Raw genomic sequence first — 72,089 nt, 5'->3', positions numbered from 1 at the left:
ATACTTCTAAGGACAGACAAAGGAAAATAGCGAGAATTCTTGGGTGTGGAGTGGGTAAGCTCCCTTGTACTTATCTTGGTCTCCCCATGGGTTCAAAACCCCCTTCTTTCTAGAATGGGATTCTTGATAGGTTTAGAAAGAAGCTGGTGGGGTGGAAAGGGGCTTCTCTTACTCAAGCAGTCAAATGTTTTTTGGTAAAATCCACTCTTCAGAATCTCCTGATGTATGCAAGAGAATTTCTTTGGTCTGGCCTTGAGGATCAGAATAGATATCCCCTTGTGGCGTGGGATAATGTTTGTCTTCCAAAGTGCTATGGGGGCCTGTGAATTAGGAAATTAAAGCATCTTAATAAGGCTCTTCTAGCTAAACAAGTATGGCACATTTTTAGTAGCACAGGGGAATAGAGAGATAATTTTGTCAATAAGTATATCAGAAGACCTACTATTCAGTTCCTACTCAATAATGAAGACATCTTGAATGTATCGGTCATTTGGAATGGAACCCTTAAGGCAAGGGATTTGACCAAAGCTAAGATTAAGTGGAAAGTGGGTAATGGTGAGGACATTCTATTCTAGCATGATAATTGGTTGATTCGAGGCCCCCTTATAAATAATCCCATCTTTGAAAACTAGTCAAATGTTTGTATTAGGAAATTTGGTTTGAAAATCTCTGACTACAGAACCAACTAGGGTTGGAGAGACCTATCTCTCATTTCAGATGACCTCAAGCCAGTTTTGATAATGTTGAACTCTTTGATTCTTAATAACAAGAGGGATGAGGTTATTTGGGGAGACAACCTAGATGGTTGTTACTCGGTTGCATCAGGATATAACTCTCTTTGGAGCTTGAATGAGAAGCCCCCTTGGGCTAAAGTCTAGATTCTTGGTCTTACCCTAAAGATCAATATCTTTTTCTTGTTGGCTTTACAAGAAAAAATCCTTACCTAGGATAATTTAATTAAAAGAGGACATTATATGCCTAATATATGTATTATGTGTAAAAATTAGATGGAAACAACTAATCATTTGTTTATCCATTGTTCTTATTCTAGGGAGGTTTGGGATAGTTTATCTAAGAATCTTGGGGTAAGTTGGTGCAAGCCAGACAATGTTCTAGATTTCTTTTGCCAATGGAATAGTATGTTTAAAGGAACTAATCTACAGGATTTAAGTACCTGGACTTTGCCTCATTTCTGTTGGGGAGTATGGAAGGAAAGAAACAATTGAATCTTTAGAGAAAGAGAGGAACTTGCTTTTGTTTTGACAGACAAGATATATAGAGGCATGGAGGAAAATTATCAAGTAAGAAAGGGGGGAGATTTTGAAAGTGGCAGTAAGAAGAAGGATAAAGAAAAGGACGGGAGGGCTAAAAGACAAGAGGTGAAATGGTTGCTCCCTCTGGAGGGATGGCATAAAGAAAATTTTGATGGTGTGGCCAAAGGAAAGCCTGGACCTTCGATTTGTGGAGGTATCATCAGAAATAGCTATGGTGGAGGGGAGGTGACTTTTTCTCATCCATTGGGATATTAGACAAACCATTATGCAGAAGCTAGTGCTACATGCCACATGGTGAAATTAGCTTTGGACAAGGGAGTTAAAAAATTATGGTTGGAGGCGGATTCATATAACACAGTAAGGTGTATTAAAGGGATTACTCAACCATCATGGTCAATTGAAAATATTATTGATAAGACTCGCTCCCTTCTTGATAATTTTGAAAGTGTCCACATCACCCATGAATATAGGGAGGCAAACTTCGTGGCGGACTGGTTTGCCAACAAAGCAGTCAAGCAAGAAAAGGGTATGATTTGGAATTCTGACAAAAATATTCTGGAGGAGGTGAAAAGCCTAATTGAACTGGACAAAACCCAAGTTTGTACGATGGATATCTAACTGTCATAATGGCATTTAATGAGAGTTGGGGTTTAAGTAATTATAATAATGACATTTATAGAAAACACAATCAAATGAGGTTATTGGTGTCACCTCGACACATTTCTTGGGTCAATTTCTCTCTCTTTCTTTACCATTTTGGGGGTAAAGGTAGACATTTTAGCAATTATCACAAAGGTGGCTATCAGGGTTTCCAAAAGTTGGAGAAGGGTTATCAAAAGTTGGGATTTATGATAATTGTGAGCATTGAGAACTTAGAGATGGTAGGGGAAAGAATAAGGAAGGACCTTGTTGGTGAAGTAGAGAAATAGAAGCACAGGATGAAAGTCTGGGAAAAGTTAGAGAAGGGTGGTATAGCCAACTACATTTCAAAACTTCATGGTTTTGACCCTACGGTCACTAATAGTATGGTGGATTCATGAAAGGACAAAAGGATGAAAGTAGACAGGGTCTTGTTTCAGATCACTGAGGAAATTATTTCTTTGGTAACTGAAATTCTGGCAGAGGGGATGAAGTTGTTTAGGGAAAAGAAGATGTCAGCAAATGCTATGAAGGAATTTGTGAAGAACACAGAGGAGAGAAATGAACTGGTAAAGTGTGGAACTTACTACGAAATGGATTCTATTAAGAAGCTATGGAAGTATGTTTTATGGGCCATAATAGAGTATATTTCTTTGGAAACTAGATTTGATAGAGTAAGAACACATCACTTCGTTTTACTCAATCACTTTCACTATGGTGTCAAGATTTCATTCCCTTTCTATTTATATACGTCAATGTGTAAGAGTATTTATGGTCATAAGAAGAAACCCTCAGTGAATTCACCCCTTCATGAGGGGTTATTGCTTCTAATTTATGAGCATTTCAAGGCTCACACTATAAGCAAAACCCCCCTGTAGGGTGCATATGCTTCTGTAGATACAAGAAGCTCTAGTTTCTCATCTGATTCGAAGGATGTCCAAAGTATTAGTTTGGAGGGTGAAGAGAACATTTCTCCTGCGAAAAATGCCAAGGATTCAGAAAAGAAGTTGCCTTCATCAATAAAAACCCCAAGTAGGAAGAGCCCTAGAGGCCATGGGTCAAAATCATCTAGACAGGTAGATGAAGAGTATAATGAGGAAGGGGATGATATGAAAATTTATGAAGAGGGTGAAGAGGAGGCAAAAACTAAGTCAGTAAAGCCAGTGGCTAAGAAACAAAGGAGATCAAAAGAGAAGGATGTTGAGGGGATTGTGGATTATGGGCCGAAGCTTCCTACTATTCCTCTTGCCCCTATTCATCCTTGGGAACTAGACATGGAGAAGAAAAATGGTGAGGGAGGAGAGGTGGTCATTATGGATAGGCACGTGGCCTAGAGAAACGTTAATGTTAGAATGTCCAAAATGGGTATAGTAAGAGAAGTAATGAACCCGCAAATTTTAGAAGAAAAACATGGTTAGTTCCAGTTAGAGGACCTCATTGATCTAGCAATGGCAGCCATAATGGATAATGCGAGGAAGACTGGTATGAATTTGCTTAATAATGCTAGGAACAACATGATTGACAATTTTAGGTTGATCAAATGGCTTTACCATGAGTTGGAGGAGTTCATCGGAAAAATTGGCCAGCTTGAACATAAAAGGAAGATGCTAGATAGTGGGAATGTCAATAATCAGGGGGATCATCTTAGTTTGGTTAAGAAGAGAATCCATGATTTGGAAAATTACAACCATAATATGACAAATCAGATGCTTTCCATTTTGACCTATATCAATGATAACATCTCATCCCTTACTGGAATGTTGAAAACAAGGGTTCTTTTGGATGAAAATGAGGAGAAGGATAGAGAAAGAGCCAGGATGGAAGAGGAAGTGACTACTGACATTACCTTCAGTAGCATGGAGTAGGATAGTCAGTAGAAGTAGGACTAGGTGGCTAAGGAGATTCACAAAGCCCATGAAGCAGCATAAATGATGTAGGAGTTGGAGAGAAAGATAGAGGAACAACAATGGTTTTTCTTTTCCTATCTTTTGGAATGAATGATTGTTGTAGTGTTTTTTGTCCAGTAGGTTTGTTAGTCTATTGAACTAGCCTCTAGGTAGGCCTTTGTTTTTTGGCTGGGCTTTATCTGCTTATTATTAGCCTTGGTTTTTTGTTTGTCTATTAAACTGGCCCTTTGATTGGCCTTCATTTACTGGTCGGGCTCTTACTGCTTATTATCAGCCTTATGATGTGTTTTAACTCTTGGGTTTCAGGATCCCTATAAAACCTATTTTTCTTATCAAAAATTATATACACTAGCTAGTCCAAAATTAGATGTTGCACATTAACACCAGAAATCTTAAATGCATCAACAAAGATGTCATTTATACTATACAATACCTATTTCTTTTTGTGTTCTCTTCTCAACTGTTCTTTCTTTGTCTTGGGACTTAGCAAGGTTTGCAATTCTTGCATTTGTTCTAGGGTCATATTATTTAAGTCATACATAGGTAATGTGCTTACCTCATCCAAACTCAGTTTCCTCTATTGTATCATATGTTTGTGTCATTATCTCCGATCGAGGGGTGTTATCACTAGGTAGTGATATTTTTAGTTGTTTTCCCTTTACACTCAATCTAGGTGTCTTCTCTTGTTGAGTTGATTTACCCTATTGTGTAGGTATAACATATAATGTCTCTATTAGCACAACACTCAATAATTGTACAAGAGCACTTTTTGGGCTAAAGTGGTCTCTTTTATTTGTTTTTTAGTGGATAATGCCCACTTCCACTTAGGATCAACTTTATTATACAAATCTTTTGCAATGCCTCCTCCTAAGTCTATAGGTGTATATCTAAATTTGATTATCATGTTTTTCATAGTTTTTTCAAGCTTCTCTTTATCATCTCTATTTAAAGAATCATAATCAATATCCTTAAAACATGCAAAACTTGTTGAGTCGCTAATCTCTTTACATACCTAGTCCATTGTCATTACAGGTAGTCTAGGCACAACCAAAGTTTGCTCAGATCGTTAGATTCAATTTCTTCATCATCTTCTCCTCTTGTGTTATGACTAGTTTTCTCCTCAGCCTCTTAGGTAAATTTTCTTTTGGTGTCTTGGTCAACTTTCTCTTTGTTGGGTTTTCTTTTCCTCTTGGGGACTGAGGTGCCTTTGATCTTGTGATCATTCTTCTTTTTGACTCTGGCTTAGGTGGTGTAACAACCTTCTTTAAACCTTCCTTTAGATCCTTTTTTACCTTTGGATCAACAATCACTAATTTGTTTTATTTTGTTTCCCTGGGCTTGGTAACGACTGGGTCTTTACCCTTAGGTTCTTCGGCTTTGGTTTCTTCATAGGATTCCTCATCCTCTCTTTTACCTTCAATTATTTGAAGTTGTCCTTCACCAAGTTTTCCCTTAAGATCTTTAATCATTTTCTTAGATCTATCTTTGACACTTTTGTTTCTAATGTCATTCTACTCTTGGCTGTGTCGTATATATTGAATGGCTTGACATTCATTTCAATCTCTTCAGATAGTAATGCATTCATTGTTGTTGTAACTTCATCAATATTTACTTGGTGTTGCATAGGCCTTAGCCATGCAACCCTCTGTATTACTGCCTATGCATAGATAAAATTTGTATCTACCATAAGGCATGTATCATCAAAATAATTATCTACAACTGACTTAGGTATCCTCATTCTATTTTTAATCTTATTTTTGAATTCCTCAAAATATTTATCCATTATGCCTCAAAAATTTCTCTCAATTGACTAATTAGGTCACTTATCTATTATATTGTTAGTTTGCTTCCATTCCATGCTACATTACCAATAGTGGTAAATGAATTTTGCACATAGAAAAAAATACAAATTAGTAGGGAACCAAACTTACATGAAGTATTATTTGCTTTCCTTATTGCTCCAAGATTCTCAGATAATTGTTGTAGTTGCAGCTCGGCAAGATCATAACTATGATCTTTCTTCACAATTTTGTATCTTAGGTCCACTATAATGAAGGGCACACTATTCAATCAACTTGACTGATAGAATTTGTGTGCAATCACATGTACTGAAAATTCAATGACTAGGTCTTTGATCCCATCGATTGATATCCCACGAGCATTCCACTTTGCCTTTGTTAGTTATTCAACAACATCCCTCATAGCACATCTCATGGTTTTTGGTCTGTTTAAAGTAGGTAACCAATGACTCAGCGTATGATAGCCTCGTTAATCTTGACTGGTCCACCCTCCAACCATATCTTCATGTTATGTACTTGGCTCAACACAATCTTTATCCATTCCACTTTGAAAACCTTTAGAAAGGCTAGGGCATGAGTCAACCCTTTGTTGACAACAATCTTGTGTTCATCTCTTAACACTCCATTGTCACACAGTTTCTCATATGCATCTTGAAGTTCATGATCTCTAATTTCTCCCACTTTACACATATAACATGATTGTACATTGTGAACCATCAATACCCTTGGTGGAATTGATGACAAGCCATCAAATTCATCACCAATTAATGCAATGTTTGCATATTCCTTGAAATTTGGTGGGGGATACTGATCATTCCTCACAAAATATGCATTGCTCTCCTTCAATATTTCCTTAGTAGATGTAGATGTAGAAGATGCCACTTCCAAACTAGGATTTTGAATAAATTTACTTCAAATAACAACAAAAATAACTTAGCTCAACACTGAAAACTTTACTTACTGAATTCTTCCAACTTGCCAAAGACACATTGTGATTCGCTTGCTATGTTGTTGAGTTCACCTTAATTGTCTTTGAATTTTTTATGTACTGACTATCACTTGGTAAGATGAAAATGAGTACCAAAATTTGATATATACGTTCAATCTTGTCCATTTAGGTCTGTAATAAATGTGTTTGTACTCTGGTAAGTGCATAACAATTGTCTTAACATTCACAAGTTATGTTCATGCATCTTTCCATTCTAATGCTTGGTCACTATTGTAATCACCCAAAAATAGTAATCTAGACTATTAGCCTCCTTCTCAACATTTTGACTAAATTAATTAATTATTTCCCTAGGCCAAATTGCTACAAATTAATTAATTTGATTTTAACTTATAGTCTGACTATAATATCCTAAGTCCATATTTAATTAAAATAGCATGTCCCCATTTTTATAAAATAAAAGACCCCATTCTCCTAAACCCACTCAATGTGCATACATAAAATCTTTTTTCCTATTTACAAATCAAAAGAAAAGACTTTGTCTCACATGAAAAAGTCAAATCTCTCTCATTGGTTGACTTGCTCTTACACATGGATCATGCCAAAAGTAAACCCCCACCCTTGATCATCCATTTCTTGATCTTGATCTCAACCATCCATATACCTTTAAAAGAGAGAGCTCTCTCCCTCTCCAAGGATCTAATTTTGAGCTAATGTTATGTTGCAGGTTTCTCGATAGGTTTTCTTAGATCTTTATGGAGAACTTCTTACTTCTTGTCTCATTCTCTCATTATCATCCTCATTCTAGTTTAGATGCATTTGCAATAGCTTATCATTTCTATTTACATTAGCATAGATCACATAGTTTAATTAAAATGGTTATAACATGTTCATCTTGCTTAGTTTAGATGCATTTTGCATTTTGTATTAGTATAGTTCATTCTTGCTTTGCATGTTTGTGAGTTCTTTTGGACATTTGCACTCTTGCTTGTGTCTAAGGAATCTCCCATTACATGGTTTACTAGCAAGGATTGTTTCTCTAAGGCTCAGCTAAGAGCTCCTCATATGAATAAACACACACCTTTTCACTCCATGGATAAGGAGCCCTAAGCCACCATTCAAGTGTTCTAATTGATGTGATATCTTGGATAGAAGGGTTTAGATAAGTGTACAAACTTAGTGTACATTTTTGTGCCCACTGTGGGGCTGAACATCCTAGTTTTGCCTCCTAATCTACATTTTTGTCATGAATTTTCCGCTTGTTGATCTATCTTTTTTTCTCTATAGTCGCAGTTCTCATGTGATACTTTATTAGTATTGTATGATAGTTCTTAGTACTACTATGAGATACTTTACTGGTTAAAGTATTGTATGCACATACCAAAGTCTATCGCACTAGTATACAAAAATCTATCACTTGGGTATAGTGCAAAGTATCACATAGGACAAAAGTATCATCCCTCTATACTGAAAAGTATCCTACAATATTCTATTAGCAGAAAACTATCTCCCAATGTGGAACTTGTTTCTATTTGAGTTGTTCGATCAAATTCAAGTTCTTAGTATTTTGTTTTTCTAGTTTCTTAAGTTTATTACCGCCTGATGGAGGTCTTACTATAATTTTTACATTATTTTGGGACTAACCTTTGTTGGACTAACATTTTTCTTGTAGGGTTTCTCTAAACGCTTGAAAAATTTCTCTAAAAAGAACGCATGACAAAGCTTTGAATGCAAAAAGGCTACTAATCATTATTTGCAAAGCTTCCTTAAAGCATAAAAACAAACAAAAAAGCGTGCTTGTATTTCCCTTATTTTTGTGTGTGGCAATACTACTACTTGTTCATCTTTCATAAGCACACAAAACTTGCAATCAGTATCTCTTGGTGGTAGGAATGTTGTCTCTTCACCCTTGTGGTGAATCAAAAATCTTGAACTACCTTTAGATTTTGAAAGTAAGTGGGATAATTGAGCTTCTTGGTGTGTTTGGGGGAAACAATTAGAACAGGAGAGTATGCTCTTCACCCTTGTGGTGAATTAGAAATCTTGACCTCCAAAAGTGAATCCATTTTGTGTAGTTTAGAATCCTTTAGAAGGCATACTCTTGAGAAATCAAGAGAAATGACCTAAGTGGGGACAAATGAACCCGACTATTCTGACCCATGCTAAACTCAAGGCTATCAAGGACACAAAACCTTGGTAGATGTAGTGCTTGTCTTCATGTAGTTTGAGTACTTGTGGGATTGGGACCATGAAGAAAATGCTAGGCAAGAATGCTTAAGGTACTTTTGTGGTTGCGAAGTCCATTACTTGCCGCAAGGTAATGTATCTTGGAATTGGGGGCAAGGGGAGTACTACAAATGAAAGCCCATTCTAAACACCATAGGTTAGAAGCTACCTCATTTTTTTGCTCAACATCTTGGTGCAAGAACCAATCCTAGAGGATTACCTAGATCACCCCAAGATTTTACACTCATCATTTGTGTCACCTTGGTTATGCGAAGGACATTTCCATGAAAAAGCCAATATCTCTTGTGGAAAACTACTTGGTGTGAGGTGAAGGGGCATCAAGCGTGGGCCAAGTTGTTGAGTGATGAATTATGACCTTAGGTAGTACTGCTTAGCATGCATTTTCGAATTTCAACAGACGCATGTAAACGTTCTTGAACATCAACAATCTCATTAGCATTCATAGGATTTTTGCATTTTGATATCCCAATTGTGTATTGGCAAGGTTGCTTTCTCCCTTGTCCAACTATTTGAGACATGTTAAATCCCCTTACTATTTTCAAACCATGTTGTTCTCTATTGTAAATTAAGGTCCTATACTATCTACACTACACTTTGTCCTAAAACATCCAAGAAATCAAACTAAAACATATGGTTTTTTGAGCTTCAACTACAATTTTCATAGTTCACTAGCCCTTTATCCTATGACCTTCTAATAAATATGGTGTGATATTTCACATTTGTAAAAGTATCACACCACTGTTGTCAAATCTATTGTAGAATAGTTGTAAAGTCTATCGCATGTCATAATGAAAACTATCGTCTCAAAGAAAATTATCACCCAAATATTGTAAAGTCTATTATACGAAGCATTGTGCTCATCAAACATTGCCTGCTTCTCTGAGAAATATCACCCATTTTTTGCTACTTCCAAAATAGAGTCAAAATTGCATCATAGTTGGTTTAGGGGTGTCTTACTTCATCCTACCCCAATATGGTAAACAATCTCCATGTTAGGTACTATTCTAAGTTGAAAAGATGGGTCTAGTTTATTAGATGTAAGCTAAAAATATTGCTAATGATCACTTGTTAAAATTTGGTTACCTCTCTATGCTAGATATTTGCTATCAAGCTTCTTGCTCACTCTCTTGGCTTGAGTCAATAGTGCTATAAATTCTTGAGCACTCTTGACAAGCCACTTATTTATTTTTATCTTTGACAAGTTGTTGAAGTTATTTTTGGAACTACCAGGTTGTTCTATTCCCAATACCAGGATGTAGGAGACAAAAGAAAGCCTAAGGACTAGCTAGATCCTATATTTAGTAGGATTAATTTGAGCTTTGGACCAACTTCAATAGAGTATAGAGACTCTCTACACTTTAGGCTTTGTAGGGCCAAGGCCGGTGCACCTTAGGGATGGAAATGATTGGTTATTTTTTATATTCTTCTTTAAAACTCACTCACTCACACTTTTCTTTTCATATCTATCCCCTATATCAGATAATGGTAAAAAATCTTCTTGGATTTGCAACTAACTTCTTGATTACAGTAGCTAACTATAACTCAAAGGAAAGCTATCACTAATAAGTAATGACCAACATTTTAGTTCTTCAATACAGAAATGGAAAATTTAATTTTAATTGATTTACGTATTGTGCAATCACATAAACATATAAACTTGCAACTAAATTAATTGATCAATGCCTTATCCATTGTTATACAGAGTCAAACTAGTAACTCTCGACCTATTTAATTGACTTGCAATTAAATTTTTTAGTAGCTAACCCTAAATTTCATTCTTATGGTATCCCTCCTATATATCTAGAAACCCTATCAATTCTTAAAAGCACTTACTTAATTCTTTGAATTAAAAGCAATCAATAAAAGATATACAACTCATCCAAGCTACATTAAAATGAAAGAACTTTGTTCATTTCAATTCCAAGATTATAGATATATAAAAATGGAGATAAAACTTAGAGACATAGATATGTAGGACTTCTTCTTTGTATTAGTTCTCCTTGAAAATAATACATTATTGATATAAACTCAAAGTATAACTCAAAACTTTAAGAACTGAATCATTCAATATTCACTGTATTTTTAGATATGCAAAACCAAACACAATCATATAATTGACAAAAACTAGACCGATTGTGAATAACATAAACACTTGAAAATTCTATAGACTTTGGTCCCTCACTCCACATCCTGGAAATCCTTATATAGAGGATTGCAACAAGCTTCAGATGGGAGAACACATGTCAAAACCCTACTGGAAAAACAAGTGGCAAGATATGTCTGAAATGTTACAATTAAAACATTCTTCACATTCAAACCAAAATAGGAAGGTAGTTGTAAGATGAGGAGATGAAAATTTACTGTAGGAGCTTTACTTTAATTCCTTTTGTCTTTTACTGTTTTCAGCATGTAACTCTTCAACTACTTCCCACCGATAGAGCCTTAATCTCTCCAACTGCTTCCCAGACATATATCTCCCTCTTTATGAGCCACTCAGTTGCCTTGACTTCATCTAACTCTTTTGTCACCTTAGTCCATCTTACATATGTTATTTCCCTTGATTCCAATGAAAACTTATTCAGGGCTATTTCAATTTTAAATAGTGAATCAATCAAGATATTGAAAGGGATATCACTACTATCTTCAAAAATTGATGTTGTGCCTACTTGAGTTAGTATTAAATCAAAAGAATCTGATCACTCCTGCTAGTCTATCAATTTACTATCAGCATCCAAAATTGGTGGAATGAAGGGCTCAATCCCCTGTGATAAGATTTTCATCTTTCCTTGTATAATTTACAATTTTCCAACAAAGAATCCTATTAATTCTTTTAATATTTCTAGGCCCTCCTTTACTATGATGATTTTATCAGGCAGATCTAGCTTCTTCAACATCAACATAACTAGCCTCTCTAAAAATCAAGTGTATGGCCCCCATAGATTAAAAGTAGGTGATAGCCATGCAAGTGCTTCATTGCAAACATGCTCAACACCTTGTAAAGAGATAAATAGAGCATGAGCCTATTGAGATATGTTTTTTCAAAGTTTATACTCTGTGGCCTATCATGCTTTTAAGGACACTTGTCCGTACCTCATCACTTCATTGTGGAGATGGAGTATCAATGCTCATCCTTTTAGGTTCTACTTCCTCTATTTCTAGCTCCTTTTTTTATGTATTTGTTTCCACTGTGACCTTAGTTGGTTGTTCTTGGACACTTTATTCTTTGTTCTATTCTACACTAGCTAGTTTCTCTTTCAAAGATGCAACTTCAGCTTCTAGCCCTTGAACTTTATCCTTGAATTCTTCTATCCTCTGTTTGTGCACATGGCTCTTTCTAAGCTATTCCTCATAAAGTTTCTTGACATCTATATAGTCATGGAAACCCTTAGAAAGTCTTGTCTCTATCTCCTCCACTTTAGCCTCATTCATGAATGAGAAATGCTTCATTGCCTTGGAGATTTCTGTACTTGAGGTACCCTGTAGAGTCCATACTATCATGTTTCCTTGATTAGTGCTCTTCACATCCATCAACTTTAGCTTATTTTTTGCAAGAGCTATGCTCCACAATGCTAGAGATTTGGAATCAATATTGAAAAGTGATCCCATTTGAAGTCCACCAACACCATATGCCTCATATAATATTGCACTTTTTTGTCTCTTGATCTGGTCAAGCATGAAAGCTTGTTCTAGATCCCAGTTAGGCACTAGAAGTATACTACTTCTTTGTAATAGGTCTATAGCCTCTTCAAGAGTCATTACCCCACTCTCTAGGTCATAGGTATGAAACTTGTCAAATAATTTTTGCTTTTGCTCATCTAACTCTCCTGGCTTCATCTTCAATACTAGTGCACTCTATTTTATCTTGTAGAGGAAGCTCTTGAACTTAGGGGATTTGATGAATTCATCATCCTCTATAAATTTCTCAGCTTGGATGATCTTGTCATCCAACCTTGTTGCTACCAGCTCCAAGTTAGTCAGAGAGTTATTTGCTGCATTAACCCTATCCTGTATGTAATTTTGCCCAAGATTAGCAAAATATTGATTCCTACTAAGCATAAGTTGAAGTGTCCTCCACCTTATCCATTCAGGTATGTGAACCAGTTTCTATCTTTTGTTACCCTTGGTAACCCATGAGGCTTCAACAAGCTCATCCTCTTCAATTTCTAGGGTTACATCAAGCTCTAGGCTATCAGGATTTACCCTTTCCTCTTCTCCTATTGGCCCTTCTGGCATTTGTGCCATGATCTCAACATGATTAATCACCATCTTCTTTATTCTTTGTGGATAAGGGGTATCCGTATAAAAAACTTTGAAAATTTGGATCTACCCTCTTTATCTCCTTTTCAACTCTCAGAACATCATCAAATTTTGCCAATTTGTTAGCAACCTCCCCCTCAACTACAATGTTGGGAATGAGGTCCTCATGAGCTAATTCCTTGGTTTGTGGCAACACATAATTTCTAATTTCTTTTAGGGTATTACTCATCAAAATGTTAGGGTCATATATTTTGTAGGGAGCAGTTAACAAATTGAAGTGGCGAAGGAAATAATGGATCTGATCTGAGGATTCTTTTCCAATTTAAAAGTCTCTTATTCTAAAGCATCTAACAAAAATGTGCCTCTATGCACTTTAGGCCCTAGGTATTCTCTATTAACCGTGAATAACTACCGCATGAATTCAATGATGGCCAGTATAGGGAGGATATATTTGGGCAGTATGTGGGGTGGTTGAGGACAACCATAAAATCTCATAAGGGAAAAAGTTGGGAACAAGAAGATATCTCCCCAATTGTGATCTAATCTCTTATTTTCAGGGAGTAGGGCTAGTTTTAAAATATCTTTCAATATCTCAGGAGCCCTAAAGTAAATAGGATCTAACATCTTTATAATAACAAAACTAAAATTATTGAAAAAAGAAACAGAGTCATAGTAGTGATAGAATCTATCCCATAGCCATGTCCACAACTAAACTAACAAATCTCCATTAGCATCAGATTTTTTATCAATAAAATTTGGGATAATATACCTCACATTCTTGTATAGGACCAATCTGCATCAACAATGAGTAATGATGGAATTTGGAATTTTCCATCTCTCCACTATGTGCCAACCCAATGTTATCTTTCATCTTTTCCAGAATATACCCCACATAGTCATATTCTCCACCATGGTATGCATCTTGTACATCTCTAGCTACAATGAACTCTACCCCATAGACCATATCATAACCATCTTTGTCTACTACCTTGTGGACAACATAGATTGTCTTTACAAAATAATTCTTGAATTTATCCAGAGGCATCTTCTTCTCTACATTATTGGGATAGTTCCCAACCTTCTTGAGGTCTATTGGGATATGTTGTAACATAGACTTCCCTATATAAGCCTTGGTATTTCTCTCAAATTTTTGTGAAAAGTAATTAGGTCCAATGGTTCACTCATAACACTATCTAATCCAAAGGCTTCAATGAAAGAAGCATGGTCCAATGTACATAGAATGGTCCTGTCATGCCTATGGAATGATTTGGTAGCCAGATTATATGACTTAATAAGGAATTTTACCAAATCAACATCCACAAATACCTCTAGAAAGATGAGCTTTGCTAGATTCTCTTTCCATGGATTGCAAACATGGATTTTGTCCATTCTATTAAGGTAGAAGTACCTGAATAATTCATACCCATTGACACCAGGGCATATAACATCTCTATAGAATGCATAAGGGTCTTAGAATCATCATCATTTGTAGAGATGGTGTTGGAGGATTCTAGAAAAAACTTAATCCATTCATCTACAAACCTATTTGGCTTTCTCTACTTAGTTTTTCCTCCTTTGGAAGTTGAAGTCTTTGAAACTTCCATGTTTGTGGCTTAGATTTATTCCACCTCTTTATCCAAAATTTTGACTAAGAATTATGAAACTAAAAACTATGTATCTTTCATTGAAAACTATAAGTCATTCTAGTAGAAAACTCTGCAACTGTTAGAAATTATCTCTTTCTACAAATGGTAATTTGTAACTGGCCTCTGAGATTGTCTTTATGCTATGTGTACTTTACCAATGTTCTTTATGTATTGATTTCTTGCATGCTCAAGCCTTAAATTTAGTGTTCTCTGTCACCTCCATGGAGCATCGACATAACTTCATAGCTCTACATTTGATGTACTTTACTCAAATCTCATTGTTTGAGAACCTATGTTGTTATTCTAGCTCAGACGAAAAGTAAAAAGTGCTTTCATGTCTTATTTAGGGTTTATGATCTTACGATCTACTTTAAAATTAAACCCTTTGTATCATCTTAGGTGGGGAATGTGGGCTTTCTGATCTCATGATCACTTGGAAATCAAATCCTTATCACATTCTCATAAGACTGGAAATTAGCCTTTACGATCTTACGATATAACATTTGTTGTATCTTTGAAGAGGCCTTCTAAGTTTCTCACAATCTTATGAGACACAACACATTGTAAGATTGGAACATTGGAAACAAAGTCACTTTATAGAGCCGCGAACTTATGCTAAATAGTTAATAAACCTTTTCATAGCATCAAATCCCACCTTCTCTTGCTTTACAATCTTACAATTGCGGTTAACTGAGCCTCTTCATAAATTTGGAAGTTACCTCATAAACCCTTATGATCTCACAAACACAGCTTGGCACAACATTGAGCTTCAACTTTTCTTTCCTTATGATCTCTGAATCATAGTTAATTAACTAACTTCATAACTTTGAAAGTTACCTTTAACTGCTACCTCTGACTTCTGACCATATGTTGCCTATTACCTCTCTTCATCATAGCCTTGGAAGCTTTAACTTTTATCTTTATGATCTTAGGATCTAGCATTACTTCATAGCTTTGAAAAGCTCATGGTTTGCCCTTGTGATCTTACGATCTATTGCTCTTTATAACATTAGAAGATACCAATTGCCATGTGTCTCAAATCTTATACTCATGTGCTTGGCCCCATCTTGCACCATTGTATCACTTAACATTTCCTGCTTTATGATCTTACAATTACTTCCTTATCATAATCTCAAAAGCCTCTTTAGGAACCTTTATGATCTCATGATCACCCTTTATCATAAGATCAAAACTCTTCACAACCTTTGCACTTTATTTTCCTGCAATCTTACAATATCTTTACTTTCATAGCTTTGAAAGTCTTCTTGAAAACCTTTACACTTATACTATTACAATCTATCATAACATCATAACACTTGCTATTCACCAAAAGATACTTACAATGATACGATAAGAGGGTGATCATAAGGTTAGAACCTTCATAAAAAACACCCACGATGCTACGACCATATAGTAAAATTGTGAGATCGAGACATTCAACTTTTACCTTTATGATCCTTTGCTAACCCTTACATCATAACATCAAGAGAGGGAAAACTTAAGTTTATGAATGGACACATAAAACCTTGATTGTAAGATCGTAAGACCTGATGGAAAAAATGAAAATAACATACAATCTCCTACTTGACACAAAAACCTAGGGCAAAGGTGAAAAATGATTGCAAATTTAAGAAAATTCTCCATCACATGATAAAGACATAATTCTTAGGATATTAGATTATCCCCTTATGGCAAGATTTCCAAACTAGGCTAGGGAAAAAATGATCAGGTTAGGATTATTTTCTAGTAAACTGATAACAAATAAAGAACAAACCCTAACAATACAACACACTTCAAAATATTTTCACAATAAAATTCTAAAGTTTTGGCACAATGAAAATAAGGGCTATCACAAGTGATCATTCTTGAGCTTACAAGCTTCAAATCTAGAAAGCTCTATCTTATCCCATTAAATGAAGGCATATCCTTACATGTCGGTTGTAACTAAGGGAGTCATCCCTTTTTCACCTTTGAACATTTGGAAAATCCAACTAGGCATCCTCATAGATAACCTTGTGTAGAGGAACCTATCTCTGATAAGTCAGAAGTGGCTAACACTTGGCATAATCTGTTCTATAGTTTTGAGAACCCACTTGATACACCCTTTGATACTCTTAGGGTTGAAAACAATGTGTATCTCACCATGCATCCAAAAGATAGGAAACACATGGCTAATAGAGAAAGATCCTATCATCACGTTGAGGTTGATGCTCATGCATATAATGATGAAAATAGACATGGCTACTATAGTAATCCCTTTGATAACATTCCTCTTGGTGGCAATGATGGAAACAACACACTGCCTAGGTTTCCTAGAGAAAACATAGGAGTATGTCCATCACCACCTAGGCACTCATAGTCACATCATGAAAGTGAAACCAATGACAAGGTCACTAGTGAAGATCTCATGCAATTTCAATAAGATGAGGTTACCCAAAGGTTAATGCTAAAGGCCTTAGAACAAAATGGTATTTTCAATACATGACAACTAAGGGATGGGAAATCCAATATGATTTTGATGTACAAAGAATCATCCAAAAATGAGAACCTACTGAAGCTGAGATCTTAAGAGAGGAAATGTGAGAACTCAAAAATCAACTCGCTCAATTACAAGTTTCCAATGAACAACCCAAAACCTCTTTTGTCAAATCAATATGTGCTCTTCCCTTTGATAGGAGTCTCTACATGGCCCCATTTACTAGGGATATAAAGGTTCCTAAATATGACAAATATGATGGAAATAGAAATCCTCACAATTTTGTAAGACACTTCTATGCTCTTAGCATGGAATTGATTCACGAAGACACTTACCTTATGAGGTTGTTCCTTAGGAGCTTGAGGGGTCAGGCTATTGAATGGTTCATGAATTTTTCACCTCCTCTTAAGTCATTTGATGGAATAAAATGGAGGTTCATCCAATAATATTCTTATAACATCCAACATCCTATCGCCATGCTGGACTTGTGCAACATTAAGCAAAAATAAGGTGAGCCTTTTGCAACATACCTCCAACGTTGGTGATCTTTACACTCTAGGTACCCTCAAAAGATTCCTAAGACCAAGAAGATTGACATTTTTGTCAACATACTTGTACCCAAGCTCTACTATTACCTTAGGAAAAAAATTCACATCCTTTAATGCTATGGTTGAAAGTGCATACCACATTAAAGATGTTGCCATTAGGAAAGGTGACATTGTGTTGAACAAAAACAAAATTGGCAATGGGAATGGCAAAGAAAAAAACAAACCTTGGAACAAAAAAAAGTACATCATCAATGATGAAGTAGTGGACACTCCTAAGACCAAGGAATCAAGCTTTAACCTTTCTAATGCATTTATGTTGCAAAACAACAAGAGACTTCAAAGTCTCAAACCTTTGACAAGAATAAGAAATCATCTAAACCAAAGTGTGTTTATACACCCCTAGTAGAATCTTATGAAGCAATCTTAATGACCTTGCTTACAAATAAACTTTCCATGCTTCTAGAAAAATCTTGACCCTACGACCCACCTGTCAAACCTAATTAGTGGAGAGATGATCATATCTATAGCTACCATAGAAGCAAGGGCTATAACACAAAAAATTGATTCAAACTCAAAGGTAATATCCAAGACCTCATTGATTGGGGAAAAGTTGTAACAAATGGATTAGTAAAAAATTATGATCACAAAGACTTCAAGAAACCTCTACTTGAATATGGAAATGGGCAATCATCTCGTGCTACCAAAAAAAATCATGATGCAAAGATCACCTACACCTACAATGACACATATAATGTCATAAACATGCTAGAACTTGTTGAACATATTTGCATGATGGTTCCTAAATTTGATAAGGAACCCAATTATGATATGGATGATGAAATACCTAAGGTAGTCCTAAAAATGTGCAATACTCACAAAATTGTAGGGATACTAGGCCTAAGTTAATTCTTAGGGTGGTAGAACCTTCCTCTTCGCATGGTGAGACACTAAACATGGTCACTAGGGAGCAAGAAAAGTTTGTCCTCAAAGTCACAAATAATCCCAAGAATGATTCCTCATCCAAACACATAGCTACTCCAGCTATATCCATCTATGACCTTGTTAGTCAGTTGTAAAGAACCCCTACACAAATTTTAGTCTTTAAGTTGCTAGAGTTATCCCCTTTATACTAGGAAATTCTCAAGAAAGCTTTATGCACGTCCAATATTCCCATGGATATTGATACTAATTAATTCTAGGCTATGGTCAATCACATTTCTTCACCCCATTATCTCATAATATCTGAATAAGATGACAAGTCACTCAATCGTCCCCATAACCTAGCTTTACACATTGAATTCCAAATCTTTCACACTCGTGTCCATCAAGTCTTGATAGACAATGATGTTGGGTTAAACATCATCTCCTTCAATGTTATTCAATAGCTATGCATATCTGAATTTGCTATCGACCCTAGGCAAAAGATCATCATCAAAGCCTATGATGAGGTTGAACAACCTTCTAAAGGCCTTATTGTGATGCCCATCCATATGGGTCCTATTAAAAAATATGTAGTCTTCCAAGTTTTAGACATCCCATAGGCATATAATCGATTTCTAGGAAGACCTTGGATCCATGACATGCAAGAAGTGTCATCAACATACCATCAATGTATAAAATCTCCCTTCAATGGTACTAAGATAGTTATTCTAGGGGACAATTCAATGTTTATCAACACATTGTCTATTGCTGAAACACTAGTCCCCTACAATCACTCTGCCTACGAGATCAAAGTGTCTCTCCAAGAGAGTGAACATAAATTGAAAATTATGAGCCTTGGTATGGGCAAATACACTCTCAACTCTATTGATGCTTTGCTAATTTCTCCTCAATCTTATAGGAAATCTTCTAACGAACTGAATCCCTCAGCTTCTATTATGACCATTTTTGGGACCTTTATCCAATCCTATATTCCCTTAGAAGAAGAAAAATATATAAGAGATTGGATTTGTAGAGAAGAGCAAGATGTGGAAAAAGTTATCATCACTACTCCTATTTCTCCCAAGCGTTACGAAAAAGGCTACAATTTTTTTAAAAACATGGGCTCTCATGGCCAAGGGTCCCTAACTAGTGACAAGAAAGCTCTTGTAGAACCCTTAAGTCATGCCAAGGGACACAAAAATAAATATATTGCTGGAATAGGCTTTGGATTAGAGTCTAACTTATCAATATTTGACAGAAGAGCTCCTTTTTTTAGTGAATCAAAAGATGATGACCCACCCTTTGTTGCTACTGCTCTACAAGATGAGGATTTCATGCCTCCTACTACCCTCCTTTGGGGAGAAGAACACATGGTTACTCATAATGATGCTGAGGCTTCCACCTCTAGAACACTAGAATCTGATGAATCTGATCATGAGGATCCTAATAGAGGAATGATACAAGTGAACATTGCTCGATTATTATCCCGAGACCAAAGCATTGATTATGGAAAATATGAATGGGATTCTCTTTCATCGACTTCTTGTGAGTTAGAAGTGGATGTCATCCATGCCTATGTTACCCAACCAAACATAGTCAAAGAGCCTAGTATAGGGTCTGACGAGTTTGGTTCATAATCTACTTTAGTGGATCATGTTGGTCCCTCTAGGTCTATTTATGATTTGGATTTTTTTTGGGGCTTTCCCTATAGGCTCAACCTCTCATGTCACCATATATGACTCCTTCCACATCAAAAACCATGAAGCCTCCACTTCCCCCTCATTAATCCATCCAGATCTCATAGATTGGCCTACTCAACACCAAAGACCAAAACTACCATCTTTTTAGAATGACTATGAGACTACTTGCTACCTCAATACCATTAAACCCATGATATCTTCCACCACTAAACCCACAATTAACATGACAAAAAAAAATATCAAGTACCTTAGTTAAAACATCGAGATAAAAACAAAAAAAGCATTTAGATGGCGAAAACCACTTTGTAGCAGTGTCTGAACCCCCAAAAAGTAAAAATAAAGATGTATCCAAAGGTGAAAACCTCTTTGAGGCACTTAGAGATGAGGTGCTTGGTAGTCTACCTAGTTATTTCCAAGATAAATCTTCAATTCTTATTGAACCTACACAATTTATTAATCTTGGTACAAAATATTCTCCTAAAATCATTCATGTTGCTCAATCACTATTAGTGGAAGAAAATGATAAATTCACTAGGTTCTTCCAAGAAAAAAAATCAACTTTGCATGGACCTGCTCATATATGCCTAGATTAGACATGGACCTTATCATGCATCATGTATCCATCACTCCTAATGTCAAGCCTATCAAGAAAAAACTAAGAAAAATGCACCCTCATGAGCTATTATTTGTAAAGGTTGAGCTTAAAAAGTTGTTGAGTGCAAACTACATTCGAGTCATTGATTGTGTAGAGTGGATCTCGAACATTGCACCTATGTCCAAACATGATAAGTCCATTTGGGTGTGTACTGACTTCAAAGACTTGTATAAAGCATGTCTTAAGGATGATTTTCCACTTCCTAACATAGACATGATAGTGGATATGACAGTGGGGTACTAAATGTACTCTTTAATGGATGGATTCTCTGGATACAATCAAATCAAAATTGCCCATAGGGATCAAGAGAAAATGACCTTTACATGTGTATGGAGTACTTTTTTTGAAATGTCATGTAGTTTGGGTTAAAGAATGTTGGAGCCACTTACCAAAGAGTGATATGATGCATAAAATATGGAAGACTATGTTGATGACACATTGGCCAAATCTTAAAAAATAGATACACACCTTGATGACCTGAATTTGATATTGGACCCCTTCGAACAATTTTAACTTTAATTAAATCAAAAAAAGTGTGCCTCTGGTGTCACATCAAACAAATTTCTAGGCTACATCATATCTGCTAAAGGCATAGAAGTTGATCTAGAAAAGGTGCAAGCCATCATGGAAATCCCTCCTCCTAAGAACATCAGTCAATTAAGAAGTCTTCCAGGATGTCTTCAATCCATTAGGAGGTTCATATCTTAGGTAGTTGATAGAGCACAATCCTTTAATAAAAACTTGCGCAAAGGCTCCATATGCATCTGGAATGAGGAATGTCAAAAAAGCTGAGATCAAATCAAAGGATACTTGGCTAAACTTGCAATATTGATGCCACCTATACCAGGGAAACCTTTGATTCTATACATATTAGCTACAAATTCTTCGCTAGGTGCATTACTAGTACAAAGTGATGAGAATGGAAAGTAACATGCTATATACTACATTAGTCACACTTTGGTGGCTTATGAAGTAAATTATAGTAATATTGAAAAGGCTTGCCTTGCAGTGGTATTTGTATCCCATACACTTAAGCACTACATGGTGGCCCACATAGTGCATCTCATTGCAACAATTGATCCCCTCAAATATCTATTGAGTAAAGCTATGATTGGCTGAATGGATGATGATTCTCTAAGAATTTAACATTCAGTACATTGAACACAAAGCCATTAAGGGACAAGCTATAGCTGATCAACTTGTTGATTTTCCATTGCAAGATGACGTCCCCATGCAAATTTAGTTTCCTAATGCATCTATCATGTACATCACTAAGAGGATGTGGAAAATGTTCTATGATGACTCTCACACCTAGGATGGAGCTAGTGTAGGAATCCTATTTGACAAGCCTCATGGCTACACTATCCCAAAGTCCTATAAACTTCTGATTCCATGCACCAATAATATAGAAGAATATGAGGCATTAACTAATGAGATAAAACTGGCTCTAGAATGGAGGATTACAAAATTGCACATCTACGGAGACTCTCAGCTTGTCATTAACCAAATAAATAATGATTATGAAACCAAAAATGACAAGCTTGTACCCTACAAGAAATTAATTGATGCTCTACAAAAATACTTCACATTTGTGACATTTCAAAAAATCCCTAGGGTACAAAATAAGGGTGCAGATGCTATAGCAACCTTGGCATCTATTTTACAATTATAAGAACATGAATCACACTTTGAGTTCCTGGTGGAAGAATTATGTCACCCCACGTATGCTTCCTTTGACAACCATGTAATCTACACAGTTTTTGGTCATGACTCCTCTCGCTACTCCACTATTTTCTCCTACCTACTTGACCAAATAATTCTTGAAAATCTCACACACAACCAAAAATGCCAACTTCTCTGAAATGCCTCACACTTTACCCTTGTCTCTAGTGACCTATATAGGAAGAGTCTCCTTGGAACACTTCTTAGGTGTCTAGAAATAGAAGAGTCTGAAAAGGCATTGGCCGAAGCCCATGATGACATTTGTAGGGTGCACTCTAATAGCTTTGCACTTAATCAAAAACTACTTAGGATAGGCTACTATTGGCCAACTATGCAAGTTGACGCTATCAGATATGCTAAATCTTGTAAGAGATGTTAGCTACATGGAAACTTGATTCATGCTTGTAGTCGTGAGATCATCCCTTCTATTACATATTATCCTTTTTAGCAGTGGACCTTTGATTTGGTGGGAAAGATTCATCCAAGCTTGTCTAGTGGACACAAATTAATTATTACAATAATCGAATAGTTCACAAAATGGGTTAAAGATATACCTTTATTTGTTGCTATACTCAAGTATGTTTCCTTGTTTATTCTAAACCACATTATTTATCGCTATGGTATCCCATCCTTAATTGTCTCTGATAATGGAGAACCATTCAAAAATAAGGAAGCTAAGCAACTGTGTTAGAAATTCAAGATCAAACAACACTGGTCCTCTATATACTATCCCTAAGGGAATGACCAAGCCAAGGCCTCTAATAAGACATTTCTTAAAATCCTGCATCAAACTATCCACAAATCAGGTAGAGATTGGCACCTGCAGATCAACCAACACTATGGGCTTACAAGACCACTATACGTGCTCCTATGGGAGCTACACCTTTTTCACTAGTCTATGGTTCTAAGACTTTTGTACCCTTAGAAGTCAATATTCCCTCACTAGGAGTCTTCCTACATGGGTTAATAATGAATGATGACCATAGAGCTATGAGGATACAAGAGCTTAAAACCCTTGATGAGCCTTGCAGGGCCACTTTTGATCACATGAGGGCTTATCAGAAAAGGATGTCTATTACCTTCAACAAAAGGTCCATCCTTGTGAGTTCCAAGTGGGTGAACTTGTTCTTCAAGAGAACCTTAAGAATAAAAAATAGGGAACAAAAAGGGAAATTTGAGCCTAACTGGTTGTGTCCTTACATCATCACATTACCATTTGGATTTAGGGCATATTAGCTCTCTACTCTTGAAGGGGAACAACTTGTTGAGCCTATCAACATTTTATATCTAAAAAAGTTACATGCCTAAGGCTCTTTGGTTTTAGCTTTCTATATATATCTTATGATCCTAAAAAAATCCTAAACAATATAAAATGTCTTGAAAAAATGATTATCTTAGTGAAAACCTAGCAATAGGTGCTTTGATGTATCATGAAAAAATTCAAAAAATACAAAAAAAGTCGTAAAACAAAATTTGCCAAGTGGTGAAAACCTAGGAACAAGCGCTACTTGAGACCCTCGCACCTATGTCTATCAATCTCACTTTTTGTTTATACACTCCACAACAAATTCCCTAGTTTGGAATTGTTTCTTGTCCTCATCCCGGGGGCATGATTTCTTTGCTTATCAGGGTCTTCTTAGGGTCTCTTTGGAACCTCATGCAAAATAGCATTTCTCAACACAAACCCCCCCTTTGACATCAAGTGTTTCTTAACACTTCTCTGATACCTTACATATAGTCTAGGATGCTATGATATTTCTCACTATCAAATGCAAATACTAGAGAAATGCCTATGTGAATTACATACACACACACTTAAACATTGAACTTGTTGAGATATGGTGAACTTTATCTTCTTTGTGTGCTGTCGATGATGATTTATTTGCTGAGTATTCCCTCCCTAATAGTCTTTTGAAGATGTCATGGACTAGATGAATGGGGGCATGAGGCATGTTTTACTTGATTTCTACTTGTGGGCATACTTTTTTAGCCTAAGGTGTTGAGAGCATTTATGCTTGTGCTACTTGACACTTTTGACCTACAATGTATCATCCTTGTCTATTTTTGCAAGACTGCACTCGGGGGTTATTGTAGCACTTATGCCTTGATACAAGTGTAATCTTGCTATACTAAACTTAGGGAATCTAATTGCATTAGTCATCTTGTCTTACATGTCTTTGATGCTTAGGTTGGATTCCCACATTTCCATTCGACATAGATCATATTCATATCCCCATAGTTATGTTATGAGCATTATATGATCTTTCGATGTCCCTAATAATGCTCAACAATGAAATAAGAATCTAAATATTTTGCATCCCTTGCAAGTAAACCATTTTGCATACTAATTTGCATTATAGGTTCATTCTAGCTTAGTCTTGCATTTTTCATATGGAGAGAGCTCTCTTGTCATATTTTCACAAACACATCAGCTAACTACTTTCATATTTTCTCACTTTTCTTTCAGTCGTGTCTTTCATTCCTTATTATCATATCCATCTTCTTGCATATTCTATACCTGTCATCACAAGGGGTTAATCTAATCATCACATCTAATCTATCCAAGTACCACATTTTCAAAACATAAGTCTATATCACAAACATGAGAGCTAAAACTATCCATGAGCATATAAACACGAACATAAAATTGATCATACATAAACATGAGGAGAAGCTAAAACATCATATGGAAACATAAACACAAGTGTTGAAATATCCTTGTACAATAACCATCACATGAGAATAGAAAATGAGACAATTACAAAAGGTAGATTAATCAAATTTAGTATCACACACACACACACACACACACACACACACACACACACACACACACACACACACACACACACACACACACACACACACACACACACACACACACACACACACACACACACACACACACACACATCTATCAAATACAATATGGGATCCACAAACTAGATAAATTATCTCAAAAGTATATATGATACAATAAAAAGTGTCTGAAGGACATCAACCTAGATCTAATCCTAGACCTAAGATTTACTCTCGCCCTCCTGAGCTAGTGGTGGTTGTGGTGGGGAAGCCTATTTCTTGTCTGGTGGCTATAAAACACCTTCTGATCTACCTGCTCATTCTAAATAGTCTAGAAGCCCCTATTCGAGTGGTACCACACCTCTATCTATAACATAATAGTAGGCCACGTGTGCACCATGATGGTCTACCTCATGTCTTATAACATCTCGCTCTCTTCAGAGCTCCTCACTCCATGCCCACTCATCAATGAGCTATTGATCTCGCATGGCTATGGTGATCTATGCTGTGTATATCTCTACCTCCAAGGCCTGAATCCATGTGTCTCATCCATCCTCTCCATCCCTATTTGTAGTGTTGTGTCTCAACCCTCTCCACCCTTATGCATCTCAATAGATGCTCCTCCTCCTCCTCCTCACCCTCCTCCTCTCTCGCAACTTAGGCCAGTGCCCATCTCAACCTAGTAGATTAGGAATTTCTCCCAATCTCCATCTGTCTTCCACCTTTGCCTCTACCCCCACCACCATCTCCTCCCTAATATTGTAGGTAGTAGATCTGGCATTGTAAATTATGGGTAAGGATGCCTCTAAATCTCATACAAATATTCTAGATTAGCTGTTACATCTGCCAAGTAAGGTTGGTAATCTTAGGGCTTGTGCATCAATGTTGCTATGTCCCTCTGAGCTATCTAGTAATCCATCATAGGTAACCAGGCCTGGTTCTCCTCTCTATGGAAGTGGTTGTACATGGTGGTCTCCAAGGAAATCACCCATCTCTATCCAAAGTGTAGCCATACCCGGTTGATAACAACCCTCTTGACAATCTTTGAATGCCTCCCGACCATCAACCTACTATAATGCAAGCTCTCATGCATTTGACTATCTAACACACTAGTGATATGGTTGCCAAAAAAAGAGTGTGAGCTCATCAAATAATCATTGGTAATAGGTCACATCTCCACTATGTGACTAAGGGATGAATCTTGTGTATCTATAAATAAATGAGTGGCTACGCTCTCGTGGTTGCACTCATAGTTGTATAATCATGATATGCTCCCAAGCCCATATCTGTGCCAACACCGTGCCACATGCCCATGTATTAAACTCATGGTAGATGATTTCATGAAGCTAATGGTACATATCAGCAAGAATTGTGGGTCCCCATGCCATCCTTTGGGGCCACCCAATCAAATTAGTGACCAATCTGCCCTAGCCTAGCAGGAATACCTTCTGGCTCATGTCTATGACAAGGGCCTAGGAAACCATTAAACAAATTAGGAAAGGCAAGGAAAGTTTATCCTTGTACTCATCTATCAACCTATTCTAGCCAAGGATTTGGTCTAGGATGGTCACATCCTCAAATAGCTATTGGACCAATAATCTCCCCTATGTCGGGGGTTTGATCATAGTAAACCTATGACATGACCAAAATCCAAATCAGCACACCCCATATGGACATCATAAAATTAAAAAGAACAAACAATCAAAACATAATGATCATACTGATAGGGTCTTTGTGGCATGGTACATGAAGGATGCAATTTACATCCTCGGGAGTAATGGTGGCCTACTAGTGGGCAAATAAAAGTTGTTATGCTTGCTATGCCACTGTTCAACCAAAGTGGTCAGAAATCCATGGTTTTATCATATAAGGGGGCATCCATAACAACCACTTGAAACCTATGCTATCTACAACAATGTTCTTGTTATCCTCTAGATGACAAAGGATGGGCAACCCCACCACCTTGGGGGCTTTGATCAATAATGCTGGGAAAATAATCTACATAGTCAAGTCAACCAAACATCAAAACATCAGTAGTAGACATAATATATTGAGTGAAAACATTAAACAACTAAGTATGATAGAAAATAGTGATTGCACATGCAAAATTTTATCCTAAAAATTAAAAAATGCTCAATATTTAAGCATGTGATAATTTTCCTTTGTGCAATAGTTCACACCATGTCACATGATATTTGGGTATGCTTGATGCAATAAAATTTTACAAAGCATGCGATACTTTTAAAGTATCACACGATATTTTGCAAAAAAATGAAAAAAAACATTAAAAACATGTTAAAATGCCTCAAAATGACTCAAAAAACATAAATTTTCAAAGACTCATCGAGGCCACGTACTCGGGTGACCGGTTGTGCAACTGATTGCACTCAAAATGGTGCCCATGGGTCAAAATACCTACTAGAGCCATAGTTCTCTCTCAAAATCACTCAAGAGCTCTCATAAATCACAAAAGACAAATGAATTGAAAATTTCCTGTGGACCCATTATATAGTCCTTCGACCTCATTTTGACCCATTTTTCAAACTCCTTGAAATTTTGCAAAAAATGTACCCCTAGCTAATTTTGACATTCTAGATCCATTGTTGGGATCAAAATCAAAATCTAAGTTCATCTTGATTGTCAAAATTGTATTTTAAAATTCTATCTTCTTTTATGTAGTTAGCTAATTTGAGGTCTAATCTTCAAATCTTTGTTTGGACATCTTTATTTCTCCATGTCTTCATTTCTACCCTCCATACCAACTTTGATTCACATATTTCCCATCTAAATCATCTTTGCACTTGAGTTGGCCTATTTTTTAGGCTTTATCCTTCTTGGTCAACTACAGTCAAACTGGTGCATTTTATCACCTCCTTATGGTCACTCCTTGGTTCTAATCAATTATCTGTCACCATGGACTTTTCTATATTTTTTATTTTCTCATATCTTTCTGCATCTCCTTTACCTCATTTTGATTTTGATCTCGAGGGGCATAAATGTTCTATCATTGCTTGCTACAAATATCTATTTCTCAAAGAGCACATACTTGATCTTTTCATTTTCTATAACCTACCTTCTTTTCTTGGTGTTAGTACTCTTCTCGAGTCTTGACATCATCTCTCTCCTAGTGTTTAGTACTATTGCTATTAGGATGTACATTCAGGACTTGCTATCCCAATTTGCATTTTCATTCTTCAAAATCATATCTCTCTATCTATTTTTGCCTACTTGGCTTATGTTTTCTTTAACGTCATGTGTTCCCAGATCAATCACACATTAGTCAAAGAGGGACAAATATAATCACCCAAAAATGATCATCTAGACTTGATGCAGGAACATTGAGATTGGATTTTGGTGGAGTTATGCTTTTCATGTTTTTGGATGTATTGGAGGCATATTGAAGAACCTTTCCTCATGATTTCATAAATATTGGATGGATTGAGTTGAAATTTGAGTTGTTTTTACCTTGTTATTGAAACTGTATTTTCTGGTTTCTGGGTTCTTGTTGTAGACTATGTAACTAATTATTCACAATGAGTGAGAGATTTTTCACTTTGAGGATTGAATAGGGCCTAGAGTACTATCTTTGGTTAAAGGTACAAGCTCTAAATTCCTTATAAGTTGGGAGATATGACAATTCTCCCAGAGTATCAATTTCTGGTAGTCCCATGGGATAATTTTTTGTGCTTGAATTTTGAGATGGATGCACACTCATCCTTAAGGGATCAACCTTTGCACATATAAGGGGTTGTAGAGGACCTAAAGTCCTACCTATATTTTAAAGCAAGAGTTCTAATTCAATAGGAGCTAGGAGATATCATGATTTTACTCGGATATCAATTTTTGGACATTTAATTGCTGTTGGAGGTCAACTTGTGGCTCTTCAAGTATTTAATTTTAGTTTTTAGCATTTTGGGCTGACTTGTGTCTTAGATTAGTATAATTAGGGGTCTTATGAAGTCTTTTATTCATTCATGGGGGAGTGATTCATTCATTTATTCAAAGGAGTGAGTGTGGGAAGTAGCTGAAGAGCGAGTTTTTTCTTGAGTCTGTGAGCAGCAAATGTGAGGCAGTTTACAACAAGATTATGACAGAGTTGCGAGTGTGTGGATAGAGCACCGAATGTGAGGTAGTTTACACTTGGATCTTTGATAAGTTAGAGTAGAGCTAGGCCTATGATTGGAAAACAAGGAGATTTCTTAGGGGGCTTGTGAGAACAAGTTTAGATTTCCTTGGTGGTTTCTTCCAGATTGTTGTTATGTTACAATTTGGGCTAGCTGGGATTGGTTTTGTAAGTTGGATCTTGAGGGATCTTTTAGAACTATTATTGTAATTACTATTGTATTTGGCCATAATTGGGAAGGTCTTAAAACCTGACACATTGCATGTAACAATTATTTTATGAATAAATTATTGTAATTTGGTATCAGATCTTACATTATTGCTTCTTACTGTTGTGTGGTTATATAGCTAGGGGCTAGGACATCTCCTTTGGGGATACTCCTACCTTGCACTACATCAGATGGTATCAAAGCCAAGGTTGTTCTTGAGTGTGTCGATAGATTGCCAAAGCTAAGGCAGTTTGTACAGGACTTGGGTTGGAGAAGTAGATTTGATTTGATCTTGATCTGGTAGCGGATTTTTTTTTTTGGAGTCCTAGATCTCTTGGTTGCAAGTTGGTAGATTGTGGTACTGACTTGCAATTGTAGAGGGCTTATAGATGGATCGATGGATGCAAAGATGGAAAACTGATCTTGTTGAGGCATGATCATAGAGAGTTTGTGGATTGCAAATCCATGTTCCTAGACTTGTGATGTGGTTCTTGATTGTTCATGCAAGGTGGTAGGTTGTGATCCGACTTGCAAACAATTTAGTTTTGTCACAAGGAGTGTGGGAAGGATTTTTTGCAGAGGGTTTGTGAAGATCTTGGAAGATGGCTCTGAGAGGATTGGACCCTAAGATGATTGCAAATCTTCGTGATGTGGTGGAGAGGAATTTTTCTAAGATGTCTGCTCAGGTTGAAGCTATATTGGCTGATTGAACTAAGAAGGTGGTTGCCCAATTTGAAACTAGTTTGGATGATCGAGATGAGTATAGGATGAGGAAGGCATTCTATAGATGTTTGTGGAGCTAGAGTCTACCGATCCAGAGGAGAGTTGTTTGGCCAGTTAAGAGACTTGTTCATGAAAGAAGATGGCATAGTAAGGTTGACATGGAAGATGTTGGTTTTCCTAATCAGTTTGTAGAATCTAATATAGAACTTGCAGAGTAGCTGGAGGTTGTTGCTAATGATATTCCTAACATTGTTGATGCTAGGATAAACATTGATTTTCATGATCAGTTGGTTAGGTCTGACATGGAAATTGCAGAGCACTTTGTCGTGGATGATCTGGTTGTTGTTGGTGATGAGTTGTGTGTTGCAGAGCATCTTGTTCTGAGAAATGAGATGGTTAGTGTTGAGATTTTGGCATATGTTGTTGTGGAGTTACATATTGTTGCTGATATGGAGTTTTTTGTTGCTGGTGTGGATTCACTAGTTGCTGATGTGGATGAGGGTTTGCTGATGAAGCCTTATGTTTAATTTGTTCTTGGGTGTGAGCATGCTGATTGGGTTGCTGATATGTATTTGATTCTAATGCTTCAATGGATGAAGCATATATGGTTTATTTTTATATTTTTTCTATTGACTTTGATGATGAAGTGGAAGCCTTTGCTAAAGATGAAGTTGGTTGCAGATCTTTCTTTGGGCATCAAAGTATGGGACATACTTTTCTATTTACCTAGGGAGTTTGATGCAGGAGCATCGAGATTGGATTTTGGTGGATTTATGATTTTCATGGTTAGGTATGTGTTGGAGACACATTGGAGAACCTTTCCTCATGATTGCATAAAGATTGGATGGATTGAGTTGAAGTTTGAGTTGTTTTTACCTTGCTGTTGGAACTGTGTTTTCTAGTTTTTTGGTGCCTGTTGCAGACCATGTAACTAATTTTCTGAAATGAATGAGAAGCTTAAAACTTTAGGTATTGAAGAGAGCCTAGATTAATATCTTTGGTTAAAGGTACAAGTTCTAATTCCTTATAAATTGGGAGATATGGAAATTCTCCCAGAGTATCAATTTCTGGTAGTCCTGCAAGATAATTTTTTGTGCTTGACTTTTAGGATGGATGCACACTTATCCTTAAGCAATTAACCTTTGTGAATTTAAGGGGTTGTAGATGACCTAAATTTATAACTTTGATTCAAAGCATGAGTTCTAATTCAATTAGAGCTATGAGATATCATGATTTTACTTGGATATCAATTTCTGAACATTTAATTGCTATTGGAGGCTGACTGGTGGCTCTTCAAGTATTTAATTTTAGCTTTTAGCATTTTGGGCTGACTTGTGGCTTATATTAGTATAAGAAGGGGTTTTGTGGAGTCTTTTAGTCATTCATGGGGGAGTGATTCATTCATTCAGAGAAGTGAGTGTGGGAAGTAGTTGAAGAGCAAGTTTTTTCCTGAGTCTGTGGACAAAGTGCCAAATGTGAGGCAGTTTACAGTAGGATTATGATGGAGTTGTGGGTGTGTGGATAGAGCACCAAATGTGAGGCTATTTACACTTGGATCTTGGATAAGTTGGAGTAAAGCTAGGGCTATGGCTCGAAAACAAGGAGATTGCTTAGTGGGCTTGCGAGAACAAGTTTAGATTTCCTTGGTGGTTTCTTCCAGATTACTGTTATGTTATAGATATGGGCTAGTTGGGATTGGTTTTGTAAGTTGGATCTTGAGGGATCTTGTAAAACTATTATTGTAATTTCTATTGTATTTGGCCATAACTAGGAAGGTCTTGCAACCTGACACATTGCATGTAACAATTATTTTATGAATAAATTATTATAATTTGGTATCAGATCTTGCATTATTGCTTCTTATCATTGTGTTTTCGCTATATGGTTATATACTTGGTGGCTAGGACATCTCCTTTGGGGATACTCCTACCTTGCACTTCGTCAAGACTATATTATCCCCCTTCTCAAAATTTTGGCTAAATTAATTAATTATTTCCCTAGGCTAAATTGCTAAAATCAATTTATTTAATTTTAACATATAGCTTGACTATAATATCCTAAGTCCATATTTTATTAAAAGAACATGTCCCCTTTTTAATTAAATAAAACAAACCATTCTCCTAAACCCACTCAATGTGCACACATAAAGTCTTTTTTCCTATATACAAATTAAAAGAAAAGACTTTATCTCACATGAAAATTCAACTCTCTCTCTCATTGGTTGACTTTCTCTTACACATGGATCATGCCAAAAGTCAATCCCTACCCTTGATCATCCATTTCTTGATCTTGATCTCAACCATTCGTATACCTTTAAAAGAGAGAGCTCTCCCTCTCTCCAAGGATCTAATTTTGAGCTAATGTTATGTTGTAGGTTTCTTGACAAATTTTCTTAGAGCTTTGTAGAGACCTTTTTGCTTCTTGTCTCATTCTCTCATTATCATCCTCATTCTATTTTAGATGCATTTTCAATAGCTAGTTTTTCTATTTACATTAGCATATATCACATAGTTTAATTAAAATGGTTGTAACATATTCATCTTACTTAGTTTAGATGCATTTTATACTCCATATTAGCATAGTTCATTATTGCATTGTATGTTTGAGAGTTCTTTTGGACATTTGCACTCTTTCTCTTGTCTAAGGAATCTCCCATTGCATGGTTTACTAGCAAGGGTTGTGTCTCTAAGGCTCAGTTGAGAGCTCCTCATATGCATAAACATACACCTTTGCACTCCATGGATAGGGATCTCTAAGCTACCATTCAAGTGTTCCAATCCATGGGATATCTTGGATATAAGGGTTTAGTGAAGTGCACAAAATTAGTATACAACTATCACCTTGCTTGGTTAATACTATTTTGTTTGGGCAAATACATCAACTTACTCAATGTAAGTACTTAGTCTATATTGTGATGCTTAGTGAATACAAACTATATTACTGATGCTCAACACTTGATAGTGTAACTTATTCCATTGCCCAATACTTCTTTTAGATCTGTTATAATGCATATTGACTCATGTTGATATGGACTTATAATCACTTTCTTGTTAGGATCTGATATATGATATAACATTTAGGTACAATCACTTACATACCTTTTTTCTTAGATGGATGTGGTGTGCTTACCTGATCCATTGGATTGGGTGATCTCAACTTTGTATTCTCCACTACTTCCAACTTCTACTATCTCTATCCATGTTTTGTTTATCTCAAATTTTCACTTTCCTTTTTTTCTTTCACTATTTGGAGCTGGTGCTCAGGTCCTGAAGTTCTTACTAATTTGTCAAACAAACTAGGTTTCCATTTAACCATTTCTTGAAGTTACATATGAAATGTGTTTGAATGCAATTCTCTAGAATGTGTCCATAATCTCCATAATAATGACAATTATGCCTTGTTTTGTATTCCTAATTGCAAGAGTTACCTTGCTTAGGTGCATGTGTTTACCCTTTAGATGTCTAGTTGGAATTTGCTTTAGATCTGCATTAATGAGCTTTATGTCTATATTTATGATAGTTATAACAATGTCCTCCAAGTCTAGATGTAGTAGGTGCATCACTTATCTTTAATCTGCATTCAAGTGCTTGGTGTCCTTATTTCTTGCATTTAAAATAATTACTAGTAAAATTAGGTTTAGGGTTTTGCATGCCATTCTTGCTTCTACAAATGTTAGCAGTGTGTCCAAGTTTACCACAATGATGACATGTAGGTTTGCCTTTGAATTTTGCATTTCTTTTCTCTCCACTCTTTGATGACTCTCATTCCTTAGTAGATGAAGAATTCTTGACATGTCCTAGACTAGAAGTATCACTAGATAACCTTTTTGATCTCATTAGTTCTTCAAAGTATTTGATAGCTTCACTTGGTTTGTTCATTCTTTCTAGAAGTTCTTTCTTAAATCTCAAATCATTCCTTAGTTGGTCACTCTGTGACCTCAAATTTGTGATCTCTATGTCCTTTATGTTCAAATCCTAATTTACAAGTAACAACTGGTTCATCATGTCCAACTGATTGCTTGTAAGTTTCTACACATCAAATGATCTTTCTTCAAGTCTAGTAGCCATTTGTCTCTTGTCTTCTTCAACCATGATTTTGTCTTCTTCAACTTTCTTCTTTTGTTTCAGTCACTTCACATAGTCTTATTAATTGAATTTCTTATTCTCTTTTGAGTTCTTTGACTCCTTTTTTTAGAATTTTGTTTTTCTTTAGTACATATACTACTGTTGCATCATTGTCATTAGTATTTCCACTATTGAACAATCCTCTAACATCAACTTCCTTGTATAGTGTATCATTTTATTGAAGGGTCATATCTTTTCTTTTCTTTAAGGATTTCCTTAACTCTTATTTTGCTCCTTCAAGTTTATGTAGTATGATCTTGCTATAGGAGCATCCTGGGTTGTTTTGTAATCCTGCTGATTTTTGTTCATTTTGCTAGTTATTGCCAAGTGCTAGCTACTATTGAGTTCCAGTTATTGCCAAGTTACAATTATTTCCAAGGTGTCTAGTGTTGGTTGAGTGTTCCTTCATGTGCTAAGTGAACATGATATTTTCTAATGCTTGGGTTCTTCATTGACCGAGTTGTCAGTGTTTTTGGTTCTTAGTTGGAGCTGAATCTTGTATTTAATTTGGATCATAAATTTGATGATAGGATCTTGTCTAGAGATGAGTGTTGACCATTTTGAGGTCGGCCTTTCTATTATGTAATGTTCTAGAATCTTCTATAAGTCATTTTGGCAATTATAAGTAGAGATATTTGGTTTATTTTAGGGAGGACTTAGAGAGTCAGAATAAATGTGTCTGGAAGTGTGAATTTGAAGTTGGATTGTGAATCTTGAAGTTGTATTTTGTATTTGGTTGTAACCCAAAAGGCCTTATAGCTAGGCATGTATGTTGATAATTTGATGAATCAATAAAGTGTTTTTTTCTCTCTCCTTGGTGTTGTTCCCTGTGTTGTTTGCTTCCATTATGTTAACTTAGCAAGGTGGTTGAGCAGTTGGGTGTGTCTTTGCCCCTAGCTATTCATGTCCCTCCTTGCACCAAGTGGTATTAGAGCTTGAGGTTCATCCTTATGGATATTGGATCATGTAGAATCCTAAGTTGAATTTGGTTGTAGGGTTGTAGATCTATAGATTTGACCTATAACTTGTAGAGGGTTATGATCTTGTAGGAACCTATTTTTAAAGATGGTTCAAGGAAAATGAAATGTTGAAAATACCATATTGGATACATTGAGACAAATTGTAGCTAGATTAGATGTTATGGAGACATCCCAGAGGAGACGAGTGCATCTTTATGATGCGAGTGATGATGAAAGTATAGCACCAAACCCTAATCCAGAACCTAAAGAAGATCAAGATGAGGAAAGATTGTTGAGAGTATTGTCTAGGGAACATTCAAATCCTATTGTAGAAGTTGTTGTTATGATGGAAAATTGGACACCAATGTTGTGTTGTATTGGATATCTAATATGGAGAAGTTCTTTGAGTTTGAAAACATTCCTAATAATAGGAAGGTGAAAATTATAGTCACTAGGTTGAAAGGTCATGCCTCACTGTGCTGAGAGAATTTGAAAATTGATAGACAAAGGAGAGGAAAGGAGAAGATCAAGACTTGGCTAAAAATTGTGAACAAGGTGAAGAAGAAGTTCCTTCCTACTGATTACCAAGTTAGTTTTTTGAGGAAGATACAAAATCTGAGACAAAGGGACATGACTTTGAAGGAGTATATTGAGGAATTCTATAGACTGAACATCAAATCTGGACATGTGGATGATGATGTTGAGAAATTTGGAAGGTATCTAAGTGGACTGAGATCTGGAATCCAAGATGAAATAAGTTTTGTGAAATTGGAAAGTGTGGAAGAAGTATATCAATATGCCTTGAAAGATGAGGAGATCTTGATGAAGAAGCATGAGCAAAGACAAAGAGGTACATGTGGTAGATTCCAAAGAGGCAGAGGTAGATCTTATGGTGAAGGTGGAAGATCTAACAATTCTATGCAGGATAAGGTAAAATCTGAATGGAAAAGTGATGACAAAAATAAGACAGGAAGGAAAGGTGGTAATTCTTACCAAGGAAGAGGTAATTCTTATTCTAGAGGTGGTTTTCATGGTAATTGTTTCAAATGTGGCAAAGAAGGGCATAGATTCTTTGAGTGTAGATCCTTGGGTGAGAATCAACAAGGTAACATAAATGCTATGATCCAAGAAGACATTAAGGGTTCACCAAGTAGACCTGAGGTTGGAGAAAATCTATTGGTGAGAAGAACTTTGTGTAATAAGGAAGTTGAACCTATTCTAAGGAGAAGTCTTTTCAAGACTAGATGTAAGATGGCTAGAAAATGCTACAAGATGATCATTGATAGTGGAAGTTCAACAAATTTGGCATCCAAGGAGCTAGTTAAAAAGTTGTAGTTGTAGATACTAAGACATCCTAAACCCTATCATGTTTCATGGATACTGAGTTGAAATTTAGTTCTACATTCCATCTACAAATAGATGGAGAGATAGAGGTTGTGAATAGAAGCTTGGGTAATTTGTTGAGATTCTTAGTTGGAGATAAGCCAAGTAATTGGGAGCTGGTATTGACACAAGCTGAGTTTGCATATAATAATTCTATGAATAGGAGTACAAGGAAAACACCTTTTGAGATTGTTACTGGAATGTAACCTAGAGATATATAAGATTTGAAGGATTTTTCTGGTGAAGAGAAGAGAAGTGCTAAAGGAGAAGAATTTGTTGCTCTTATGAAATTTTTTCTTGAGGAAGTGAAGTTGAAGTTGGAACAAAGTAATTAGAAGTATAAGGAGAATGTTGATAAGTCTAGAATACATCATGTTTTTGAAGTTGGTGATGGTTTATTTGAAGAAAGGTAGATTTCCTATTGGAACATATAGTAAGCTAAAGATGAAGAAGTTTAGACCTTGTAAGATCTTGAGGATGTTTGACAGTGGTAATGCTTATGAAGTTGAGCTACTTGATGACACAAATATATCTCCTATATTCAATGTTGTTAATTTGTATAAGTATCATGAGTCAAATGATGAAGTTATTATATTAGATGATAATCCTAAGAAGTAGATTGAAGAGGTTGAACAATTATTAGAGCAGAGAGTTTTTAAGAGCACAAGAGGAAAATATTACTATGAGTATTTGGTGAAGTGGAAGAATAGACCAGTTGAATATGCTACATGGATTTATCAATCTGAGTTGGATTCAGATTAGGTTGTGACATCTTAATGATTTAGGAGAATCATTTATTTTAACCCTAGTTGTTTGATGTAGGAGAATCTTGGGTTGTCCTATAATCTTGCTTATTTTTGTTCATTCTGCCAGTTATTGCCTAGTACCAGTTAGTGCTAAGTTCCAGTTACTACCGAGTTCTAGTTGATGCCAAGTTATCCAGTGTTGGCTAAATGTTCCTTCATGTGTTGAGTGAACATGATATTTGTTGATGCTTAGGTTCTTCATTGACCAAGTTGCCTATATTTTTGATTCTTAGTTGGAGCCAAATCTAGTCTTTAATTTGGATCATGAATTTAATGATAAGATCTTGTCTAGGGATGAGCGTTGGCCATTTTGAGGTCAACCTTTCTATTATGTAATATTCTAGAATATTTTGTAAGTATTTTTGGAAAGTATAAGTCGAGGTATTTGGTTTAGTTTAGGGAGGACTTAGAGAGTTAGAACATATGTGTCTAGAAGTGTGAAATTAAAGCTAGATCATGGATCTTGAAGTTATATTTTGTGTCTAGTTGTAACCCAGAAGGCCTTACAACTGGGCATGTATGCTGATAATTTGATGAATCAATAAAGTGTCTTGTTCTCTATCTCCTTGATGTTGTTCTCTATGTTGTTTTCTTCCATTGTGTTAACTCAGCAAGGTAGTTGGATAGTTGAGCATACCTTTGGCCCTAGCTATTCATATCCTTCCTTGCATGAGATCTAGATTTGAATCATCTAGTTCTCAATGATTTTTCCCATTTTGTATTCCCCCCATTTAAGATCCGCACTCTTAAGTTGTTAGGCTTCTTTCAAGAGAACTAGGCCCTGATATCAATTGTTGGAAATCTTAATGGGAAGCAGGATACTGAGGGGGGGAGGCATGAATTAGGATCTTAAAAAAATTTCACTGATAAAACAATTTACTAGATTCATACCTAATCCATCTCATATCTTAGATCTCATACCTTAAATTCATAAACTTGTAATGCTGAAATGAAATTTATCTAAGCATAACAACCATGAAAATATCAACACATAACAAAATGATTTTGGTTACCCATAAACACTTCAAGATGAAGGTAACATTGGGGTGGGGATGAAACTCACAAATCTTTATTGCTGCAAAAATAAAGTCACCCATTAGGGCTACAATTTGATCATATTTGATGATCTACCCTATAAGGGGTCTGCTCTGTTAAAATATTTTAAATTTTTTTTAAAGGATTTTACACTTATAATAAAGTAAGGACTCTATTAGGAGAATTAAATAGGTTTGTTAAAATCACTATGTTAAGATATTTTGCCCAACTTAATCTGTCAAAACTGATTCAATACTTGATCCTTCGGTATGCTTTGAAAGATTTTTATGCATCTCCTCTCTTCAATATCTCAATCTATTCTTTGTATATGATATCTTTGTTTTGTCCTTTGTTACTAGGTTAATCTACCTAATCTCCTTTGAGAATTAGCCTTCCTTACTATGTTCTAAGCTTAATCACTTCTTCACTTCTTCTTCTCGCTTCCACACTCACTCTCTCCTCTATTTGGTTTAGATTTGGAACCCTTCTTAAATAGATAATTTTAGAAATATCAAGAGCTCAATCAATGGCCCATATTTCATCCTTTTGTCATTTTACCCTTTTGATTTTCTAGTTTGTTAATATTCTTTTCTTGAGATTAATGCCTTTTGACAAAGTGTAATCTTATGCTTAATTATCTCTACAATCTCTAAATGTCATGTAGAAGTCAACTAATATGATTTACATTATTGTTTGTGTCATTACAAATTCATATGTCAAAATTGGTTTAATTAGCACTTGAATATTTTGATGCTCGGTCATAACTAACATTCATGTTGTCACTTGGCTTCTATACACTCGACATATATATTGATTCAATTGACATTAATTAACTTTCCACTCGCTTGGTTTCCACTATTTTGATCGACTTGTATGCTAGCTCGATCTCAATTGGGGTGCTCAACAACCTTTGAATTGCTCGACATGTAATGAAATATGAACAAGTCCTTTGTATCTCAACCTTCTCTAGATGGCTTGGTCACCATGATGACTATCCTACTCTTCCTTGGAAATGACTAAGTGTTGGACACTAATAGGCATCTTGGGCTTAGAGATCAACACTATGTTCACTGGAGTTTATGTCGAGTTCTCGTTGAGTTACATTTCATTTGGTGAAGATTTGAAGTAGACCAATGTGCATGAAATAATGAGAGATACAATTTTTGAATTAAATTTAGTGAGCTTGAATTATGGTACAAGACATGTCTCTGATATAAATGCATAGAGATCATTCTAGAAAGGTTTTCATGGGAAGATGTAGGGGATGTTAGCACAAGCAAAATGGGAAAATATAAAAATCTATATATTTTTTGGTATTTTCTATGTTTTAGTATTTGTCATTTTCAAAGGCCTTCAGAGCATTTTAAGGCCCAAAAATGATCTGAAGGCCTCCAAAAATGCAAAATATTAAAGCATAGAAAATAACAAAAAAATAGATTTTGGTATTTTCCCATTTTTTCTTGTGTCAACATCCCCTACATATTTTTGGACTGTGTTTTGATCATTCATTCCCCCTTGAGAGGAAATGGGCCCCATTTCATCCACACTTTGTAATAAATGTGGAAAATGATGTTGGATATGTTCACATGTAAACCATTTCCCTTGTTGAATACATTATTGTGCTTTTATCACATGGTACAAAGAGATTATTTGGTTCCTCAAATTCTTCATAATGACCTCCAAGATTTGATCAATATGGAATGGATCAACAACTTATGGATTCAACACTGTATGATTGATTTCCTCAGCTACATTTGCAATGTCTAGTAAAGGAGGGAAGTATGGCTTCAATAGTTCTACATTGAAGACTAGATGAACACCCAAAAATGGAGGCAAGTCAAGTTCAAAGGCATTTTTTGCCAACTTTCTTAATGATCTTATACAGACCATAGTGAAGAGGGCAAAGCTTCCTATGAGGGCCTTGTAATTGTTCCTTCTGGAAATGCAACCATACCTTATCTCCAACCTAAAAATTATGAGGAGCATGATACTCATCATGCCTCTATTTATACTTCCTAGTGGCTTGCTCCAAAATTTAATGAACTTTCTCCTAAAAACAATTATTTTCTTGATGAACTTAATTTCTTTGTCTTTCTCCTTATAAAAGCATGGTACCAAGTCAGATTGCATTATTGGTATAAAAACAATTATTAGTGGTAAAGGTTGATATCCTAGACAAACCTCAAATGGGACATGGCTAGTTAAACTACAAATTTTCCTATTGTAGCTATGGTGTACATATGAAAGGCTCTCATCCCATGTATAGGGATGTTCAAGTGATACATGCACAAGATTTGAATAATCATTTGATTGAAAATATCTATTTGACCATTTGTTTGAGGATGGAATGCAATGGACTATTTTAGTTTTGTGTCCATCATTGCCCATAATGAAGACTAAATTTTATTGAGAAACTAACTATCCCTGTGTGAAATAATGCTTTTCGGTAGCTCGAAATGAACCCAAACATGCTAAAAAAGGAGTATTGCAGTTTCTTCTACAGAGATTGCCTTTCTACAAGCCACCAAGATTGCTATTTTTGAAAGTTTATCTACTACAACATATAAACAATCTTGCCCATGTTTAGTTGTAGGAAGACCAAACATAAAATCCATGGAAATTAAGTTCCAAGGTAAATATAAGCCAAGCTTATGATTTGTAGGATTTTCAATGGCATACGCTGTACATGCTTGAATGTACTCTATCACATCATTTTTCATTTTTGGCCAAAAAATATATATTTTAAGTATAATGGTAGTCTTACCTATTCCAAAGTGACCAACAATCTTACTATAATGAGCTTCCCATATTAACTTCTTGCTTTTTTCCTTAGGCACACAAATTTAGGCAAGGTGACAAAGTATTCAATTTTGCAAGTAATAATCATTCACATGCTTACTTTCCACAAGTTGAGTACAAACATAAGAAAATTCATTATCATGTCCATACAAGTGGGCCCAATTTTCTATTTGGTGACCACATGATTCTAATACCATACTTATTCCTATTATTGGAGGCTTCCTCAAATAATCTGCTACCTTATTATTGCTTCCTTTCTTATGATAAATGTTGAGTTGAAATTGTTTAAGATAAGCTTACCACCTTTGGTGCCTATCATTCTGGAATTTGCCTTGTGTTTGCAAAAAAATGAAGGGGTTTGTTATCTATGTGGATGATAGTCTCCTTGACTAGTATATAATGTTTCCATTGCTTGCAAGCTTGAACAATGACATACAATTATTTTTCATAAGTGGGACACCTGCCTAATGTATCATAAAAAGTATCACTATAGTAGGCATCTAGATGTCTATTTTGCATGAGGATTGTTCCTAGGGAATATTATGATGCATCAATTTATATTTCACACGATTGTTGTAAATCAGGAAGAGATAAAATGGGTTTAGAACATAACCTTTGTTTTAACTCAAATGCTTGTTGTTGAGCACCTATCCACTTGAATTTTTCTTCCATACCTCCTTGTAGTGACTGATTTAAAGGCCAAGATAAATGTGAAAGCAAAAAAAAAGTCTGCGATAAAAGCTAGCTAACCCCAAGAAGCTACACAACTATGTGAGATTCTTTGGAGCAGAGCAATCTTTAATTACTTGGATCTTTTTCAAGATCAACATGAACACCATCACTATCAATAACATAACATAACCTAAGCATTTAATACTCTATATACCAAAAGAACATTTTTCCTTATTTGCATAGAGTCCACGGTCTTGTAATACAAAAAATACTTGTTCCACATTTGTAAATATTCTTCCCAAGTTTTATTGAAAATTAGAATTTCATCCAAATAAATAACTAGAAAAGAATCAATGAATGGAATAAGTACAAAATTTATCATCCTCATAAATGTGGTTGGGAATTTGTGAGGCCAAAAGGCATCACCAACCATTTGAATAATATCTTCTTAGATCTAAAAGCTTTTTTCCATACATCTACATGATCAATTGGTACTTGATAAGACCCATATTTCAAATTAATTTTAGTGAAGAATTTTGACCCTCTAAGTTGGTCTAAGAGATCATCTATTTGAGGAATTGGATATCTATTTTTCACACTGATCTTATTCAATGATCTCTAATCAATATAGAGTGTCCATGTACCATCCTTTTTCTTTGCAAGAATAATTGGGCTACCATAGGGACATGCACTTAGGTGGATATGTACTTTCTAAATTAATTCATGTATCTACCTTTTTATCTTATCATTTTATAAAACTAGCCTCCTATATACTAGCTCATTAGGAAATGGAGTTCCTGGTATCAAATCAATAGAGTGTCTAACTTGGTAATGTGAGGGTACCCTTATTGGTAACTCAAACACATTTTGATATTTTGTTAAAATTTGATCCATTGAAATTTATTGGGATGGACACCATGGAATGAGAATTACACACATTTTCTCCTATTCCTCGAGACAAATCATTAATAACATAAATGTACCAGTTTGGGTTATTAATATTATATATTGTTTTGCACTAATCAAAGATGTAGACTATGGAAGACTTACCTCTTGTAAATGGTAGTTTTGTCCACCCAATTTGACTGTCACACTTCATGGCCTAGACTCATACACCCCATGACATTAATACATGTATGAATTCCCTAATATAATATCACACACATCAAGAGGAGCTATATCACATATCACCTTATCTTTGAATGGTTTTATGAAGTATGAAAGATAAAATTGCTTGTTTACTTGGATATCTCACCCTTGGCTCACCCACCCCATAGAATATTATTGCAAGTGTGTTGTTGTCTTCAAATTCAATCTTTTTCTAGTCTTATAGATATCAAATTGTCTTGACTATTACTATCAACAATTAAATGCAAATCTTTTCCTCCTACCTACATTTGTGAATGGCATAATCTCTCTTCATCATTATGAGAAAATGCCTTTGTAATGGCCACTATGGTATATGGGCCATCGTAAATGATTTGTTCATATTCCTTTTGTTTTCCAAAATTTGTCACCTCAGGTTCAATAGCTTCTTCATGGGTTTCCATCATTAAATTCTTTATAGTTCTACAATCTTTAGCATTACGAGAGGAACTTTTATGGACTTCACACCACATACTTGATTCTTGCCCTATTTTCTTTTCACCCATGTCTTCTTTGATGGTGAATTTGGAGATGGCTCCTTGGTTGTTTGTTTCCCTATAGGCTTATTACCTTCACCTTTCCATTGTTATTCATTGGATTTTTCCTCCTCCCTTTTTGTGTTAACTTCTCCTTAATTTTTGATCCATATTTGAAAGCACTAGACAATGTATCTATATTCAATAAATCCATTTCAATCTAAATGTATCTATGAAGACCGCTATTATATTTCAAAACTTGATGTTTTTTTTGGGTCTTTGAAGCCAATAGAGTGCTTCTCCTGCATAAGCACCACTCCAATGCCCTCTCTGGAAGCATCATAGTGTAGCTCAAAAGGTTTGCTAAAATTTGGTAATTCTAACACTGGACAGGAAGTCATCAACTCCTTATATTTCTCAAAACACTCATGTGCCTCAAGAGTCCACAAGAAAGCTCCCTTTCTCATCAAATATGTCAAGGGCATTGCATGCCTGGACTATCCATCCACAAACCTCCTATAGAAACCACATAATCCTAGAAAGCCCCTCAACTGTGTAAGGTTCACCAATGTAGGCCACTCCAAAATGGCACAAATCTTTTCAGGATCTATGTGTATGCATTTTGCACTGATGATGTGACCCAATCACAACAACTCTATCATACCCAAATCACATTTTGACTCCTTTGCATACAAGGACTCTCATCCCAATATATCTAACACCATGCCAACGTGAACAAGTGCTCCTCCCAAGATCTACTGTACAACACGATATCATCAAAGAAGAAAAGTACAAATTTCCTCAACTAAGGATGAAAAACTCTATTCGTTGTTGCCTAAAAAGTAGCAAGTGTATTAGTTAGCCCAAACAACATAACTACAAACTCAAAATGGCCACAATGACATCTAAAGGCTATCTTCTCGATGTCCTTCTCTCCTACTCTGATATGATGATAACCTAATCTCAAATCTATCTTTGAGAAGAAGCAAGCTCCATGAAGCTCATCTATCAACTCATCGATCTTGGGAATGGGTTACCTATTTTTAATTGTCTTCCTATTAAGCACCCTGTAAGCAATGCACATCCTTAATTTCCCATCCTTCTTCTTCACCAACACCACTGAAGAAGTGAAATGAGACTTACTTGGTCTAATGTGGCCCATAGTAAGTAACTCCTTCATGGTTTTTTCAATTTCATCCTTCAACCTCTTCGGATGCCTGTAGGGTGTAATCATGATGGGCTTAGCCCCCTCCTCTAACTCAATGATATGCTCAATACCCCTGTCTGGTGGTCTACTTGGTGGAATGTCATTGAACACCTTAGAGTGTTTAACTCTAAGCTCCTGAATATTAGGAGGATATTCATTCTTTTGCTATCCCTCCTATGATGGCATTAACATGCACTTTGTTGCCCACTCTACTTGATCATGTCAAATCAATCTAGCCATCCTCTAGAAAGAGACCATTCCGAAATCATTGTCCCTGATTGCCTTAAGAATATGTGTCTTCCCATTCACTTTAAATCTCATCTCCATATCCTTGAGATTAAGACTGAACTCACCAATATCATGCAACCAACTCATCCCAAGGACTATATCTATATCTCCCATAGGCAAAACATAGAAATCTGCCTTAAAGGCATAATTATTAACTTCCAAAGGGAGTCCAGTGATCTTGTGATCACAATTGAGGACATAGCCATCAACTACCTTCACTCTAATTCCCCCAAACTCCTCTGTTTGTATGCCACACTTCTCTACTAACCTAGCATCAATGAAATTATGAGTGGCACTGGTATCAACCAAAGTTATAACTCGCTGTCCAGCAAGTATTCCTCTCATTTGAAATGATCCTTCCTACTTAATACTTATGAGACGAGCTTCCCTAAGTTACTCATCTCCTTCTCCATTTGCGGACTCCATTTTAGACAAGTTTTCAACCTTGTCTTCCTTTTTTCATCATCTATTTCCTCTATATTAGACTTTTGGTCTGAATTATCTGATTCTGATTCCTCATAATATGCCCACATAATTCTGTTAGCTTTGCCCTTCGGTCTAAGAGGACAGTCATGGTTTGCATCATAGGGTCCCTTACAATAGAAACATAATTTTTCCTTCCTCAAATCATTTAATGTTTACTTGTCAAAAAGTACTTGAGTTTTATCTTTAGAATCATTTTAAAAATCAGTATTCTCTATTTTTTATAAAATGGTTTGTTATCCTTGCTAAAAGATGCTCCTTTGGACTATAATTTGTTTGTTGGGACTGCATGTTCCATACTTCTTGCCTTTTTCATAGCTTCCTATAAATAAATGGGATCAAATACCTTTATCCAACCTCTCAGTAGTTCAGATAGACCCCCAATGAAAAAGAACTATAAATCTACGCTTTGAAATGTTTGGCACCATGACCACCAATCACTAAAATTCACCAATGAAATATTCCAATTTTCCTATTTGTTTCAGCTATGTTGATTCCCAAAAGTAAACCTCTGGACCTTTCTTGTCAAATCTTTCAATCGACCTATCCACAAAGTCCTAGTACTCTGTCACCTAATTATGCTAAAGTGTTACCATACCATGGTACCACCAATCATGTGCTACTCCTTCCAAATGCAAAGTGGCGTATTTGATAGCTTCAATCTTTATCATTGGCCTTAGTGCCAAGAATGTGTCAAGCTTATGAATCGGAGCTTGAGTTGTCCTCTTTCCATTCCCATCAAATGTAGGCATAGTAAGCTTGCTTGTAGCCCTCTTCAACTCACTATTTTGACCCCTAGGCCTCCTATCCTATCTGAGTGACCTATAATGTTCTCTCCTTTGATTTACAAAGTGTTCAAAGGTCATCCTCTCCTAAACCTACAGCGCCAATAATTCCTATTCATTATTTGTAGCCATAAGGATATCCACAAATGTCTCATCCTCAACTTCCTTTATTGGATCTTGTATTGGTTCCTCTCTAACAGAAGTAGGATGTGTTGGCCTGTTTGCTATTCTAGAAAGAGTTTTAGGTGATCCCATTGTACTCCTATTATCCCCTTGTTCTAAATTTCATCTATCATATCGGTTCATGCACTGAACCATGGTGGTGAGTGCCTGCAAAGCCTGAGCCATTCGCTCTTGTCCTGTAACCATTTCTCTAAAAAATTCTCTTGTTTCTTGATCCTCATTCCTGTTGTCTCTTGGTGGGCTATGCTCTTTCTTATCACCCATGGTGTCTGGCTGCCTGCTAAAATCTTGTTCCTTATAAAAAAAAACTTGCATGATAGTGAAAAATCTGTGAGAGCCAACCCTAGGTGGCTTGTGATTGCTAAACCCTCAGGATGGTAGGATTTAGCTCTGATACCAATGTAATATCCCTTGCCCAAATTGACTAATTTTAGCTCAAGGAATATTGTCAAATACTTGTATGCTGCCTTTTAGTCTTAAGAAATTTGCGAATGATATTACAATGCCTCTTACAATGAACTAATATGCAAGTGCAATTCTTTTGGTACTTTCAATGCATATACATGGAAACTAGATATGGAATGCATACCTATAACCAATTGACATACAACTATTATGCTAATCATATATGCTATTCAATTGACATTTCATCAAATAAATGGTATGTAACATTTATCTCCTTTATTGAATTCATTCTCATGTACAATGTTGCTATGAGTTTGCAATACAAATGGGCTTACAATAATGACTATAGTAATGCCAAGATTTGATTCTGAATTATCACAGCAAAATCATATGCCTAAAACTTACAATGCTAACTACTAATAGTTGCAAGAGTATCCTGATAATAGAGATGCCCAAGGATGAAGATGAATCAAGCATAAGTAATAGCGCGACATCATTTTTTTGTACTATAGTAGCCAACAATAATTGTGTTCTCCAATTTAAGCACAAACAGAACTCTTGAATTGAACCTCTCCTAAATACTAAATTTAGTGGATATTTCACCACCTCAAATGGTTGCAACATTGAAGAGTTGACATTCTCCAATGGCTGACTGAAATCAAAAACCTTAGTTTCTTCTCCCAATTTTATATCAAATGCAATTCACAATAATCAGATGATTAATAATGAAGTTCTCACCTCCATATATTCTTGTCCTTCACCCTTCTAGAAGGAAATAAAATATTATTTAACTGTATTCTCTACAAGCTTCTACTTTTCCAATACAATAATTAGTTGTATTTCTAGAAAATGCACTCTCTAGAAGCTTCTTTGTTGCAATACAATAATTAATTGTGCTTCTAGAAAATTAAATTAATTAAATATAAAGTCACCTTTTAATTTTCATTTATTTAATGACTTTATAAAAAATTAATTTAATCAATTTCTCCTTATTTCTCCACTTAGCCTTCAGAGAATGTAAAGGCTAAAAACTCCCCTGAGATGCTAAAAAGATGGGGACATTACACAAACTAAGCCACATAAGAGACCTTATCCATTAGGTTGGATGTAAAATAATAAAAATTTATGGATAACAAAATAATGTAAGTTGAGATTTTCAATAACATCTATGTTCATAGATGAGGTTGAATTCTATGTGGTACCACTATACATATGTAGGAATATGTTGGGTTGAACACACTTATATAATAAGAGATCTAACTTCTACGAGGGCATAATAGGTTTCATTTGTTTAACAATGGAATTGAATACATTGTGAAATATCATTACATGAAGAATGATGGATCACTTGTAAACATAGGGTATTTATAAATTATAGTTAATAAAGAAAATAAATTGACTCTTATATCTGTAGTAATTAGTGATGATCAAGAACCATCAATATCGAGATCTAAGGAATAATTACAAGTAGAGATAAGTCTTCAGCCAATAATGATAATAGAGGATTTGGGTGATCTTGACCCAACTAATCACATTGGCATAATGAAGAGTATTTGGTGTAAGTGTATTTTCATTAATTGGAAATCAAGGTTGAGGAGAGTACACCATCTCATGGGAATTGATAGACATATTGATCAGTTTGCATGGGAGAACGAGATAAGGAAAAGAGTCTCACAATTAACATGAAGAGTCATCACTATGACATGGCAGAGAAAGTATATACGGAAATGATTAAAACTTGGTTTGTATTTTGAAAAACATGACCAAGTATAGAAAGGACAAATGAATCGAGGTGAGACTTAAAATAGACAAAAGGAACTGCCATTCTAGACCCTACATCGTAGGTCTCCCAGGTTGCTTTGTAATGTCCCTAATTAGGACCTTAGGGTTGATAACCTTACTGTGTATATATTTTCTCCTTTTTCTCCTAGATTGCAAGTGATTCCTTTTTATTTCCCTCTATATTTCTCCCTACTTATCATATATCCCTCAATGTTAAAATTCTCTATGTATATATAGTTTTCAATTCTAGGAGCCACATCTTTTCATTTATTATTATTATAATATTATAATAATATTATATATATAATATCATTATAACATATATTATTTTAATAGATATCAACTATATATTATTATATTATAATACTTTATTAATATAGCATTTCTATATAAAAATATATCTTAATCATCATAATATTATTATTTATTTATAATTATATCAGATTATCATTTCATTCATTTCATACTTTCATATTGCTATTATAATGCGATATATATATAATATGATATTATCATATGATTATAATATAATATTTCCTATGAAATATTATTATTAATATTAATTTATATATAATATTAATTTATTATTTAAATTATATGTCAAAACGGGGACATCATAGTCCTCCCCTCTCGAATTTGCTTGTCCTCAAGAAAAATAATTCATACACAAGCTCCTTCATAGGCATAAAACATATTTGCATACACATGCCTAAAAGATTTATGAGGTATAAATCTTAATGAATAAAAACACAAAGCAGACACATGAATGCATAAAAGCATGAACCATATACGATGCAGACAAATGAAGACAAGGAGTATGCATGGTGTAGACAAATGAAGACATGAAGTATACACAATGCAAATAGATGAATACACAAAGCAAACATGATGCAAACACACAATACATACATTATGCATTTCCTTGATTGTGAACTTGCAACCAAAAAAATCATTAGTACACATTATATATAAATCAATCTCTTGACAAGGTCTTTATAGTCTCAATTTAGTGACTTGTCAATCAAAACTATAGTTCATTATCATATTAACTCATCAATTCCTATGTATGGGAGGAGAAACTATAATAAGGTGCCTTGTTACCCAATCATGGTCCTCACCATTCTCCCTCATTATTGTTATCTCTATCTGATCATCATCTCCAAGATAGCGCCTTTGTATGATGTACCCTAGGGTATTCGCTCTATCGTAGGCCTTACCTAGTACCCTTGGATGATGTAGTCCAATGCCCATCTTACTACATGCCTTACCTAGTACCTTTGAGTGGTGTCACCCAGCCCATTCCACTGCATGCCTTATCTTATCTTGGACAATGATGACCAACATTGTAATTCATTAAAGTAATTACAAGTCAATCAAGATTTAAACATAATTGATTAATAATAATGTTTGTAACAATCATTTCAATTATCAAATGATATGATTATTTAGAACTATAGGTTATATATGTTTATAATTTCATACAAATACATGTATCTTATATATTATAAACAAACATAACATAATCTTTCATTTTAATAATAGAAATTAAATAAAATTTAATTTAATAATGTATAGAAATTGAAAAATTTAACCATACCCTATTTTTACTTTTCATATGCTATGATGAACCTCTTTAAACTTACCTCATTTAACCTTTTCTTGGTAGGAGATAGGTCCCAAAGTATCTTGATTAGTTATGTATTTGTCTTTCATTGTTGCCTTTACATGGCTTCTTAGAAAAATGAATGCATACAGTTACTCACTTCATCAACACTACAACCAAATCCCATTAGACATTTACCATTAGTTCCCACTATTTTGCAATATCAATTGGGTCCTTGTTAGATTCTGTTACTATATTTTCACTCCCTTTTATCTCCAAACCGACTGGTTTAGCATCCAGTATTTCACGAGTATTAATGTGGAAAATTTTCCAAAAGATCTCATACCATCTTTTCCTCTCCAACAAGCGCAACAATGTCACATGGCTCTATTGTAGATTTTCTCGCAATGAAGTTTCCAAATTGAGATGAGCATATTGTAGGAGAAGATATTCAATTATCAAAACCAAAAGGAGTAACTATGAATGGTCCCATCAAATGTCATCCAGTTTTTTTATTATATTTTAAATTTCTATCGCAACCTTTGAATGAATCTGGGTTCACTGTTATTTCAATTATACTAACTGCTTTTTTGAAGATTTGGTACCATGATTGGGCAGTGCACTACCATTTTGCATTGGAAATCTTTTATGTTCAGTTGCAATGATCATGTTGTTAATCGTACAGTTTCAACCATGTCTACAAACCCGTATGCTCCAACAACAAGATGTACCTATTCTTTGCGTTGAGCTTGAAAACCACCTTCATGTTGTCGCCCATTCATAAAAACATTCACTGATTCATGCCCAGATATGTATTTACTTGGAGACACTCATCTCGCAGGCTTGTAGATTGATTCTGATCACGTTCAAGGTATGCCACAAATGATGCTCATGGTTGTAGATTGAGCCTTTTGGTGACCAAGGGGAATATGATGAATCAACTTCAAAACTGTATGCACATTGAAAACTGATTATGATTGGATTAACAACCTGCCGCAAATATTCCAATTAAAACCTGTATATAATATGGGATTGACATCACTCAACCTCTTTATATCATTTTCAATGGTTTTTAGCACTATTAGATTCCATTTTTTAATGTCGTCTTCAACACTTTAACATCATGTAAGATCCTCATCTTGACTTGGAAATTAAAAGATTAGCTTGCTGATATTGATTCAATATTTCTTACTCATACGGGATCCAAACATTATCTAGCAACATGATAATAAATTGTAGATATTATAAAGGAGAAAATTCAGGCAGTCACAAGCCACATGCCTACTGTGTAATGCAAAAAATCTGGAGTCATTGTCAGTACAACTTTTCCATCAATTCACTGATTTAGATGACCTTTCTATTATATTACTCTGCATTGTCTTTCCATTATTCTTCTCGTTTGAATGAGATAATTTCATGTTTGTATCAGCTCTGTTCAGTTATATATGTTATGTCTTTACCTTTCATTTTTATGAGCTATTTCTCATCACTAGTAATTTAGTACAGGATGGTAGAGTCATGCTCTAATACCACTTGTAATGTTTCCAATTAGGACTTTAAGGTTTATAATCTTACTGTGTATATATTTTCTCCTTTTTCGTATATATTTTCTCCTTTTTCTCTCAGATTGTGAATGATTCCTTTTTATTTCCCTCTATATTTCTCCCTACTTATCATATATCCCTCAATGTTAAAATTCTCTATGTATATATAGTTCTCAATTCTAGGAGTCACCTCTTTTCATTTATTTATTATAAAAATATTATATTTATAATATAATTATAACATATTTTATTTTAATAGATATCAACTATATATTATTATATTATAATACTTTATTAATATAGTATTTCTATACAAAAATATATCTTAATCATCATAATATTATTATTTATTTATAATTATATTAGATTATCATTTCATTCATTTCATACTTTCATATTGCTATTATAATGCGATATATAATACGATATTATTATATGATTATAATATAATATTACCTATGCAATATTATTATTAATATTAATTTATATATAATATTTATTTATTATTTAAATTATATGTCAAAATAGGGACATCACATGCTTGTGAAACACTTAACACCTTGAATTCAAATTTTGAATTCACTAGTTTGAGCGGGCTAATCTCTTAGGGTTTTGGCACCCATAGATAAAAGGAGACTTCACACATTTAAGTGTGTGGCATTTATATGAAATGAGTTGAAGAATTAGAGAGGGCTGGTGTAAGCAAAGGAAAATAGGTGAAGAAGAAGGCAAACGGTGAGAATGGAACACTAAGCTACTCAAAAGGAAGAATATAATTGAAGATGAAAGCTATTAAGAAAACAATTGAGACACAAAGCTACATCTAACCAAAAGAAAAAGTGTACATTGAAGATACAAGTGAGCAAAGAAGAGGAAAAAAGTGTGATACAAAAGGATTTCATTAAGTGTGCCCAAGCTACAAAAAGGGATTGCGACATCTCAAAAGCTATTCACTAAATATCTATCAATAAAGAAGTGTTATACATTTTAGATCATATTTAATTTCTCTCTAACAATTGTAATCATCTTGTAAGCTCTTAGTTGGGCATGCTTTAGTAGAAAGCATATCTTAAATCCTTTAACAAGTTACCTCTTGGAAGGAGTGCTAAATCATGTAACTAGGTAGCCTTAGCAAGATGATTGTAATCCTAACAGATTATTGATATTCTTGGCCGAATGTGTTCTCAGAAGGAACAAGTTGGAGCTCTTAACCGAGAAAACTTTTAACTATAGTAAAAGGATAGTGGGTATATTATCCCCGTTATGGTTTTCATCCTCTCACTAAGGGTTTCCACATACAAAATCTGTGTGTCCATTGATGAATGCTTTTGTATGTGAAATTACTTATTTCTATCTTACTGTATTTATAATCATTTTGGCACTCAAGTGGCTATTAGTTAGTATACTTGGAGAGGTTAGAAGAATACAGGTTTTAAAGTTAGTACCAATTCAATCTCCACTCCCCACACCCCCCCTCCTCAATGCTAGTTAGGACCTACAAGTGATTATTTTTTCATTATGTGTTTATGTAGGAGATCTAGAGTGTTAATACTTTTTCCATTTCATCGGTTTGTTTAATGTTGGTTCTTATTTTTCCCTATTAGGTGGTACTAGGTGGATCATAGATGCAATAATGAATATTGGTAGATTCATAGTTGATTATGTCAACAATGCTATAACATTTTAAATTTTGTTTATGATGAGTCAGATGTTCAAAATTCCAATAGGGTGTACAAATGAGACTAGAGAAGTGAGGAAAACATGCCATCACTTGAATTTTACGTAGAATAGACTTTTGGAGGTCCAAAAGCTTCTTAGTGGGGAGTATTGATCTAAGTTCATCTAGAAGACCTTTTACAGTCTCGACCACAAAACTAGTTTCATTATGATAAGAGCTCAAAAAATGGAATCTAACTCTATTTAAATGAGCTCAAATTGAGTTTGTATGCATAAGTTAGGTGAGGTCAAAGGTCTGACCAATAAGGCAAATCAAGCATTCAAAAAGGGGAAAAATTATTTTTTCTCAAATCCAAGAATAAATGATGCCAAGGTGTAGTGCTTATCATGATGATTCTAGAACTATATTTAGTTTTGGAAATGAGCTTTCTTTGTCAAAGTTATGGTGGTCAAAATTACCCAAGAAAAGGGTTGACTAGATGACATTAGCAACCAATCAAGTAGTGACACATGGTTGATGGTAGGGCAATGACATGCTGGTACATGTGGCATAATGATGTGGAAAAACAAGGTGACATGGAAAGGTAGGTGATGTGCCAATAAATACAATTGGTCTAACTGGGTATCAACATGTATCCTAATGTCCAATAGTTTGGTGCCACATGGCCCCTAGATATTGGTCTTATCCAAAATTAGTCTGTTGGTTTTATAAAAAAAACACATCAGAGAGGTTTGGATACTGAAACTCCCATTTGCAACTTTTCCAGGACTCACCACTAAGACACATAAATTTATCAAAACTAGTTTGGTGATATTTAGTTTTACTCTTTTAAATAAAATGGTAAATTGAAAAAAGAGAAGCTCATGGGATTTAAAATCCTAACCACCAAATCACTACTTTCCCTCTTAAACAATTATTCCTACCTTTATTTTGAGATTTATTTTAGCAAAATATATTTTGTTTCGTGTTTTGGTGATGAGCCAATAAAGTAAGGATTGAGGCTCATTTTAGAATATTACAGTATCTTTAAAGATTATATTTTAAGCTCAAAATTATAAAGGTCATTACTTTATAAGATATAGGGTTAAATTTGGAGACACAGAGGGATTTTAGTGAATTTTAGTGTTAACCCTTATTTAGCATTTGGATATGTATCTAAAGGAAAGCATGGATTTTATAAATTCATTCCTGAAGGAGTTTGAATCCTCATGGGATAAATTATTGTACTGTGGGAATTTTTGAAGAAGAATTACAAGGTGTTATTAGGCACCAAAATTGTAAAGGAGACATGGAATGTGAATGAGGCTAAGCTTGGATGCTATAATAAGTTGTTTTGAGCCTAGTGACATTAATAAAGTGGTCCCTATATTGAGAAGCAGAAAAGAAGGTGTAGTCCTCAAGGACAAACTCAATTCTCAATTATTTGTGTCTCTCTTTCATATCTTTCATGTTCTCTCATTTCTTCAAGTTTTATATTCTCCCGTGAATGTTATTTCAGATAGTTAACTAAATTTATTAAAGAGCATAACTTATTTTTATGATCCCAAGAGTTTATTACATAACCATGCATTATTGTTACAATCAAGAATTAAAATCTGTACTTGGATTAAATTTTGGAAAACTATAATAGCCTTGTTTATAGATTAAATCATAATAAGTTATCTAATAAAAAAATACACTTAAAATTTAAATGCACTAAGACATCAAACATTATGTCTTACTGTAACACAAGGAATGAATGATGGTTGCATCTGCTCGTGTCTCATACATAAGGACTCTCCATGGTAGGCTAAAATCCCTATCGTCAAATCTCACATAACATCCATATCATGAACTTCATAATCCATAGTATCTACAAAACCCACAATAACGTCATCAATGAGACCCAAACATATATACTCTAACACACACACACACACACACACACACACACACAAAGTCAAGAAGGATGCATCAGTGAATGAGGAGGTTGCACTAGTGACACAATGTGTGTAACTAGATGATTGCTCAAAGTGTGAATGACCCCAATGTTCTTGAAGGTAGCCTCTACAATAATATTTATGCTTTAATGGAGGAGGGGGGGTTAATTTAATAGTTGACATATTTGCCTAGGATAAACTATACATATAAATGTTTTTTGAAATAAAGAGATTCACTCATATTATTGTTGGGTGGCTTATAAAAAACCATCCACCAATGATCCTAGAAGTTGGCTTGTATATCAAGATGTGTGTGCTTTCATAGACAACTTCTCTTTTTTAACACATGGAGTCTTTCTAGTATAGGGATTCCTAAATAGAAAATATATTTTCTCTTTAGTGATCCCAAGGCCCTTCACCCCATCATAATCGCTTCCATCATCAAATTAGACATGCATTTACTCTTGTCACCAAAGTGCAACATTATGTTGTGTGGTGAGGATCTCCATCATTTATATGACAGAATCAACAATACTAAACATGGGAGCTAATTTAGGGATCATATTACAAACATCCATAACCCTCCTCAATTTTTTAAGGTTATCCCCTATAAGGTCTTCTAACGATTGAGACTTTGTCACTGGAGGGTTTTCAATTTGTTGGTTCGTAGGTTGTGGGTTTTTAGACCGTGGATTATAGCAACTAGAATCAAGACTATTTTGTATTATTTTCCATACCTGATTAAAATGTAAATTCATATAAGTAAAATGAATTTAAACTGCAACCAATTTCAAAATGAAAAAACCTATTTTTCATCCAAAAATTAAAATAAAAACTTTAAAAAAGGGTAAAAAACAACTAAATACATACCTAGATATGAATTTGGCACAAAAAAAACCTTAGGATTGAATATTAGATTGCTCTCTAATATTCGTTATTAGAAAGTCCCTCTTTATCTAAAAGTCGTGAGTTAAAATGACTCACAATTTTGATTATTTAAAATATAGAAGCATAGTTATCCAATATTGGAAATGAATCTCATATTAGAAATGAAGAAACTAATATTATTTTGGTTTAGACCACGAGCCAATATGATATAAATCTATTGTTATGTGTGTGTGTGTGTGTGTGTATGAATGTATATGTATGCAAATATGTACATACATACATACATGCATGCATGCATGGATGTATATGTACACGTATATGTATATGTATGAATATGTATATGTATATGTGTGTATGTCTATATATATATATATATATGTTAATTAATATTATTATATAAAAGGATTTGATATCGGATACCAATAATTCTGTTTGAATCCGAAATTAAATGGTATCCAATATCAAAAACTTTTCTTAGGTGTTTGCTTTGTCCAGGTGTACTGACACCCAGGCCTAGAAAAATATCAAAATGATTTTTTAAAATTTTAGACAAAAGTTTGGATCATTACAATCAAACGCGTCCTAGAACCAAAACATCACCTAGATTTTCTCTAATCCACTTGAACGGCCATCCTCATCCTTATTCCCATTTCATATATCTCCAAAATTGAAAAATATTTTCTCACTCAAATACTCTATCATTGAAAACATGCACACTTGTCATTTATTAGTTTACTTGTGATATATATAAATATATTGCAACTCTCAACTCTATAAGCCCAAATATTATATTACCAATAGGATCCCTTCTCATAGTTCCTCCCTCTAAAAAAAATTGTTTGAAACTTTTATATCAAACTCACATAATCATTTTATCTATATAATATTATAACACTTATCTTAAAATCTGATCTGAAATGCATTCAAAACATGATTCAACTTATTTTCAATGGAAACAATAATATATTTGAATTGTAAACCATCTTTGAATTTTTAAATAATTCAAAAGAAGTCACAACGAGGGAAACTCGTATTCAATCCATAAGATGGCTTTAGATTATTTCAATCTCTTTCCAAGTACACATGGCAAAATATCTTTGATAGTGATCTACAACTCCATGTGGGTCATGGCTTGGTAACCCAACCAATGCAAATAGCGTTGACCAAATCTAGTGCTTCGTTTACAATTTACTGTAGGCTTATGATGAGCCGTTAACAAGGGTTAAGAAAAATGCAGCACATAAGCATATAGCACATAGATTACTTGTCATGTGAACCTCTTCTCAATTCCACTGTCAACAATGTTTAGTAAACCATTAGCAAAACCTTGGCAGTACAAAATCTAATTAAGGTCTTCAACATCTCTCCTCAGCAGTAACTAACACACCACCAATCATATCTCTGAAATTTATTATTTCTTCCTTGAGAAGGATGTGAATGATATCACAACCTTTTGTGCCTGATATGCTTTGAGGATTCAACTTTCAATATAATATTAGTTCATGATCTACTTAAAGTTCTCCCACGTAAGAGATAACAGCAATAAATTGGACTTTTTGGTTCACTAATGCAAGTTGTGTATGATTCCAGAAACAGAAGAATATGTTCCAATTGATGAACATGTCACACCCATTATAATTATGGTTGTACATAGTATGACCTGCATTACAATTCAAAAATTAAATCACACTAATATTTTTGAGGAAAAATAGCAAAAAATAAGTAAATTATATCAAGTATATACCTGCATCCATGTTACTTTATGGCCAGCTATACTCAGAAAGCAAACACATGGCAAAATCAAAGCCTGCATCCCAAATCTCAGATCTTAAAATATTGTATCTATTCTTAATCATTAAGAAAGAGTGATGCCACCCTTAACAATCAGGTTTGAAACTTTGATTTTAATTGTTAATATTTTTCAACCAATGATTCAAATTATATTAGTGACTCTTGAGTGACTCATCATCAAGATCACTCAATGTGATTCAAAATATTGATTAAAAATTATAAACAATTGAAACCAGAAAGTATCATACGCTATTCCATAGACTGGAGAACACATTCAATTATAATAAAAAGAATATCAATGAACTATCATAGACTATTTTATAGATTAGAAAATTTATAACAATTATAATAAATAGATAAATATATATATATATTTTAAATTACCACAAGCATTGTAAGCAAAGATCCGATAAGAGCCATCACAAAGCCTGTAAAACAGATAAAAGAAATGTGAGATAGGTGTCCTAATATAATCTTAGGTAAATTCCTTACATAAATCCAAAGAACTGAAAAAATTGAAAGGAGGCATTCTTACCAAAGAATGGTACCACAAGAGCTACTACTAATGTAGATACCACCAGAGCAGTCCTAATTATTACCGAGAACCATTGTAAACTAATTGAAGTTGAAGGTAACAACTCCTCCAAGCTTAATGCCACAGGAGTTATGGTTAATGCATATGTATAAATCATTAAGGAAAATCATGTTAATAAAAATAATAAGTTGTAGTTAAATAATCTTTTACGTTGAAAATTGAGTCATATTTGAACAATCAATAATAAAGTTCTATATTTGATCCTACCTAATCAATACTTAATGTTTAAAAACATGATAAATTATTGATTTTCAGATTTTGAAATCAAGAACACCAAAAGTGAAAAGGATATTTGGTGAAAGGATTCACAACCTGCACATAGAATTATGAAGTTACTCTCTGGTTTTTGACATATTTCATTTCAAAGCTGAGATATTGAAATGTAGTATTAAAAGAATAGCAATCTACATTACCGTGGTCCAAACAGCTATTTTAGAGGCTACAAAAGTAGTGGGCATATTAAGGGTAAACTGAGATTCTGTTGCCTCTCCAAACATCATATATCCCATGACAGCAACAGCAGCATACATTGATGTGCATATTATAAAGCTGCAAAATCATCATTTAGCAACAAGTTTGGAAAGCTAAAAAGCATATATAGTACTCTTTAAGCTCAAAACAAAGCAAACAACAACTATAGTTCTACTTCTTTATTGGAAAAAACAAATATACCAAAATAAGAGTTATTGACTCTGTGATTAGGACAATTTAGATTCAAGTCCACAACTAAAAATCTATGCAAGAAAACAAAAAATTATTAATCAAGTTCATGTAGGTACCTTGTAACAAGCATAAGAGTAAATTGTGAACGGTCTCGCATAGATGTGTATATGTTTGGATAAACAGCATGGCCAGAATAGCAATATCCATATAGACCGATTGCTATTGGAAAATTGGTGATATTCAAAAGAGTACCTTTATGGTGAATCCCAATTTCGTCCACTATTCCAAGCCAAAATAAACATATTACAACCAAAAATGAAGCTATAACTCCGCCAGCTGCATCACCAAACCAAATCATATCATCACCTGATTAACGCATTACAAGGGTTGAATAGAAAGTCATTAATTTCTATGAAGAAACTAATATAACATACCAGAAATATAAGATAGGATGCTTAAATCTCGAAGCCAACATGTAGGAAGAACAGAAAGTGCAGTGATCAATGCAAACAGTTGGTGGGCAGTCAGATGGAATCCGGCAAAATCAAGGTGTGCATTGGGAAATAATGATGAAAGATTGTCACTTTCAAGAATTATATATTCTACACAGCAAGCCTGCACAATGTCCATGTTTTTAGGTCAAATATATAATTAAGTTCATCACATTTTCACAATTCATATTAGATGATTATTTTCTCTCGTGGGATCAGATCGATTGTGTGATAGTTTTTAGCATCAATGTTTTGGATCATACTAAATAATCCATCATCAGGATGCATGTAGTATGAATCACACAATCGATCCCAGAAGAGAAAATAGTCATCAAATATATAATTTCAACAAATATTTATAGAGTACCAAGGGGTAATTTATGCATTAATGCATCCTAGGGGAGGATAGCCATTTCCAAGTTTAATAGAATACTTACATACAGTTCCGCATAGAGAATAATCTGAAGACACAAAGTAGAAACAAAAGGGTCAGTCCCCAATTAGTATTTACAGATTCATTGATATGTCCAACCTAAATCTCTCTACTATACCTTTAAGAATACTTATTAGATGGTAATGCTTAAATTTGAGTTTTCTTGTTTCAACATTATCATATTTCCACAATTCATTTGAAACATGTAAATTCTATTTCTAGATTCGGTTGTGTAAATGTTTTTAGTATCAATTTTTTGAACCACATTCCGTGATCCATCATCACATTTTTTATTGTTGCGTTTATTCATCCTGATGATGGATCACAGAGTGTGATCCAAAAAATTGATGCTAAAAAAATTACACAATCAAATACATTAATAAAATTTACACTTTTCTTGTTTTGTTCTATCAGATGGAAAATTTGCTCAAAAGACTTACAGAAACCACCATACGGCCTGCAGTCCCAAAGGCGGCTTGGCCTATATCTGGATAGGTCTCAAGGCCTGGTGCACTTTCTAAACAATGGCGAAGCAGGACTCCTGTGTAACATGAAAGTAAAGCAAATGCAAACAAAACACCCAAGCCCAACCATCCTCCTTCTTTGATAGCATATGGAGTTGATAGGATCCCAACACCACAGAGCACATTCATTCCTGTAAAATGTCATTTTTGTCAGATCACAGCTGCAGTAAAGAAGATTCTTATATCTTAAAAATATTAGTTTTTAACAATTCATTTGATTTACGTTTAGTTATTCTTATTTCAATTGTGTGGAAGTTTTTGAATCAATGTTTCGAATCACACATGGTTATTCTGATGATGGATCACAGAGTGTGATCCGAAACATTGAAGAAACGAGAAACACTAAACATAATTCTTACATCTTGTTTATAGCAGAAAATCACATCAAAACTTAATGAGTCCTAGTTAATTGCCCTGTAAAACTTAGTTCATTAATAAATACCTCTAGAATATTTCAACTTTTCCTATATTCAATTATTATGTTTATAAAAAAAATGGTGTTATGTAACTAAATCTTTCTATTATTGTCAGATCATAACTATTATGATACTCACCATGGCAGTAAATCACATCAAAACGTATTGGGTCACACTTATTTACAAAATCTTGTTTAATAATATCTATTGTGAAAAAGACTCATGTTTATCCGTGAAACCTTTTCTTATTGAACCATATTTAGACCAAAAAAAATCTTTGTAGCTAAACTTTTCCTTTCAAATTTCATGCCCTACATTTTTAATACAGAATTACACTTAGTTGTGGTAGTTGTCCGATCAAGAGTTACACTTGAATCTTGAGTTTATAAGCTCTTAATTCCAAGTACATCGATTAAAATGATCACAAATCATATTGACCGTAAAAATGATAGCAGATTTTGAGTTTTTTTTGCAATTGTTTCAAAACCAGCTTGCTGGAAAAACATGTTGACAAAAATCTAATTTATGTTTCTGGATGAAATTGTATGTGTTTTTTAACTATCAATGTTTCATAGTATATTCAGTGATCCATTATCATGAAGACAGAGCTCATTGGTTGATGGAATACAACTGGAATCGGAATAGAAAATTAGAATTCATTTTGTATTCTTTGTTTGGTGTGTCAAATCGGAGTTGGGAATAGGAATACGTATTCCCATTTTGACCCCAAAATGAATTTATTTCTATCCAAATAAAACCTGTTATTGGAATAGATATTCCTATTCCTATTTCGACCTTATCTTATTTGATAATTTTTTCAGATCAGCTGCTAGTTCTGAGTTCACCAACTGCCCAATATTTTCTTGCAATAAAAAATGTCAGAAGTTCGGCTGCTATTTGGGAGAGGGAAAGTGTTGCTTTCGGGCCGTAGCGCACAATGAAGTTGAGGAACTTTATTAGCAGCATGAGCAGACTACAGGTTCTGGATTTGAGTGTCCGTTAGAAAGATACAAATGTTTTTGAATTAAAAAGCAGCCAAACAAAGAGGCCGACCCTTATAAACAAACTTCATTTGAGCGTCCGGGGAAAGATACAAATGTTAATGTGGTTCCAGAGTCCGTGATCCATTTAAAAAGTCTCCTGTTTCTTGCTCTCCCTCATAATTTTTTCAAGCTACCAGTCTGGTTCTAAGCGAGCTAATCTTCAAATTTTTGAATGCAGACGCCAACAGCGCGTACCAAAGGGATTAGGAAATCTAGCTTCATTGAGGACGTTGCAATGCATGATTAGGAGCATTTCCCCAAGGTTCAATGAAAGCGTGTGACTGGGTTATCTATTAAAAATAAGGTGGACTTATAGATCAGGATTATTACGAGGCGAGTGAATGTTCATTGTCTGGTAATCATATATAATTTACCTCTTCCTTATACTTCAGATATTCCAGAGAATATGATAGCAATGAAATAGATTTCTCCACTCGTAGTTCCAACTTCAATAAATTCCCACTCGTTGAGATATACAGGCTCGTTGAGATATACAGGCTTAAAAGACCCAATTAGGATTACAATATAAATGTATAGTTGTCGGGTTTTGAAACGGAAATGCCTAAGGATTTATCGTACACTCCAATGGTCACTTTGTCTAGCCTTTCTGGTTCTTCTTTTAGTATTTCAGTGGAAAGTATGGTCATTTATGTAGCAATTTCTGTTCCGCTTGGCAAGAGATGCATTTTAGTCGGAGCAGCATGAGGGATTTTCATGGGAGCATGTATTCAAGCCCCTCCATTGGGTAAAATGTGAGTGAATTGAGGTTGCCGTTTGATTCTTCCTGGTTCCACTAATTAAAGAAAAAGGAATATGGAAATTCTAAGTAATTTGTTGAATCTGAATCTAATTATTTTTCCAATTCTAATTTCAATTTTGTACAATCAAACAAGGGTTTTACATATTCTTAATCGAATTTCAGGTGAACCAAACAAGACTGGCATTTATATTTTCCAATCCCATTCGCATTTTCTATTCTAATTTTCAAATTCCTATGCCTGCAACAAAATAGACTTAGATTCAAATATAGAATTAAAGAGAAATCATTTTCATATTTTAATTCCTAATAATTTAAATTTTTTAAATACAACCCAATAATGAAGTTGCAGTAGGATATGTAATGTACAGAGAATTAAGATCTGTCAGAAAGTTTATCTTTTCCTATTCAAACATGTATAGACCGAAAAAATGCTCTCTTTTCCTCTGAAATGGCATGCTCTGCATTTCTAATACAGAGTCACACTTAGTTGTCTAATCTGTGCCTAGTTGTTTGATCCATAGTGAGTTTGGAGTTGTTTAGCTCTAAGTTTCAACTTCTTTTATTATGATTATCACAAATTAGATTGATTTAAAAAATTGGAGCAGATTTTGATCTTATTCAATCATAACATGACTCGAACCAACCACCCTTACACATCACATATTAAGGAAAAATTTAAGCTTGGAAAAAGTAAGTCAAATTTGACTATTTAACACTTTTAGTCTAAGAAGCAAGTCTAAAATGTATGATATTTAAGAAATCCACTCGAAACCAGCTTGGATGAAAAACATATTGACAGTTTTGAAACTTTCCATGAATGACTGCCTAATAATTTGGATTTTTCAGATGCAACCAAAAATGAAGATGTAGTAGGAAAAATAATGCATACCATTGAGCAAGGCATGGCCGAAGGCAGATTTGTGAGTAGTTGTTGGAAGGTGATCAAGTGTGGCTTTTTTGGAAAGGCTTCTCTTTCGTTGCAGGGGAGGAAGTTGGTATTCCTCTGCTTTTGGATCTGCTTTTATAGTTGGCAACAGAGGCTGTGTAAACTCTGGTGTATTTCTCCTCCTGAAGGACGATGTTAGATAAGAAGAGCTCAGTCTCCCTAAGCTTGGAGTTCCCAGAAATCCAATGTTTGGAGAAGTTAAACTGCTGTACATGTCCATTGATTGCCTGCAAACAAAAAAATTTCATAAATCACATAATAATTAACAATATTTGTTATTCTACAATCCATGTGCAATGTAATTTGTTTCTGGATTCATCAGAGCACACAATCTCAGTAAACATAATTAGAAAATCGAGACAATTGCCCATAGAAATAATGTAAGTGAGCTGCCATTTTTGAAGTGGAGGAGAACAGGACTGCTCTGAATATTCACGAGTTCCAGAAGAAAAATAGCAATCTCCTATGAATCACTGTGGAATAAAAACCATACCACCATTATGATGCTAAATTGTCCTCCGTTCAAAGATCCAAGCCAGCGAAGTATATTTATGAGCACAAAATATCAAAAATGAAAAAACAGACAAATGACCATAGTAATAATGCAAGTGAGATGAGCTGCCATTTTGCAGTGGCAGAAACAGGACTACGCTGGATATTCACTGTTTTAGGGGTAAAATGAGACTCCAGTGCATGACTGAAATCAATAAGCATTATACCATTATGATACTGAATCTTCATTCATTGAAAGATCCAAACCAAATAAGGATCTCAAATACAATTCGAATTAAAAACATCATGGGCATTCCATATGCCTATTTGAAGAAGGCCAAAAAAAACAAGCTCATGTCAATAGATTAATTATCATCACCTGCAACTCTGCAGCCATAGAAATAATCCAGACAAATGACTGAAGATTATAGTACATAAACTCAAAAACCAAAATTGAAAAAACAGACAAATGCCCATAGAAGTACTGCAGGTGACCTGCCATTGTGAAGTGGAAGAAAACAGGGTTGGGTCTGGGTCTGGTTTGAGGATCAAGTCTTGTTGAGTGTAAGGTTTGTCAAAAGGGGATGAGGCGGAGACGGAGGCGGAATGGATACCAGATAATCCTTGGCTCTTAGCCAAAGAGGTTCAGCTATAAGGTTTGTGCTAAAGCAATTTCTTGGAAGACCTCCATGAAAAATAAATTAGCATGGAAGAAAAGATGCTACAAAATGTACACAATCAAATCCAGAAACAAATACCCAACAGAAAAAGACATGATTACAGATCAGGGCACACAATCTCAGTAAACAAAATTAGATAATCCAGACAATTTCCCATAGAAATAATGTAAGTGAACTGCCATTTTTGAGGTGGAAGAGAACAGGACTACTCTGAATATTCACAAGTTTCAGGAGAAAAATAGCAATCTCCTATGAATCACTGTGGAATAAAAAACCATACCACCATTATGATGCTAAATTGTCCAACATTCGAAGATCCAAGCCAAATAAGTATCTTCATGAGCACAACAAATCAAAAAGGCAAAAACAGACAAATGGCCATAGAAATAATGCAAGTCAGCTGACCTGCCAGTTTTGCAGTGGCAGAAACAGGACTATGCTGGATATTCGCAAGTTTTAGGGCTAAAAAAAGTTTCCTATGCATGACTGTTATCAATGAGTATTATACCATTACGAGACTGACTCTTCATCCATTAAAAGATCCAAACCAAATAAGGATCTCTAATACGATTCAATTTTAAACATCATAGGCATTCCATATGCCCATTTGAAGAAGGAGGCAAAAAACAAGCTCATGTCAATAGATTAATTATCTCCTGCAACTCCTCGGCCATAGAAATAATCCAAACAAATGACTAAAGATTATGGAACATAAAATCTAAAACCAAAAACGGAAAAACAGACAAATGCCCATAGAAATAATGCAGGTGAGCTGCCGTTTTGAAGTGGAAGAAAACAGGGCTGGGTCTGGTTTGAGGTTCAAGTCTTGTTGAGTGTAAGGTTTGAGCATTGGATATCGAAAAAGATGAGGTCAAAATTGTGCAGGCAGACTGGATTCACAATAGTCCTTGACTCTTGACGGAAGAGGTTCAGCCATAAGACCTGTATAGAATAGGTAAAACGATTGGAGAAGACCTCCATCAAAAATAAAGTACATCCAGTATCTATGATATAAGAGGACATGTTGCACCAGAATCGTTAAAAAAGTTGACAAAACCTTCCTGCAATCAATTTAATCAAAAAGAAAAAAGAAAAAGAGTGGAACCAAACAGGACTACTCTGGATATTCACCAGTTTTAGGGCAAAAAAGCTCACCTATGCATGACACGAATAAATAAGCGTTCTACCATTATGATGCTGAGATTTCCTTCTTTACAAGATCCAAGCCAAATAAGGATCTCAATTATGATTCAAATTAAGACACCATGGACATTCCAGATGCCCATTTGAAGAGGAAAGAAACGGGGAAAAAAGGGAAATTTCCTTTCAGCAATATTATGATTCAAACGTAAACACCATGAAACTTCCAAATGTCCATTTGAAGAGGAAAGAAAAGAAAAGAAAACCAGGACATTTCCTTTTAGCAATATTATGATTCAAATGTACACATCATGGGCATTACATATGCACATTTGAAGAGGAAAGAAAAAAACCAGGATATTTCTTTTCAGCACAGTTATGATTCAAATGTAAACATCATGGTCATTACATCTTTATCATTCTGCTTGTTCTCTTTCATACTATTCAAACATAATAAAATCTAGAAGCAAATTCTACGAAAACAAAGATTGTAGAAATTTAATTTAAAAAAAGCTAATCACCTATAACTTTGCGGCCATGCAGAATTATAAGATCCAGTGGCATGTTGGGTAGGCGAATCCGGAGAAGAATCAGAGGAGTCTGAATCATTATCCTCCCCTTTCTCCTTCTCCTTCAACTTCTCTTCATTCTCATCTTCTTCCTCATCACTTTCAATGTAGAACTTGTGATGCTTTGAAGATTCAATGGTGCTCATCCTGTGAAGCAGAGATTTTTTCCCCTGCAACCCAAAAATCTGGTCAGAAAAAGAAGGCTGCGGGTGTAGAACTTTATGATGAGAAATCAGAAGAACAAGCAGCGCTTGTTAACAGAGTCTGTTATGAGATGTCTGACAGAGAGCAGAGGACTCCTTCTGTATCGGACCTACTTGCTCGACGTGAATCCAATATAATTACAAGAATGGTGACTATTTGAGGACAAAACGGTAAGTAGATGCAATCTCGTTGCTAATCTCTGAGCTGGGCCATCTGTATGTTACAATAATAATAATAGTAATGTAATAAAGATTGCATTTTTTAAAGACGTGGACAAGAGTCCTAGTTAGTTGTTCTGGAGTTGGGCTGCCTCTTTTAGGTCATATTAAAAACAAAAAGCGAGGGAGATGTGAATTCATTGGCTACGAGTTGGTGACTATATTTAGGAGTGTACTAGAATGAAAGGAGAAGACATTGTTGATTATTTGCATATTTTAGATGAATGGTAGAAATTTGAAAGTTTGAAATGTTGATTTTATTCATTTATAAGCTAAAAAATAATAGTAATAATTAGTATATTTATATATATTTTTTAAAATATAAAATATATATTAATAAAAAATTGGTTGAGAATTAGGAAGGGGTTTTATAGAGGGGGCTTGGGTTCTATTTTTGTAGAGCTGGAAGTCTCATGATAAATTTTCTAAATGTGTTTTGATAATATTTTTCTCTAAAATAGGAGCCCCATTTTTTTAGCTCTTTCAATTCAAATCCTAGAAATAGGGTGGAGTGGATATGGCCCCACTTAGTAATTTATTTTGCTGTGTGAATAATTGCTCATTTTTTCCAACAAAAAATAAATAATAAATTAAATATCTTAGGCTATTTCACTTTAAAAATCATGGGACCACTAGCTTCCTTAAATTTAGGAGCTAATATTTTCAAGATATATAATGCTTTATGTGGTTGGTTAAGCTCAATTTCTAGTTAGTTTAAACAAGTGGAGTGTTCTTGTGCAAATTTTAATCATTTGGAATCCATAAATTAGAATCTTTCTATATTCTAGTAGAGCAACTACTCTTAAAAATGAAAAATAAGCTTTCAAAATGTTATTATAAGTAATTCTCTTTAAACATGTTATTTATGATGACAAAGCACCAAAATTTTATAATCATCATGCCACAACCTCCATAAATTGTTGCTAATTTTTTTGAGTTGTTAGCCAACATGAGATAAATAGTTGCATGGGACTCACATTTAATCTTTTTTTGTAGTAGAACCAACAAAAACTAGGGTGTTGTTTATTTACAACTAACCTAGAAGGTAGACACTCAAAATAACCAGGAGTATGTTGACATCACACTAACAATATAAAAATCATATCTAGTTAAAATAGTGAAATGAAAAGTGTCAAGGTTAGCAAAACCGCTAATACTATCGTCTAAGCTACTAAAATTATACTTAGTGTTATCAATAGTCCATATAGGGATATACCTGACCAACAACATATTGTTGCTAAGAGCCTAAACATAAATAAAAAGAGATTAAACATGATGTCATTACAACCACTAATAATATGGAAACCAAAAACACACAAGAAATTGCACCCATCCATCTCATTTGATTATGGAACCACTCTACTTTAGAACATTGGACTAATAATTAGTTAGGAACTTAAATAGTTCCTTGTAGTTCCATTCATCATTTGGTTAAAGCGTCTTTTTTACAAGCACAATGAAGTGGGTTAATTATGCATCACCCTCAAGATAAATCTTGAGATGTTCGTAGTCTTTCTTTCTAGCTTCATAACTCTAGTCTTTCATTTATCAAACTCTACAACTGCCTCTTAAAACTGACATAGCTCCCAAGCTGAACAACTTTATAGGTCCTAGCAACAACCTCCTCCTCTTTAGGAATCACTTTGTTAATGACATTTAGAGGACTAGACCCTGGGCTTTCAATGACATGAGTAGAAGAATAACGTATCTCTAAACTACCTTCAAGCTTCATTTCCTCACCTTTAGCTTTTTCCTCCTTTGTCCATTTTTTCACATTCTCCTCACTCTCATGGCCTTTTTCATTAGAATTAGACTCTACAACCTCCTTTAACTTACCTTTATCAAAATACAAATTAACAATTAGTTTAGAGTGCCTTTGGGTGCCCACCTCCTTCATGCCCTCATCCTTAAAGTTGACCTCATTAATAGTGAAGTTTGCTTCACTAGCAAGAGATTTTCCTCTTTCTCCCATTTGAAATGCCTTTCCTTTTATGATCAACACATTCTTACATGATAATCCTATGGATGAGGGTTTCAAGACTAACTTGTTAGGAAGTAATTTTAAGGTTGGGGGTTTTTCAAGCACTTCTTTTTGCTTGGTCTTAGAGTGTCGAGAATGTTGGCAAAGGGGGTTGGTAGACTAGGGAGCTTCATGCACACAATTTTTTGGGGTTGGGATTGTGGGGGGGAAACACAGAGCCAAATGAAAATAATAAAGATCCTTAATGTCATCATGTTGCTTCTTAAGTGAGTTTTTTGCTTAAATTTAAGAAGATATGGTGTTTCTATTAAAATTAAAATTGGGGAAATCTTTTTTCTTATGAAATAAAAATAGGCTATGAGAAACAAGGAGCTTCTAGAATAAATAGAAATGTACCACTATTTAGGGTAAGGCCTCATGTAGTTCCTTTTTAGGAGCAATTTGTGGAGTCAATGGCCCAATGCAAATGCTAATTCTATTGTATTGTTTTTAATCTATACATTTTAATATTAATTTTCACATAAACTTTGGAGGGAGAAATTGACGATAAAGGAAAGAGAAAATCTAGTGGCAAATGGATGAGGGAAATAAATTTGTAAATAAGAAATAGAATAAATAGATCACAACTCCACAAATAAGAAAATTTAACATAATTTGCTTAATAGATAGGATGGATTATTTCTTCATGAAAAAAGTGGCATCAATCTTCTAACAATAATAATTTATATTATAGTTATAATCTATCACATATCAATTTGCTTAATTAGAGTTTTATTTTGTGTGCAGTACATATAATATTTTATACATGCATAGATAGTGCCAAATGTGACACATGTTGATAACATTGTTTCAATCGATTTCATAGAAAGTTATTTTAAACACAACCAAATGTTTTTCCATGATTTGTAACTAATTCAATGTCTAATTTGCTAGGGTTCAATAAAAGGAAGATGTCAACCCAATACTAAAAATAACACTACCCATGAAGAGGACGTTATGTGCATGGTTGATTTGTCGTATGTGATGGAATATAATTTATATGTCCACATAAACAATTGAACAATATTTAACATGATATGGATATAAAAAAGAATGATGTTATACCCATTAGAATAATAACTATACAAACAAAATGCTTGAGCTTCCATAAGAACAATGGCACCATTTCTTAGATTTTCAAGCTTTCTGACATGCTTTTCCTACTCTTGTTATTTCCATATTTGGATGAACACAATATTTATTTTTCTTGATCTTCCCATGTTTGTATTATGAATATATATTTCTCTTGTGAAAAAGGTACACTTAAATCTTAGAACAAATAAAACATATTGATAAATATTGTACATTAGAATAAAATCTAAACTCAGGTGTGCTCTTTGCAACTTGAGATGCATTCACTCTAATAATAATTTCGGTAATAACTCAAGTAAACACTATGGCTCAATTGGAGAGAAATCAACAACACAAAGTTCAGAGAGAACAAGAAGCTCTCTATTGCAAACTTAGCATCAATTTCCTCATCTTAAGTTTACCATATGTCCAACATTTTAATCTATCGTGATTAATTAATATGATTAAATTCAAATGAATAGTCTATCATAATCCTTTAATGCAAAGAAAAGAAGATGGTGAAACCCGTTTATGATAAGAATAATCAAACAAAATATATAACTTTCAAATTTGAAATAACAAGTCTTTTATTCATTCATCCTCCTAAAAAGATAAAGAAGAAAAGAAAGGTAGACATTATAAAAAATTTCATTACCTTCTTTAGGAAAATGTATTCCTTCAATTAACACTAATGAGGCAACCATTAATCTTCATTTTAATGAATTTTCTTTATGCTTCATGTTTCCATTTGAAGTATAAACATCAACATTTAAACCCTTTTTTAGTCTAGAAAAATAATAATTAAATACAAAAAATAATCTTCTTGGTGTTTTTTAAATTTCAATTAGATGCATTTTATTTCTTGGCCTTCAATTTTGGCATGAATAAGTGAGGTAATCTAAAAGAAGCAAAGTTTCCCATTTTTCATTGTTCATATTATATGTAGAATGTCATTTGATCACTCAGCTTTATTTACATGATTGTTGTCCTAATTCTTAAGCTTTTCTTACATAGATTGATGTAATTGTACATGCCTCTTGACATAGTTCTAGTATACTTATATTGATGCAGGAGAATTCTAGGTGCAAGGGCAATCTTGTATCACTCAAAAAATATTTCTATTTCAAGTTTTTCAATTTTGTGTTTTCAATAAGGGTTATTCCTATGCAGACTTATTATTTGAGAGAGCTTGCTTATTTTTATTTAGTTGATATTATGTGCTCAGATTATCCTAATCTCATATGTGCAGGTTCATCTTAGACATATCAACATGTCAGA

General features: G+C 34.6%; 1 protein-coding gene across 1 annotated transcript; it reads right to left on the bottom strand.

Moving 5' to 3' along the window:
• Positions 1–57,788: 57,788 nt before the first annotated feature.
• Positions 57,789–67,734, bottom strand: LOC149562248 (amino acid transporter AVT1C-like). Its single transcript, XM_089825785.1, has 12 exons — positions 67,251–67,734; positions 64,361–64,644; positions 61,169–61,383; positions 60,733–60,756; positions 60,239–60,419; positions 59,921–60,140; positions 59,555–59,690; positions 59,434–59,453; positions 59,082–59,227; positions 58,931–58,974; positions 58,500–58,562; positions 57,789–58,415 (listed from the first exon to the last, which is right to left on the bottom strand). Exons 1-12 carry the CDS (start codon positions 67,442–67,444, stop codon positions 58,320–58,322), a joined length of 1,623 nt encoding a protein of 540 aa, XP_089681911.1. The 5' UTR covers positions 67,445–67,734; the 3' UTR covers positions 57,789–58,319.
• Between the last annotated feature and the right edge of the window lie 4,355 nt (positions 67,735–72,089).

The sequence above is a fragment of the Cupressus sempervirens genome, chromosome 4 (genome assembly GCF_028749045.1).
Source record: "Cupressus sempervirens isolate cs-2001-9-10 chromosome 4, ASM2874904v1, whole genome shotgun sequence".
In the NCBI taxonomy this organism is placed as follows: Eukaryota; Viridiplantae; Streptophyta; class Pinopsida; order Cupressales; family Cupressaceae; genus Cupressus; species Cupressus sempervirens.
Note: the sequence above shows the minus strand (reverse complement) of the source record. Positions and strands in the feature narration are given on the sequence as shown.

What these genes read in the sequence shown, in the direction of transcription:
- LOC149562248 (XM_089825785.1), bottom strand. Translation starts at nt 67,444, where the DNA reads ATGAGCACCATTGAATCTTCAAAGCATCACAAGTTCTACATTGAAAGT. An exon ending in ACTCTTATGCTTGTTACAAG is followed by an intron (nt 59,691 to 59,920) that starts GTACCTACATGA and finishes ATGATTTTGCAG; the next exon opens with CTTTATAATATGCACATCAA. An exon ending in TCTTGTGGTACCATTCTTTG is followed by an intron (nt 58,975 to 59,081) that starts GTAAGAATGCCT and finishes TCTGTTTTACAG; the next exon opens with GCTTTGTGATGGCTCTTATC.